Source organism: Nicotiana tomentosiformis, chromosome 6 (genome assembly GCF_000390325.3).
Source record: "Nicotiana tomentosiformis chromosome 6, ASM39032v3, whole genome shotgun sequence".
Taxonomy (NCBI): domain Eukaryota; kingdom Viridiplantae; phylum Streptophyta; class Magnoliopsida; order Solanales; family Solanaceae; genus Nicotiana; species Nicotiana tomentosiformis.
This window is the reverse complement of record NC_090817.1, coordinates 131,705,479-131,777,567: the sequence shown is the minus strand read 5'-3', so window position 1 is coordinate 131,777,567 and position 72,089 is coordinate 131,705,479. Positions and strand designations below refer to the sequence as shown.

At 38.5% G+C, this 72,089-nt stretch overlaps 3 protein-coding genes across 3 annotated transcripts; 2 read left to right on the top strand and 1 right to left on the bottom strand.

Moving 5' to 3' along the window:
- Nucleotides 1-28,675: 28,675 nt before the first annotated feature.
- On the top strand, nt 28,676-29,509 carry LOC138894782 (uncharacterized). The gene has a single exon (XM_070179508.1). It carries the CDS (start codon nt 28,676-28,678, stop codon nt 29,507-29,509), a length of 834 nt encoding a protein of 277 aa, XP_070035609.1.
- An 11,973-nt stretch (nt 29,510-41,482) lies between these two features.
- LOC138894781 (uncharacterized) lies at nt 41,483-44,128 on the top strand. The gene is made up of 2 exons (XM_070179507.1): nt 41,483-41,943; nt 44,113-44,128. Exons 1-2 carry the CDS (start codon nt 41,483-41,485, stop codon nt 44,126-44,128), a joined length of 477 nt encoding a protein of 158 aa, XP_070035608.1.
- A 3,258-nt stretch (nt 44,129-47,386) lies between these two features.
- Nucleotides 47,387-49,542, bottom strand: LOC104108737 (V-type proton ATPase subunit c''1). Its single transcript, XM_009617847.4, has 4 exons — nt 49,307-49,542; nt 49,128-49,205; nt 47,951-48,121; nt 47,387-47,835 (listed from the first exon to the last, which is right to left on the bottom strand). The coding sequence occupies exons 1-4, from the start codon at nt 49,417-49,419 to the stop codon at nt 47,664-47,666; spliced, it is 534 nt and encodes a 177-aa protein (XP_009616142.1). The 5' UTR covers nt 49,420-49,542; the 3' UTR covers nt 47,387-47,663.
- Between the last annotated feature and the right edge of the window lie 22,547 nt (nt 49,543-72,089).

Below are 72,089 nucleotides of genomic sequence, written 5' to 3'. Positions count from 1 at the left end.
AATCCATAATATTAATTTATGTAATGAAAATCTAATGTTAAGAAGTGAATCTAGTACAAAATTTTCGAAAACAGAAAAGTCTGCCATCTTAGGTGCTCATACAAAACATAACATAACTTTAAAATGACAAAAAGTTCTATTTATACTAAGCTAAAAATATCTGACAAAAATGCCCCTGCGGAGGTTGTGCGGCCGTATAATTCTGAGTGCGGCCGCACTTTTGCTTTTGCGGCCGCATAATTCTGATGCGGTCTGCGTTCTTCTCTTTTGGATCTGGGTTGAGCTGAACTTTCACGGACCGCATAATTCTAAGTGCGGCTGCGCTCCAGATTATGTGGCCGCATAAAAGTGATGCGGTCTGCACTTGCTTGAGTTTGGCTTGAAATCAACTCTCTGATTCTTCATCTTGCGGACCGCATAATTTCGACCGCGACCGCACAATTCTGGTGCGGTCTGCACTTCTCTCTTTTGCTCAAGTTGTCAGCTCCCTAAATCTCAGTCATCGTGGTCCGCATAATTTCAATTGCGGCCGCACAGGGACTTTCGCGACCGCACATTTTTGGTGCGGTCCGCGCTCATCATTTAGCACAAAATCACTCTCTGAATATCCCTTTTGCGGACCGCATAATTATGATCGCGGCCGTATCATGGCTTTCGCGGCCGCAAAATATTTGTGCGGTTCGCACTTCAGACCTCTTTGCCCAGCCTTGGTTTTTGTTCCACTTTTGACTCCTTTGTGAGTTGATTTTGATTCCTTTGGCTCATTTTGAACAATTCCTACAAGCAAGCATATTTCATTAGTTTTCGGAAATACCATCAAGTATTTTTGGCCTAAAACACAAGTAAAAGAGAGCAAATAATAGGTTAAAATCCCTACTTATCAACGCGTTGCACTCTTTTTTCCTTGAACCGATTTTGTCTCAGATGGATTTTCCGCAAAGGTTTTTAACGAGGCAATAATAGATCGTGCTAATTTATAATCAAAGTCCAGTTATGAACCGGAGTCGATGGTCACATCAACAATATCCGAGCCCTCTCGACGATCGACCTTGAATACTGGGGGCCATCACCCTCGGGTAATGATTTTTAGCAAGGAAGAAAACTTGTGCTTGAAAAATCTAGGCTCGATGGATAGGATATATTGTAAGGGCCAAACGGTGAAATAAACCATGCCCGCATAGATCACCTAAGCTATAACACGAAGCTTGTATACACTTGCAATCTTGTATATTACGTACATGAATGAAAGAAAGTTTCTACCTTATAGATACATATTTTGTCCCTTAAGACTATTTCATTTTGTTCCTTAAGGATATCGAGCCCAAGGGCCTCCTCTATCCAGATCTAATAGATCACCCCCCACTCGGGGACTATCATCAAAGGAAAGCTCGGACTGTTGGGGCTATCGAAGCTCGGAGGCACAAAAGCCTATTAGGCAGTGCCTAAACTTAAAAGGCTACGGCCACCCCCACTCGGGGACTGTCATCCAAGGCAAGCTCGGATGGCTCGGGTTGTCGAAGACCGGAGGTACAAAGCCTATTAGGTAGTAACTGAACTTAAAAGGACACGGCCACTCTAGAAATGGCTCGGAGACGTCCGAAGCCCGTAGTCAAAACATAAGGCCTTCAAACTTCCAAACCGGTTTAGAGGTTACCCTCGGCAAAATTATAGTCTAAAAATATCTAAACAAGCACTTTGGGGAAAGCTTTCGGTCATACTGAGCCCCCGCAAGTTTCAAACAAAATTCACATCGAGAATAAGTCTTGTTCGAACTTCCGAACAAAAACTTATTACTACGTTTTATTTCGTGCTAAGGCATTTGAAATCTTTGCAATTGTAAAGAGGATGCCAAAAGTAATAGACTTGAAAATTTCCAAAAGGGAAAAAGCCTTATATACATTCCAAAGAAAGTCTTTACAAAGGCCAACGAAAACGGCCTCAACAAAATAAATTAACAAAGTATAAAAACAAAGAAATATTCCTAAGGCACCTACGCCTAATCTTCACCAGAACCCGCCTCATCACCAGAGCCTTCGGGGTCTTCTCTATCTTCGGGTTCGGCGTTCCTCATCCTCGGGTTCAACCAGCTTCTTAGCCTCGGCCTCGAGCCTTTTCGCATCTTCGATCTCGGCCGATAGGTCGAAACCTCGGGCATGGACCTCCTCGAGGGTCTCCCTTCGAGACAACCGTCTCACATAATCAACGGTAACTTTCAGGTGGGTCTCGACTGCCTCAACATCAATCCTATACTGGGCCCTCACATTAGCCCTATTTATTTCCGAAACGGACTTAGCTTTTTCAAACTCCTTGCCAAGGATATCCCGTTTAGCAATGGCCGAGCCCAGTTAAGACTGGAGGTCTTTGATTTGTTGAGCCTGTGCTTTGGCTTTCTCTTTCACCACTCAGAGTTGTACTTCTACCGATGCCAGCTGATCCCGGACGGTCTCCTTCTCTGAAGCCAGTCGGTCCATTTTTTCCTTCTAGATATCGGCCATGGCCTTGACCTCGTTCATTTCAGCCCGGAGTTGGTCGATCCGGTCGATCTTCTGCTGGACCTGTGAGGTTTGGTTGTTAGTCTCTACGACTAACTCGTCATCGCTAACTTCAAAATCTTTACATGTTGCACCAGGTCGGCATGCTCCTTTTGAGCCGTATCCAACTCGGCCCGGGGACTCTTGACAGCTTCTCCGTGTTGCTCGCTAGGAAGCTTATATGTGTCCCTCTTCTCGGCGAGCTCCCTAGCCTCAGCCTCGAGTTGGTCAGCCTCAGCCCGATACCGGAGAAAACTTTCATGATGAAGTACCGAGGGCTGTAAAAAGATAAAAGAAAGAAGACATGAGAGATATTAAAAACTAAGTCAGAAGACGAAAGAGCGTAATGACATCTTACCCGGTTCAGCGCCTGTTGCACTTCGTTAAACAAACATGGCACATCCACCCCGTTCATTTTTTCCTGGTCTTCTTTGGTTACCAGGCACCAGAGATAGCTCGCTACTCCATCGGGGGTGGAAAAAACCTGGGCATCCTCTGGGATGGTGATGATTATTGACCGCTTATGACAGGGATCCATGCTCGGGGTAGGGAATTGGTTGACTAATTTTGGGCTCGAGTTCAACCTGTCGACCTCTAAAGATGGGTCTTTCCTCGGCACCTCCAAGACGCTGATAAGTGGGGATTTTGATTGCTTATTAGCACCTTTTAGCTTCATTTTGTAGTCCAAAAGTATTGAATTATGTTCCTGAAACTAATGAAATTGTGCAAAATTACAGGATTGCTAGAAGTTTGGTCTCCCGAGATGAAATACAACTCAAAAAGGAGTGTTCCAAAGCACAAGGCAATAAAGGGTGCAAAAGCACAAATGTGCATTCCGCAGAAGGAATTCTGCGCCCGTAGAAGAAATTGTGGACTGTAGAATTCCATCTGCGGCCGCAAACCAAGAAGAAAAATCTAACAGAACTTTCAGAAATGTGTGGACCGCACATGAATTGTGTGGCCGTAGAAGATTGCCTCGCGGCCGCAGTCTAGAAATGTGCGGCCGTAGAAGATTGCCTCACGGCCGCAATCCAGAAATGTGCGGCCTCAGAACTCTAGTTCCTGTTAGCTGAAGAAATCTGCGGACCACACATGGAATTGTGGGTCGCAGATCCTCCCGAGGGGCATTTTTGTCCGCGATTTTTGACCCTGTATAAATAGACGAAATTCACAAAATTAGGTTAAGTTAGAACATATGAAGCTGCTGTAGTCGTTTTTCTTTACTATTTTAGGAAGTTTTACATTATTTTTGTGTTTTAACATTACATTTCATCATTTTAATCTTCCAGTATGAGTTTAATTAGTTTTTCTTCCCTATTTTCTGCAATTTCCATTATGAGTAGCTAGACTTTTACTAGGGTTGTCACACAACCCTAGTGTGTAAACCTTATGGGTATCTAATTTAGTGCTTGTTTATGATTGGGTATTGATTATTTAACTTAGTTCATGCTTCAATTTTAGAATTAATGGTTGCAATGATTGATTAATGCCTATTTGACTTAGTCTCTACTTGAGAAATTGGACATAGTCTAGGCTACCTTAGCTAACAAGGAATTGGGTTAATTGAGAGATTGATTAACCTAATTAAAGGGTTCAAACTAGAGATAGTAAAAACCCGACTTGAGCTCTTATCAACTATTTTAGTTGATACCCATTTGGACTTGAGAAAGCTAAATTGGGCAAAATCACTCTCTGACCGAGAGGTATTGAGTGGGTAACGTAGAGTTGAGAGATATTAGACACCCCAATCAACAAAACAAACATTAACTTCTTTATCCCATTAGGCAAACACCTAGGTTATGATCACAGTCCTAGGCCTTTAATCCAATTGAAAAAACCTCAAAAACATTTATTTATAATCTATTTTCTTTATCTTGCATTCATTAGAGTAACAATAGAAATAGAAAACAAAACCTTGTTATGGAAGTGCAATCTTAGATAACCCATTTTCTTGCTTCAAATATATACTCCTAACTCCCATCCTAACTTCCAGTGGATTCGACCCCGACTCCTAGTTGGATAATTATTATTGCATACGATCGTGTCATATCTCTTATTGAGGTGTGTTGTGGACGTGATCAATTTTTGGCGTCGTTGTCGGGGAGTTAAAATGGTGTTAGCTATATATTTGGGTGTGTTTTTGGAATATCTTCTTTTCCTTCCGTGTTACTAATTTGTTTGAGAAATCGTAGGCACAACCATGGAGAAGAATGAGCTCGTACATTTGCCTTTGGGGGATTTGGACGTCGAGGATGAGAAAGTTGATGAGGTTCCTCTTGAACCTCAAACCAATAGAATAGGCCGAGTGCCTTAGGAGAATTTCCCCGCTCCACCCCCACCTCCACCACAAGTGGCTCCACACCGGGTGTTACCCAATGAAGGATATGCTAGTGTAATAGTCTCTCCCCGTATTAGGGCGGGCAAGTTTCAAATCATCAATGTGATGCTTACTTTGCTAGAGCAACAAGGTTTCTTCACCGGTGCTCCAAGTGAAAATGCGTACAAACATTTGATGGGGTTTGTGGACACTTGTTGGGGGAGCAAACAAACAAATGTCTCCGATGATGCATTGAGGCAAAGGCTTTTTCCCTTCTCGGGGAAATCTTTAGATCGGTTGGAACGACTACCGAACCATTCCATTCATACTTGGGATGAGTTGGCAGAAAAGTTTATCTCTAAGTTCTTCTCTCCGGGGCACATGGCTACACTTCGAGATGAGATTTTGGCATTCAAGTAAGATCCGAATAAAACACTACACGATATTTGGGAGTGGTATAGAACAATGGTCAAAGAATGTCCCAACAATGATATGACGGAAAACATGATTCAATAAACCTTCTATCGTGGAATTAACACAACCAACCAATGTGTAGTAAATCAACATGCCAGTGGTGACTTTATGACTACGCCATATGGAGGCATGTGAGATTTTGGATGAAATGGCGGAAACATCATCGGTGTGGCAATCTTGGGCTAATGTTCCACAAGGTGATCCGAATGTGATCCACCTTCACAAAGAGTTTCATGACCATGGGCAATCCATTGTCGAATTGACTACCACTATGAATCAACTAGCAAAGGCTCAACTTCAACAAGTGCAAAATCCTAAGCAAATCAATGCCCTGGAAGGGGTGAACATGATGGTAAAAAAAAGAACGACCAAGGGTCCACAAGTGCAAAATCGAGTGGAGAATTATGTGCAAGAGGATAGTGGTTTTGATCAAGATGATTCTTACAATGAACAAAAAGAGGAGGTGCAATATGTGAGTAACTTTCAAGGGCAAAGAAACAACTTCCAAGGCCCAAACTAATAACAATGGCGACCTCAAAACAATCGGGGCAATTGGAATTCTAACAACCAAGGAAATTGGAGTAGTGGCGAAAATCAAGGGAATTGGCATAACAACAACAATCAAGGAAATTAGAGTGACAATAATCAAGGAAATTGGGGGTAACAATCAAGGCGGATGGAACAATAATCAAGGCAACCGGGGGTCGGGCTTTCAAAGGCCCCCGATGTATCAACAACCAAGTAGCCCGCCTCCTTATCCATCACATGGTCCAAGTCCTTCAAACAATGAGATGGGGCGTATTGAGAATATGTTCAAGCAAATGATAGAAAATAAAGCTGATTCGGATGCCCAACTTGCCTCACACAGCACATTGATCCACAACTTAGAAGTGAAAATGGGGCAAATCTCTAAAGCTCTAAATTCTCGTCGTAATGGGGCACAACCAAGTGACATGATAGTAAACCCAAAGGGTTGAAACAACACGAGGCATGCCATGGCCGTTACTACAAGAAGTGGAAAAGGTAGGAATGCACCCACCTCAAGTCAAAGGCAACTTGTGGATGATGAGCAAGTGGTACAAGAAGAAGAGATCTCAAAAAATATGGTGCAATCAAATAATGGAGTTAGGATTGATATTAATGATAGTGTGGAAGAGACTCAAGAGGAGGTGAACCCGTCTAGGGATCACATTATTGACATACCAGAGCCGGTAGTGCAAAAGGCTAAAGCACCATTGCCTAAGCCTCCACCTCCGTACCCCCGAAGACTTGCCAAGAAAAATGGCGAGACTCAATTCAAGAAGTTCATTCAAATGATAAAGAGTCTCTCAATCAATGTGCAATTAGTTGAAGCTTTAGAATAATTGCCCGACTATGCAAGGTTCATGAAGGATCTCGTGACAAAGAAGCAGTCAATGAATTTTGAAACTATCAAAGTGACTCATCAAGTGAGTGCAATTGTGTATTCAATGGCTCCTAAGTTGGAGGATCCCGGTGCTTTCACGATTCCTTGTACAATTGGAAGTGTCGAGTTTGCAAAAGCTCTTTATGATCTTGGGGCAGGTATCAATTTGATGCCCTATTCAGTCTTCAAGACTTTGGGAATTGGGCAACCAATAGCCACTTCTATGAGATTGCAAATGTCCGATCGTACTATGAAGATTCCTTTGGGAGTGATTGAAAATATCTTGGTTCATGTTGATAAATTCATTCTTCCAGTGGATTTTGTCACTATAGACTGTGACGTTAATTATAAGGTGCCAATTATTCTTGGGAGACCTTTCCTTGCTACGGGAAAGGATCTTTGTGATGTTGAAGCTGGAGAACTTACATTCCGGGTTGGTGATGAAAAAGTGGTCTTCCATGTGTGTAAGTCCATGCAGCAATCAAATAGAAATGGGGTGTGCTCTTTTGTGGACTTGGTGACCGATATTATTGTTCATGAATCAAGTGCTATGATCAATGTTGGTGATATGTTGGAGGCCGTCTTGCTCAACTTTAATGATGACGAGATGGATGGCTTCATGGGATGCGTGAACTCTTTGCAAGGAATTGGGTCGTACAACTATGCACCCTGGAAATTGTCCTTGGATCTTGAAAATAGGACAGCTCATCCTACAAAGCCTTCTATTGAAGAGCCTTCTACCTTGGAGTTAAAGCTATTGCCTCCATATCTTGGGTATGAATGTCTTGGTCCTTGTTCTACTTTCCCGGTTATTCTTTCCTCTTGTTTGACTAACATGCAGGTAGACTCCACTTTGGCGGTGCTACAAAAGAGAAAGAAAGCTATTGGGTGGACTTTGGTGGATATTCGGGGGATAAGCCCTGCATTTTGCATGCATAAGATCAACTTGGAGGAAGGCGCCAAACCATCTATTGAACATCAAAAGAGATTCAATGAGGCTATGCAAGAAGTTTTCAAGAAGTAGATTATCAAGTGGTTGGATTCCGGGGTTTTCTACCTCATCTCCGATAGTTCGTGGACTTCTCCGGTTCTATGTGTCCAAAGGAGGGGGCATGATGGTGGTCACCAATGACAAGAATGAATTGATTCCTACAAGAACGGTGACCAGATGGAGGGTGTGTATGGACTATCGCAAGCTCAACAAAGTCACAAGGAAGGATCATTTTTCACTTCCTTTCTTAGATCAAATGCTTGATTGATTGGCCGCACGTGCTTTCTATTGCTTTCTTGATGGGTATTCAGGCTACAACCAAATTATTATTGCTTCGGAGGATTAAGAGAAAACAACCTTTACATGTCCCTATGGTACTTTCGCCTTCAAGCTGATGCCATTTGGTTTGTGCAATGCACCGACGACTTTTCAAAGGTGTATGATGGCTATTTTCAAGGACATGGTGGAGAACTACCTTGACATTTTCATGGATAACTTCTCGGTGGTTGGACATTCTTTTGATGATTGCCTTGCAAATTTGGATAAAGTGTTGGCAAGATGTGAAGAAACAAATTTGATGCTCAATTGTAAGAAATGTCATTTCATGATCGAGGAAGGCATTGTCCTTGGCCACAAAATATCAAAGAATGGAATTGAAGTTGATAAGGCAAAGATTGAGGTGATTTCTAAACTTCCACATCCAACTTCGGTAAAGGGTGTGCGGAGTTTCTTAGGCCACGCGGGTTTCTACCGGCACTTCATCAAAGATTTCTCTAAGGCAGTGAATCCATTATGCAAGCTTCTTGAGAAGGATGCTAAGTTCAACTTTAATGATGATTGCATGAGATCTTTTTAATTGTTGAAGTTCAAGTTGACAACTACTCCCATCATCATCACTCCAAATTGGAGTATCCCTTTTGAACTCATGTGTGATGCAAGTGACGTAGCGGTTGGGGCTGTTTTGGGGCAACACATCAACAAGATTTTTCATCCGGTCGACTATGCTAGTATGAATAGTGCCCAAGTCAACTACATCGTTACGGAGAAAGAGCTCCTTGCCATTGTGTTTGCAATTGAGAAATTTTGCCCGTACATGATGGGTGAAAAGGTCATTGTCCACACGGATCATGCGACACTTCATTATTTTATGAGCAAGAAGGACTCCAAAGCTCGGTTGATGAGATGGGTGCTTTTGTTGCAAGAGTTTGATATTGACATCCAAGATAGAAAAGGGAGTGAAAACCAATTGGCAGACCACTTGTCTCATTTGGAGAAGGAGGGGAGGCCGCATGATGGCCTTGAAATCAATGACTCCTTTCCCGATGAGAAACTCTTGGCTATTTCAATGAAAGAGGTTCCATGGTTCGTGGATCTAGAAAATTTCCTTGTGTGTGGAATCATCCCGGATGAATTCTCTTCAAACCAAAGGAAGAAGCTCAAACGGGATTGTCAAGATTATTATTGGGATAAACCATACCTCTTCCAGATTTGTACGGATGGGGTAAATAGAAGATGTGTACCGGAAGAAGAGCAAGGTGAAATTCTTGAGGCTTGTCATTCTTCGCCATATGGTGGTCATCATGGTGGAGCAAGAACGGCGACCAAAGTGCTAAGTTGTTGTTTCTATTGGCCATCTCTTTATAAGGATGCTACTGAGCTAGTGAAAAGATGTGATGAATATCAACGGGCTGGTGGAATCTCAAAGAAAAATGAAATACGTGTCACTACCATTTTGGAGATTGATATTTTTTATGTGTGGGGTATTGACTTCATGGTTCCTTTTGTGATTTCTTGTGGAAACACCTACATTTTGGTTGTGGTGAATTATGTGACAAATAGGTTGAGGCCGTTATAAATTGTCCTTTGAAGAAGAATATTTTCACAAGGTTTGGTACTCCGCGGGCAATGATAAGCGATTGGGGGTCACATTTTTGCAACAAGGCTTTCGACACTTTACTTAGCAAGTATGGTATTACTCATAAAGTCACGACTCCCTATCATCCACAAGCTAGCGGTCAAGTGGAAGTTTCCAACCAGGAGATAAAGAGTATTTTATCGAAAACGGTGTATGTTAATCGGCCGGATTGGGCCAAGAAGCTTGATGATGCACTATGGGCTTATCAGATAACTTACAAAACACCTATCGGAATGTCACCATATCGGTTGGGGTTCAGGAAAGCTTATCACCTTCTGGTGGAACTTAAGCATAAGGCCATGTGGACTTTAAAGAAGTTGAATCTTGATTGGGATGTAGCCGCTAAAGTTGAGGGTTGCACATTTAAAGTTGAGGGTTGCACATTTGAATGAATTGGATGAGTTCTGGTATGATGCTTATGCAAGTTCGTCCTTGTACAAAGAAAAGATGAAATATCTTTAGGACAAATACATTTGGAACAAAGAGTTTAAGGTTGGCGATCTTGTATTGTTGTTTAACTCAAGGTTTAGGATGTTTTTAGGGAAGCTAAAGTCTAAATGGAGTGGTCCTTTTGAAATTTTGGGTGTGACACCTTTTGGTGCATTGGACTTGAAGAACAAAAATAATGAAGTATTCCGAGTTAATGGTCACCGAGTGAAGCACTACTTGGGAAATGTTGGAGATAGCCACGTTGTGGCGGTCATTCATTTCAATTAATGGTATTCTGCATCGTGCCGCGACGTTAAATCAGACGCTTCTTGGGAGGCAACCCATGTTTCTTTTCTTTTTCCTTTGGTACTTAGGTGTTTTTTTGTTCTAACTTGATTTGAAGTGTGCTACAGGGCTGAGTGTGACTTACAGGAACTGTGGACAAAAATGTGGCTAAGTGTTTAAAGAAATGCAGACCGCAGTTGATTTGTGCGGACCACACAATTTGGAATGTTATAGCAAAAGAGCAATGCAGCCGCACAATTATATTGTGGACCTCACAAATGAGAAATGGAAAATACAAACTCTATGAAGTTTGAGCCTGTCAGAGAAGAGGTCAATGTGCGACCGCAAGGGAAATCTGCAACCGCACATGTGATCTGCGGCTGCACACAAATTATGCGGACCACAAATGAGATGCTGAAGATAATGTCCCAGGTAACAGAGTGTGGACCGCACATGAAAATGTGAGGCTGTACTCGACCTTCTTCCCCTTTCATAGACCATAAATATAAATAGAAGGGCAGGGGCAAGGGTTACGATTTTCACTCTCTGAGCACAAAAATAACACTCTCTTGAAAATTCTTGGTAAATCTATCTGTCCACACACACACACAACATCTTTGTTCAGTCACTCATCACACTCATTCATCTGGTATGCTTCAATTTCTTGTTAGTCTTTTTCTTTTAATTTATAGATTTTTAGTCATTTTTAGGCCATTTGTCAATAGAATTCAATTGTGTATTCATGTGGGGGTAAATATGTAATGGGTTAACTAATACGTGCTCTATGGGGACTGGTTCAACATATTTGCATGCCTCTATATTATTGCCATGTCAAAATTTGCACAAAATTGCAAAACCTAGATAGAAAAAACTGGACTGTTTGTAGTTTTTGAATTCTGCGGCCGCACCTGAAATTGTGCGGTCTGCAGATTATGATTTTAAGGCAACATAGTGAAAGAAAGGATCTGTGGCTGCAAGATAAAACATGTGGACCGCAGATTTCCCACCGCAGACGCAAAATAGCCAATTCTCTATCAACAAAGAGTCTACACTTTTTGACTCAAATGTGCGGCCGCATGTCTAATTGTGCGGACCGCAGAAAACAGGTTGCGGCAGCACATCATCCAATTCTCTGTCATCATAGACTTGGCAATTTTTGGGATCCCATTAGGCAAATACCTAGGTTATGGTCACAACTCTAGACCTATCCAATTGGAAAAACCTCAAAAATATATATCTATAATCTATTTTCTTTATCTTGAATTCATTAGAGTAACAATAGAAATAGAAAATAAAACCTTATTGTGGAAGTGCAATCTTAGATAACCCATTTGCTTTCTTCAAATATATACTCCTAACTCCCATCATAACCTAGTGGATTTAACCCCGACTCCTAATTGGGTAATTATTATTGCATACGACTGTGTCATAGCTCTTATTGAGGTGTGTTGTGGACATGATCAGTCGCCCAACCCGGATAAGTCTTTCAGAGCGGTTGAGTCCACACCTTCAAAAAAAGAATGAAGGGGATCGTCCACTCCATAGGCCCTTTCGTTGGATCGCTCATTCACCGCTCGGGCTTCGTCAAACATGGACTCAGTGAATGAAGGTGAACCCGGAATATCTATGACACCGGGCAGACCGGAGCCGGTGGCTCGAGAGGTCTCAGCCCTCATCTCTACATTGGCTTCCCGAACCTGAGGGGGATTAACCTCCGTTGTTTCCCCCTCGGCTGCTGCCCACTCTTTGGGGGAGGTCGGCCCACAAGCCATAAAAATATCACCTTCCTCGGGCTCGTCCCTAAGCCAGAAAAGTGAGTACGAGTCGGGTGCTCGGGAGCTCGAACTCTCATTTGGCTTACAGGCCAACCTTCTCATTGGCTTCTTCTTCTCCGAGCTCGGGGAATTCGGAGCCTTTCTTTTTTTCTTCTTTCCTGCAACAGCCGCGAGCTGTCTCAAGGCATGGGGATCAATGGAAAAGTCCTCATCCCCTACTAGAGGCCTAAGATCAATGGTCTTAGGCAGGCCTGCGAAAAGAATAAAAAGGAAATGACAATGTGATGCTAAAAAGGGAGCCTAATGTTACTTATTTGGGGAAGAGATCTTACTGTGAGAACGGGCCTCCAAACGACCCTTCGAGAGCTCGTACCATGAGCGCTCAAAACAAGGCATCTGCGAACAAATGCCCTCGATCCACTCCTTGAGCCGAGGAATGCGTTTGAGATTCGAGCAACAGCTGCACTACCGCAAATACTGGTGAGGAAAAAGGAGATGAACGTAAAATCGACATTTAAAGGAAAGTTGTGCTTACGTGATACATTTCACTTCTCGGGGAATGACATAAACTCGGCAAGGATCAAGTCTGCGATCCTCACTCGGACGAAGCGTCCCTGCTAGCCCCGACCCCGATCCTCATCGATGCTTGAGAATGAAACTTTGCTAGCCCAGCGTACAAGCTTTATCAGTCCCCCTCGAAAGATTCGGGGATTGTACAGGTGGAGTATTTGATCGATGGTGAACCGACATGCGTCGATTTTTGTTCACGAAGTATCGAAGGAGGATTACGATCCTCCACAGTTATGGGTGGATTTGACCGAGGCATACTTCATACCTCTTACAGAAGTCCAGAATGACCGGATCCATCAGGCCCAATGTGAAGAGATAAGTGTAAACACTCAGATACCCCTCCACATGTGTAGTAATGGCTTCCCCAGGCCCGGGGATTACTATGTCCTTATCCGCCCAGCCGCAGTCCTTTCGAACCGCATGAAGACTTCTTCGGTGATGGAGCAAATATACCTAGATACCGCCTCACATCGGCCTTGCACCAACGAGGGCTTTTCGACCTTAAAGTCATCCACAACCGAATATCCCCTAGGGACAAACATTTTCAAGACAGCCAGTTCATCGGTAGCCGCGCCCGAAGCGGATCTATCGAGGACGACCACATCAGGAGTGGTATCCTGGATTTCGGTGGTCGGCTGCAAAGAAGAAGAAGCAACCTGTTGGGGAACAGTTTTGGAAGTTTTTGCTATTATTATCTGGAAAAAGTCTGAAAAATACGAAGAAAGGTTGGAGATGAAAGGTAAAAGATTTATTGAGAAAATCAAGTGCACTGGTTTGGGTAGAAAATAAGTAAAAGCTTGCAATTTGCTGAGAAATCTTGAAGAACAGAGGTAAAAATGTTGGAGTATGAAGAAGGGCAGTGATATCTTGAAAATTCGAAGGTAAAAGCTTGGTCAAAAGGTAAAAAATAAATGAAGGAGGGGAGTATTTATAGAGGCTTCGCGGTGTTTCGCGTCCAGGGATGGCCTGCCGATGGCTGACACGCGCTTGAAGTTATTATGACGCGACTGATAGAACGTTTCAGATTCTTTGTCGTTTCTGTCATGGCGTGTTGAAGAAGGGATCGAAGTGCACATGTCGTTTCTCGTCGTTTCCGTAAACTTACTCTCCGAGAAATGAGGAGACTATCTGTATAAGGGCGAAACTGAGCCCATGGGACGCTTCGGTTTCCGATGAAGTAAACGGAGCAAGAGACGTGGCGGTAAGGAACCGGAATCGAGGCAAGGAGCCCCTCGAGTCGGGGTCCGGTCAAAACGCCTGCCCTCGGGAGAATCGAGGCCATAACCCCCAGGTTCGGTTCGAATCCCAAAGTCCCCAGAGAGCATTACTAGATGATCGAGCACGACCGACAAAAGGCCGTAATATCCGTGACCAACCGGATATCACGGCGTGAGTCTCGGCACGTATCGGCAGAGAACCGGTGACTAGTTAAACAGAAGTTTTTTTTACCTTTTATGGAGTTGTACTTAGGGTAAAACTCCTCTATTATATAAAGGGGGTCTAATTATTCATTAGACACATTGTAGCACGCACATCAAGGTAATATACTCTCATTTTTTCTGTTATTCAAAGTTCTTACTTTTGTTCATCAAATCATCAATAACGTGAGCCCGGGTTCGAAGGCGGACATTTCATTAAGTTGTTACTAAGTCTAGGATCACTCCTCTTGATTGGTTTGACAATTTATTTCGTCCTTTATCTGTTTAATTTAATGCAATTTATCGTTTGTATTGAATTAACCCACGTATCCTTAAAATCACTTATAAATTTAATTGTTATTCATTTTTTAGGGTAAACGATAGTCTTTTCTTTATTTTTTCATTATTATGTCTATATGTTAGCTTACTTGCTAGGGAGTTTTTAAACTTCCTTCTCATTTTCATTTGGATAATTGGGAGGTGTGGGTTAGTGTAATCCTGATTAACAAAGTAATCAATTAATAAGTGGGTAGTTCCTTTTTGTTCCTTTAACAAAATTAAAGTGTGTACCTCTGAGTCTGAATTATTCCTTACACTAGCTTGCTGACTGATTTACCTACCTGGCAGCTTTTTGCCATTGACTGCCTTCCTCTTATATATAATCGTATCTTTTGTCTATCCCAAAGATTTTGCCTGCAAATTTTCTTCTTTACCTTTTCTCTTTTTCTCTTTTTCTCTTTTTTCTTTTGCTTGACAATGCAACCGTGACTTTTTTTTTGGTAGAAAGAACTTTCGCACCGTTATTAAAGAGCTATTTTTTGGGATTGTGCGGAAGGCCTAGATGTCCTAATGAGTAAAGATACAGTACAGAAGTTGATATGTTACAATTCAAACTAGTACGTTCAATAGTTTCATAATAATTGTTTTTCAGTTGTTGAGTACGAACTAATATAACCAAGAACCAATTGTTCCTTGCTGAAATTGTTTTTGAGGAATTTTTAGAGATGGTTAAAGAAAGTGAATATTGGGGTATTGGCGGAGCCACATGCACCCAAGGGGTGTCCCTTCATCGGAAAATTATATTGTATAGCTGGGTAATTTTAAAAAAAAATAAATATATATACTATATAATGACACCCCTTGACTTTTTGGTGAGTTTGTTTCTTTATATTTTGACTCCCCTTAATAAAAATTCTGGCTCTGCCACTGGACAACTTCCTCAAGCCTTGTTAATGAACTATGGAGCATCAATCAAGGATTAAACTTAATAAAAAATGGTAGAAAGAACTTTCGCACCGTTATTAAAGAGCTATTTTTTGGGATTGTGCGGAAGGCCTAGATGTCCTAATGAGTAAAGATACAGTACAGAAGTTGATATGTTACAATTCAAACTAGTACGTTCAATAGTTTCATAATAATTGTTTTTCAGTTGTTGAGTACGAACTAATATAACCAAGAACCAATTGTTCCTTGCTGAAATTGTTTTTGAGGAATTTTTAGAGATGGTTAAAGAAAGTGAATATTGGAGTATTGGCGGAGCCACATGCACCCAAGGGGTGTCCCTTCATCGGAAAATTATATTGTATAGCTGGGTAATTTTTAAAAAAAAATATATATATACTATATAATGACACTCTTTGACTTTATGGTGAGTTTGTTTCTTTATATTTTGACTCCCCTTAATAAAAACTTTGGCTCCGCCACTAGACAACTTCCTCAAGCCTTGTTAATGAACTATGGAGCATCAATCAAGGATTAAACTTAATAAAAAATGGGATATAAAGAATTCAAAGTGAAAACGGAGTCTACTTGCTTTTAAGTTTATCAAAGAAGATAGACATATACAATGTCACCCTTTTAGGGCTATTCGGTGGCGGACTCACGTGGTGTCAAGCGGGTTCAGCTTCATCAAAAAAATAATATTGTATATATGTATAAATTATGATTAAAGCTGCGTAAATTTTATATAAATATTTTATTTGAACCCACTTGACAATTACTATTTTACGACTAAAGTTATATACTTCTAAGATTGAACTCACTTGCACAAAATCTTGGGTCCGCCACTAATGCTATTTATTGTCCATTGCAAATACTTATTGTCAGTAGGACTAGTATTACACATAGATAGGAGAGGCAAATAAATGTAAAGGTTTTAAGAAGGACAGCCCGTTGAACACAATATTTCACATTTATGCAGGGCCTAGAAAAAGACCGCACTACAAGAAATATAATATAGATAGTCTAACATAATATAAATATTAATGGTTATTTCAATGGCTCCAACTTCTAAGGCTCCATTTTAAATGTAGACTTTCTAGCTAATAAAGGTTATAGACATAAAGAAGATTTGCTTGTGTGAAAAGATACGATCAAGTTTTTGCTCCTCACAAAGTTAAGCAATATAGCTTATGAAAATTTTTAATATTGTTATTCACTATTCCATCCGTTCACTTTTACTTTCTCTATTATGTATTTTATACTCCTTAAAAAATAATAATTGAAATGGATAATTTATCATGATACCCATATTAATTGATGCATATTTTTAACGGAAAATGGCCAAAAATGCCCTTAAACTATTTGAAATAACTCAAAAATACCATATGTTTATTTTTGGTATCAAAAATATCCATGTCATCTATATTTTGGGCCACAAATACCCTTAAACTGTTAGTCTTGCCATTGAAGGTGACATACAATCCAACTGGGTTAGATTTGCTTATATGACCATCTACCTAAGCAATCCACCATGGCAAAATTATTTTTTCGGAAAAAATATTTTTTCGGAAATTTTTATTAAAATATCAACACTTATTCCGAAAAAAGTAAAAAAATTTCGGAAAAAATATTTATTTCGAAAATTTTTATTAAATATAAAATCAACACTTATTCCGAAAAAAGTAAAAACATTCCGAAAAAATTATTTATTTCGGAATTTTTTATTAAAATAAAAAATCAACACTTATTCCGAAAAAAGTAAAAAGTATCCAAAAAAATTATTTATTTCAGAATTTTTTATTAAAATACAAAATCAACACTTATTTCGAAAAAAGTAAAAAAAATTCCGGAAAAATAATTTAAGGCATTTTTGGCTCTTTTTCGTATTTTTAATGAATTTGATAAAATAATTTAAAATGAGTAATTAATACTGTGCGTATAACAAGAAAAAAAATTATTTTCTCTCAATATGCTAAAAGTGAAAAGTTATTTTACAGGATAATGGACTAGTAGAAGTGAACTAAGAGAGTATTTTTCATTATGCTAAAACTGAAAGAATCACTTGTTACTTGGGTAAAAAGAATTTATCCAACGCAAAGACTGTCCAAATTGCATAGCTTGTCCAAATAAGCAAGCTGCAAAGCCAATTGGTTAAAAGAAGCATGTGAAGGGTAATTAAGGAATTAAGAAAATGAGAGGCTTAATTGGGGAACGTGGGCGGTAAAGGTAACAAAACCCAAGAACGTGTCCTTGCTTTCACAATTAGCAATGGCATGGAACTGCGAGGAGAAGTGGGGTCAATCAGAAGATCACGGTCGGGACCAGAAATCAAAAAGATTTTGGTGTTGGGTCACATCTCCTTTGGGCCCCACTTGTATTAATCTCTAAAATATAATTACTCGCATTTAGCTTAATTCACCAGGAGTCTTTGATTAGCATGCTAGTTTTGACAGTTTTGTAATATAAAAAGTATAAATACTATTTTTTAGCCTTTTTATTTTGGTTTAAAATAAGTGTACTTTTACATAATCAAGAAGAAATTAATTATTTTTTAAAATTTGCCCTTATTTACATATCCTAAAGTGTCAAGGTAGCAATCAATTAAAGGTAATTTAGTAAATGCATATTCCCTCCGCTCCACAATAAGTAATTATTTGATGTTTTCACACATATTAATAAATTCACCTTTTAACATTAATTAACAATGAAATTGACCATATTAACCTTTACTATCTATTCACATAAATATTCCTAACACATACTCCAACACTATTTACTCAAGGGTAGTGTAGGAAAAAAATAATAAATTCATACTTGAAATCTGGAAAAATCATTTGTTTTGGACCACAAAAAAGGCTAAAAAATTACTTATTGTGGACCGGAGGGAGTATTTATTTTCTACGAGTTCGTATTTTCTTAAAGGGTGTGCCAAAGACTAAAAAGTCACTTATTATGGATCGGATGGAGTAATGAATGTTATGTGGTAAATTATAATGTAGTAGTTGTCATATTACGAATAATAATAATAATAATAATAATAATAATAATAATAATAATAATAATAATAATAATAATAATAATAATAATCAGAAATATTATCATTATCCTGAACAATATTGGTCTTGGGATAATAATAATAATAATAATAATAATAATAATAATAATAATAATAATAATAATAATAATAATAATTGTACGTACAAATTACATACTTCAAAGTTATTTTGTCTAAAAATACTGTTTTACTGATAATATATATTTTTTTATATTCATATTTTATCACATATAAAGTTAATAAATTTCTGCATTACTTATTGTAAATATTATGAGGAATTGGGCTTGTATAGCTTTTTAAAATGTTGAAATTAGGAAATTGTCTTTATTATATCTCTTATGTGTAAAAGTAAATATCTCATGTGTAAAAACATATATGGGGTCATAAAACCAAAAATAGGTTTGTAATAGGCCACAAAATCATTTGACCCTAAATATTATCTAATAACGCCAATTAAATAAATTAGCTATTTGGAAATTATCTTTTGTTATATCATCAACCATATATTGCATTGGGCAATTTTTTTATATAATTCATTAAATCAATATAGTAATATTTTATACGATCTTTTAAAAGTGATTATTTTTCTTGATCCCTCCAAACAAATCATCCTTTATTGTATTAGATAAGTCAACAACAACAACAACAACAACAATTACGCTTTAATCCCAACTAAAGTTGGGATATGCGATATGACTCCTTACTTCTTTATTATTAAGCTCAACTCATATATATCATCTGTGTAGGGTGAAATATAATATGACACGTGATCGTCTAAAGGGAGGACACGTGGAACCCAAGACGGGGATGACCGAAGACCGAACTGTTACACCCCATATTTTTGTACGTGAAAGTACGTCGTAAGTCAATTGATATAAGGTCGGAAATGAGATCCTATTTGAAAGTATATGAAGTGATTTAATGTTGTTACACACTGTACTTCAGACGTCACTGTCATTGTAGGATTATTTAATGTAAGCTCAAAAAGGACGAAATCTTTCTACAAGGATAAGAAAGGTTTACCAAAATCTTAAGTAAGTTAAGATGAATAAGAGACTTGTTAACCATGATTTAAATGAGTTTAAAATCATGATATGACTATATATGATGTTTGGATATAAAATATAAAGTTTGGGAAAATCGTATTTAAGTTGCGCAAAAATCGAGCTAAGATTTGCCTTGTAACGAGCCGTTTTGAGAAATTAAATGTGTAAGCCTTATGATATCATTTTGGGACATATATCATACAAAAATAAATATATTTGAATCTAGTTTCCAACGTTCCAAACCATTTATTCATACGATATCGGGGTAGAGAAATATGGATTTTTAAAGTAGGGTCGCCAAGTCACGTCGTCGCACTTCGGAGAAATTGGCAGGTTTATAAGCCAGGTTGCGAGGTAGTTTTCTCCCAATATATTGAGATTTACAGGGAGATATTATATGGAATTAAAGCCCCATGTATCTAGTTTCTAACGCTGCAACCGTTCGTCAATACGACATCGGTGTAGAGAGATATTTGCGTTTTAGCGAGACTGCATAGGAAGCCCCTATGGGACCCACTTGGTCGAGGTCCGATTTTCACTTATTCTTATCTCATTTTTGGGATGAGCTTTGCTCATTTTTCATCCTCTTTCCAGCCTCACACTCTCCGAACCCTCCCAAACAGTTCCCCAAAGGCTTCAAACAAATTCCAAAGAAATACACCATAATCATCAAAGTTAGCCTAAGTGAAGAATAGAGTCTCTATGGTATTGTGATGTGATTAAGGGTACTTGTAAGCTAAGGGATGCTTTGGTTCGAGGTTTTTCAGATTATTTAAGGTATGTATAACACCCTATTTCTTGGGATTAATCTTACCTATGCGTTGGTTAAGTTATTTGGATGAAGATTACAAGATAACACTTGAAAGGGGAAGAGGTGTTGTTATCTTTTGTTGGGTTATTTTAAGGCTATATATATATATATATATATATATATATATATATATATGGTGAAAATAACTTTATTATGATATGGTTTCTGTTTTTATGTATGTATATATATTGATCAAGTGAATTTATGAAAGAAACATATGAAAATTGAGATTGCAAGTGAAGATTAACTTAAGTCACTTCAATGGTGTTGTATTGACATTGAGGGATAATATAAGCTAAATGTAACTTGGATTTTGACTTGAAGCTACTGTAGGAGGTATGTATATTGTGTTATTGTATGTGCTTAAGGTTATCTTGATATTGATTAAGTTAAATGGATGGACTAGACATGAACTAGTGAATAAAGTTGCTAATTGAGGATAATTGGAGTTGTGGATTATTTTCTTTGTTATAAAATATATGGTGTAAGGCTGGAATCATTGATGAATGACTTCATTATCATGTTAATGATACTATTAAGTTAAAGTAAGAAGCCTATAAGTGGTGATATGGGGTATATGGATTCCAATTGGAGCTTGCCGCTCGTCGTGAAGTAGTTGTGGCTTGTTTTTGTTATGTGGTGTCTTGTTATTGTTAATTATGTATTGATGGATTGCATGGTCATTATTTTTGGTATATGATATTGTAGGAGGCTCTTGTTACAGGGGATATGTTGTCCAAATTTACGTAAACAAGCTATTAGTTTAAGTTGCGGACTTAGCCTTTACTCAACACTGATTTTGAATCTCCTTATGCTATGGTAGATTGAGTTGAATTCTTTAAAGAATTGCTTTGAAGGTATTAAGGACTCAATGGAGTTAAGGTATATTAAGGCTATACCTTCTTTCCTTTTGGCATGATCCATATGATACGACAAAACGAGCAAGCACGTAACTTTCACAAATGATTATATTCTTAGAAGTACTAGGGTTGCCTATGTTCATGATTCCCCATATGTCCTACTATCATATCGTCTGTTCATGGGTCTCATGACATTACGAGAGATCTTATTGACTTACTTTATTATGCATTGCATTCATTTATACATGTATATTGACCCATGACCAGATGGCGTTATATATGCGTGTAGTATATGTATATCGGGTATGGGGAAATGTTATGGCGTTATATACGCACCACTACCTGATCAGCTGGTATACGTTGCTGATTTTGCCTACAGTGGCTGAGATGATATGATGGGATGCCCTCAGAGGCTTGATGATGTTATGTACGCATATACCTATGCATGGTATGACATTTATACACACATACATGATATTATAAATTTTTCATGATTCACAAAGCTATTTAGAATTACAGGTTGAGTTCTTTACTCCATGTTTCTTTCATGTATTTTTTATACTACTTTTATGCCTTACATACTCGGTACTTTATTTGTATCGGGTAACAATGCATACCACGTTAGGGCTCCCCTCGTGAGAGTTTCTCCAAATTTCTTTAGCAGCACAGATTCAATTTCGTGAGGAGCTAGATCATTTTCTTTTACCGCCGTTGTGTAGGTGGTAATATGCTCATGTGGGTCTGAAGTCACGTCATACTTTGGCACTTCAGGCATTTTGAACCGCTTTGGGATCAGTTCTAGTGCCGCACTTGGCTTGTACGGCAATGAGTATACTTCTTCGAGTCCATGCCTTTCAATATTGGCGGCGCACCCGGTATTTGGTCGATGCGGTAGTTTACTTCCCTGATAAACCGTAAAAGTTCATTCTTGAACGGATCATTCTGTTGTTGAGACCATATCTATTCCCCCCCCAACCCTGTCAGAGCCAACTTCACCCCTGGGAGTGTTGTTGTCGACTCTCTGCATCGTTTGGTTTTCGGGAGCACCGGAAGGAATTGGATCTCGCCTGTTTGCATTATTTGAAGCCCCCGATATGCCAGCTTTAGTTCTGTCATAACTGGGTCCTTCCGTATAAGATGGCCTAGAATGATTACATGCTGTTCTCGCAGAACCCTCACCGTATCCACGGCATGCTCCTCATCAGCGTCATCAGGCGCTATCTCCTATCAAGGGTTCTGCCTATCATGCACTAGAGAGGCGCCATTTCCCTCATTGTGGGTGTCACTGATTGAATCCTCAAAATGAGGCTGATCCCCTCAAATTTCTGGGTTGTATGTGTTGTTAATAGTGTTATTTACCATATTTAATGATTTTTTCTAAAACAAAATAATCAAATCGCATTAGTAAAAAAGGCAAGGATCAATTTAATTGCACAACTGTCTAGGCCCTACGGTGGGCGCCAAACTATTTACCCATAAAATGGTACAGTTGAATTTATACGTGGTCTCTAGATAAGTGAACTAATTTGATTCTAAAATAATGCAATATTTGAAAATATATACAATACTTAGCCTTGAAATGTAGATGAAATAGCAGAGATGACAGTTCCGGGAACAAGGTTTCCGGGCACAGCAATGATAAGATCAAAAAGCAAGAAAGTAAAATGTTATTCATCTTTGTATAGAATGTAGTATAAGTTTAGCCAAGAAATTCATCTCTCTTACAATGATAACTGAGCTCACTATATATTGCTATGTCTAGGGAAGGAGGTCCTAGGATCGTGTACTCCTTTAATGTCAAATATGAGGGTCATTGATGTATACATAACGGTGAACATAAATGTCAAATTCTCTGTAACTGACAGTCGCTCTTAATGCTATAGAATATTCCATATTAAATGCTACAGGGCACAGAGCATTTAACACACCTTTATGAACATTATCCTTTCCGGTGACAAGCGAAATGGCTGTGTTCGATCTTCGGCCATCCACGTCTTGGGTTCCATGTGTCCTTCTTTTAGACGACCACGTGTCATCTCATATTTTACCCTATACAGTAATAGCAATATGTCTGCGTCCTCCTCGGTGAAAGTGATATTATCTTTCCGGAGTCTTTTACTATGAGTTATTGATATTTTCGTCTTCTTCGCTGCCGAAAAGTTGACCCCGTTAATCTCATTCACTCCGAAGATCATATTGATTGTTTGGCGTGAGGGGTTCTTCCCCTGATTTTGAAGGTTCCGTGCTGTCTCTATTATGACCATAATTGTTCTTAGCTCGGTCACTCAAGAATTCTCTTAGATGACCATTCTTCAATAGTATTACCACCTTCTCCCGGAGGTGTCGGCAGTCTCATGTTCGATGGACGTTCGTCCTATGATATTCACACCATAAGTTGGGATCCCTCTAGTTGGAATCGGATCTCAAAGGCCTCGGGAATCATGCATATTTAATGTTTCTCAGGGCTGACACCAACTCCACTATACTGACGTTGAAGTTATATTCTGTTAACTTGGGGTAAGAAAGATCCCGAGACTCCGACGTCTCCTTATCCTGGAGTGATCTATTGTTTCGACCACGATCGGTCCCTCTGTCAATGATGAACTTGTTTGCTGCCCTGAAGTTTCTGCCACGGCCTTCGGTCCGCTCGTAGGGCAAAACCCGACCCCACGAAGTCCGTCTGTCTGCATCTTAGTCATCCTTTCATTTTTCTCTGCTCTTCTCCCGTCCTTTGGCCGATGACGTGGAACAGAACTGGTCATCTTTGATCATTACCTTTGACTCATACCGGTTGTGGACATCTGCCCAAGTTGTTGCTTGAAACTCAAGCAAGCTCTTCTTCAGCTTCAGGGAAACGTCTGAGCATCTCGGGTTCAATTCTTTAGTGAATTCTTCAGCTGTCCATTCATCCGGGACAACCGGGAGCAACATTCTTTATTTATGGAATCGGGTAACGAACTCTCGTAATAATTTGGATTCTCCTTGTGCGATCCTAAATATATCGGCCTTACAGGATTGTACTTTTTTGGAACCGGCATGAGCCTTGATGAAAGAATCCGCGAGTATCTCAAAGGAATTTATGGAATGCTCGGGTAACAATGAATACCACGTTAGGTCTCCCCTTGTTAGAGTTTCTCCAAATTTCTTTAGCAACATAGATTCAATTTCATAAGGAGCTAGGTCATTTTCTTTTACCACTGTTGTGTAGGTGGTAATATGCTCATGTGGGTCTGAAGTCACGTCATACTTTGGCACTTCAGGTATTTTGAACCGCTTTGGGATCAGTTCTGGTGTCACACTTGGCTTGTACGACAATGAGTATACTTCTTCGAGTCCGGGCCTTTCAATATTGGCGGCACGCCCGGTATTTGGTCGATGCCGGAGTTTACTTCCCTGATAAACCGTAAAAGTTCGTTCTTGAACGGATCGTTCTGTTATTGAGACCAGATTTGCTCCCCTCGGCACCTTCGGAGCCAACTTCACCCGTTTGGTTTTCGGGAGCACCAGAAGGAATTGGATTTTGCCTATTTGCATTATTTGAAGTCCCCGATATGCCAGCTTTAGTTCCGTCATAACCGGGTCCTTCCGTATGAGATGGCTTAGAATGATTGCATGTTGTTCTCGCACGACCCTCACCGCATCTACAACATGCTCCTCATCAACGTCATCAGACGTTGTCTCTTGTCAAGGGTTCTATCTGTCATGCACCGGAGGGGCGTCATTTCCCTCATTGCGGGTGTCACTGATTGAATCTTCAAAATGAGGCTGATCCCCTCGAATTTCTGGGTTGTATGTGTTGTTAATAGTGTTATCTGCCATATTTTAATGATTTTTTCTCAAACAAAATAATCAAATCGCATTAGTAAAAAAGGCAAGGATCAATTTAATTGCACAACTATCTAAGCCCCACAGTGGGCGCCAAACTATTTACCCGTAAAATGGTACAGTTAAATTTATACGTGATCTCTAGACAAGTGAACTAATTTGATTATGAAATAATGCAATAATTGAAGAAATATACAACACTTAGCCTTGAAATGTAGATGAAATAGAAGAGATGACAGTTCCGGGAAGAAGGTTTCCAGGCACAGCAATGATAAGATCAAAAAGCAAGAAAGTAAAATTTTATTCAGCTTTGTATAGAATGTAGTATAAGTTTAGCCAGAAAATTTGTCTCCCTTACAATGATAACTGAGCTCACTATATATAGCTATGTCTAGAGAAGGAGGTCCTAGGATCGTGTACTCCTTTAATGTCAATTATGAGGGTCATTGATGTAGACGTAACGGTGAACATAAATGTCAAATTCTCTCTAACGGACCGTCACTCTTAATGCTACAGAATATTCCCTATTAAATGCTACTGGGCACAGAGCATTTAACACACCTTTATGAATGTTATCCTTTCCGGTGACAAGCGGAATGGCTGCGTTCGGTCTTCGGCCATCCACGTCTTGGGTTCCATGTGTCCTTTCTTTAGACGATCACGTGTCATCTCATATTTTACCCTATACAGTAATAGCAATCCATATGCGTCCTCCTCGGTGAAAGTGATATTGTCTTCCCAGAGTCTTTTACTATGAGTTATTGATACTTTCGACTTCTTCGCTGCCGAAAAGGTGACCCCGTTAATCTCATTCACTCCGAAGATCATATTGATTGTTTGGCGTAAGGGGTTCTTCCCCTGATTTTGAAGGTTCCATGTTGTCTCTGTTATGACCATAATTGTTCTTAGCTCGGTCACTCAAGAATTCCCTTAGGTGACCATTCTTCAATAGTATTGCCACCTTCTCCCGGAGGTGTCGGCAGTCCCCTGTTCGATAGTCGTTCGTCCTATGATATTCACACCATAAGTTGGGATCCCTCTGGTTGGAATCAGATCTCAAAGGCCTCAAGGATCATGCATATTTAATGTTTCTCAGGGCTGACACCAACTCCACTATACTGACGTTGAAGTTATATTCCGTTAACTTGGGGTAAGAAAGATCCCGAGACTCCGACGTCTCCTTATCCTGGAGTGATCTATTGTTTCGACCACGATCGGTCCCTCTGTCAGTGATGAACTTATTTGCTGCCCTGAAGTTTCTGCCATGGCCTTCGGTCCACTCGTAGGGCAAAACCCGGCCCCACGAAGTCCGTCTGTCCGCGTCTTAGTCATCCTTTGATTTTTCTCTACTCTTCTCCTGTCCTTTGGCCGATGACGTGGAACCGAACTGGTCATCTTTGATCCTTATCTTTGACTCGTACCGTTGTGGACATCTGCCCAAGTTATTGCTTGAAACTCAATCAAGCTCTTCTTTAGCTTCAGGGAAGTGTCTAAGCTTCTCGGGTTCAATTCTTTAGTGAATTCTTCAGCTGCCCATTCATCCGGGACAACCAGGAGCAACATTCTTTATTTATGGAATCGGGTAACGAACTCTCGTAATAATTCGAATTCTCCTTGTGCGATCCTAAATATGTCGGCCTTACAGGATTGTACTTTTCTGGAATCGGTATGAGCCTTGATGAAAGAATCTGCGAGCATCTCAAAGGAGTCTATGGAATGCTCGGGTAACAATGAATACCACGTTAGGGCTCCCCTCGTGAGAGTTTCTCCAAATTTCTTTAGCAGCACATATTCAATTTCGTGAGGAGCTAGATCATTTTCTTTTACCGCCGTTGTGTAGGTGGTAATAAGCTCATGTGGGTCTGAAGTCATGTCATACTTTGGCACTTCAGGAATTTTGAACCACTTTGGGATTAGTTCTGGTGCCGCACTTGGCTTGTACGGTAATGAGTATACTTCTTCGAGTCCGAGCCTTTCAATATTGGCAGCACGCCCGGTATTTGGTCGATGCGGGAGTTTACTTCCCTGATAAACCATAAAAGTTCATTCTTGAACAGATCATTCTGTTGTTGAGACCAGATCTACTCCCCCCGGCCCCGTCGGAGCCAACTTCACCCTAGGAGTGTTGTTGTCTACTCTCCGCATCATTTGGTTTTCGGGAGCACCGGGAGGAATTGGATATCATCTGTTTGCATTATTTGAAGCCCCCGATAGTGCCTGCTTTAGTTCTTTCATAACCTGGTCATGGCGCATAAGATGGTGTAGAATGATTACCTGTTGTTCTCGCATGACCCTCATCGCATACACAACATGCTCCTCATCAGCGTCAACAGGAGTTGTTTCTCGAACCTGTCGAGGGTTCTGCCTGTCATGCACCAGCGTGGCGTCATTTCCCTCATTACGGGTGTCACTTATTGAATCTTTGAAATGAGGTTGATCCCCTCAAATTTCTGGGTTGTACGTGTTTTTAACAGTGTTATCTGCCATTTTTTATGATTTCTTCTAAAACAAAATAATCAAATCGCTTTAGTAAAAAAGGTGAGGATCAATTTAATTGCACGGCTGTCTAGGCCCCTCGGTGGGCGCCAAACGTTTTACTCGTAAAATGGTACAGTTGAATTTATACGTGGTTTCTAGATAAGTGAACTAATTTAATCCTGAAATAATGCAATAATTGAAGAAATATATAATACTTGGCCTTGAAATGTAGATGAAACAACAAAGATGACAGTTCGGGGAACAAGGTTTCCGGGCACAACAATGATGAGATCAAAAGGCAAGAAAGTAAAATTGTATTCAGCTTTGCATAGAATGTAGTGTAAGTTTAGCCAGAAAATTCATTTCTTTTACAATGATAACTCAACTCACTATTTATAGCTATGTCTAGGGAAGGAGGTCCTAGGATCGTGTCACGACCCAAACCGATGGGCCGCAACGGGCACCCGGTGCCTTACCTAACCGAGCACCAAAGTAACGTATTTTTCTTATCATACCATTATGGGTAAATGGTCCAGAAGGGCCGTCATGATATAACCAGAATAAAACATAAGAAAATACTCGACATAGGACGAACCAACATGGAATACAAACTTATACATGTGACATACAGGCCTATAAGGCCGACATAATCATTTATACACTCAAAACATAGGCCGACAAGGCCATACAAGTATCCATATGCATGAGATATGTCTACAAGGCTCTAAGAGTGCATAAATGTCATAAAGGTCGGGAAAGGGCCCCACTATATGAATCAATACATGTCTAAATCATACTGACCAAATAGGCAACTCCGAAGCAAGTGGAGTGCACAAACACCTTCCGCTGAACTGATAGCCTACTAGGAGAACTCTCGACCTGTCTATCGGGACCTAAAGATTCCTTTGAGATGCTCGCGGATTCTTTCATCAAGGCTCATGCCGGTGCCAGAAACGTACAATCCCGAAAGGCTGACATATTCAGGATCGCACAAGGAGAATCTAAGTTATTGCGAGAGTTTGTTACCCGATTCTAGAAAGAAAGAATGTTGCTCTCGGCTGTCCCGAATGAATGGGCGGCTGAAGCACCAAAGGATTAAACCCGAGAAGCTCAGATGCTTCCCGGAAGCTGAAGGAGAGCCTGCTTGAGTTTCAAGCAACAACTTGGACAGATGTCCACAACCGGTACGAGTCAAATATAAGGATTGAAGATGACCAGTTCAGTTCCATGTCATCGGCCAAAGGGCGGGAGAAGAGTAGAGAAAAATCAATGGATGACTACGACGCGGACAGACAGACTTCGAGGGGCCAGTTTTTTCCCTACGAGCGGACCGAAGGCCATGACAGAATCTTACAGGCATCAAACAAGTTCATCGTTGACAGATGGACCGATCGTGGTCGAAACAATATATCACTCCAGGATAAGGAGACGTTGGGGTCTCGGGATCTTTCTTACCCCAAGTTATCAGATTATAACTTCAATGTCAGTATAGTGGAGTTGGTGTCAGCCATGAGAAATATTAAAGATGCACGATTCTCGAGGCCTATGAGATCCGATTCCAACCAGAGGGATCCCAACTTATGGTATGAATACCATGGGACAAACGGCCACCGAACAAGGGACTGCCGACACCTCCGGGAGAAGGTGGCAATACTATTGAAGAATGGTCACCTAAGAGAATTCTTGAGTGACCGAGCTAAGAAAAATAATGGTCATAACAGAGACAATGCAGAACCTTCGAAAGCAGGGGAAGAACCCCCATGCCAAATGATCAATATGATCTTTGGAGGGAATAATATTAATGGGGTCACCTTTTCGGTAGCGAAGAAGACGAAAGTATCAATAACTCATAGAAAAGGACTCTGGGAAGACGATATCACTTTCACGGAGGAGGACGCAGAAAAATTGTTGTTACCACACAACGATGCACTCGTAATTTCTATAAATATTCTAGATTTTAAGGTTAAATGTATTCTAGTGGATCCGGAAAGTTCGGCTAATATCATACAATGGAGAGTATTGGAGCAAGCTAAACTCACCAAAAACATTATTCTGGCAACAAAGCTCCTCGCTGGATTCAACCTTGCGCGCGTAACGACCTAGGGAGAGATTTTACTGCTCACGAACGCTGAAGGAGTAATGAAAACAACTCTCTTCGAAGTAGTATATGGTGATATGGGATACTACATCATCCTGGGAAGGCCATGGTTACACGATATGAAAGCTATACCCTCAACATATCACTAATTGCTGAAGTTTCCAATACCCGAAGGAATCCAACAGATATGAGGTGATCAACCGGTAGCAAGAGAGATGAATGCAATCTCAGTTTCAAGTAGCAAAGGGAAGGAACACACGACATAGCAATTACATAAACCGGTACCTACTCCCGAGCTAGAAGAAGTTCCCCGGAAGTAGAGTCGTTAGAACAATATCAAGTGCCAAGATATTTCCAAGTTCCAGAAGAGACGGACACAATGAAGTCCACGATTGAGGAACTGGATCAAGTTGCAGTGTTTGAGGAATTCCTAGAAAAAAAAATCCATTTGGGGATAGGGCTGCACTCAGAGCTCGGGTCTGGTTTTATTGAATTCCTTAAATTTAATGTTGATTATTTTGCATGGTCACACGAGGATATGACAGGTATCCCAGCGGAAATAGCCGTGCACAAGCTGAGTGTGGATCCCAATGTACCTCCGGTAAGGCAGAAGAAATGCCATATTGCCGAGGCCATGAATAAATTCGTCAAAGAAGAGGTAACCCGCTTGCTTAAAATTGGTTCGGTCCGATAGGTAAGATATTCAGACTGGCTAGCCAATGTAGTAGTAGTTCCTAAGAAGAACAATAAATTTCGCATGTGTGTAGACTATAAAGACCTTTATAAGGCGTGCCCTGAAGACTCATTCCCACTGCCAAACATCGATCAAATGATTGATGCCACGGCTGGGCACAAGTTGATGAGTTTTCTTGATGCTTATTCCGGATACAACCAAATCACGATGAACCCGAAATATCAAGAAAAAACTTCGTTTATAACAAAATTCGGTACATATTATTACAATGTAATACCTTTCGGGTTGAAAAATGCCAGAGCCACTAATCAACGACTCATAAATAAAATATTCGAAAAGCAAATAGGAAAGACTATGGAAGTTTATATAGATGATATGCTCATTAAGTCTTTGAGTGAATGTAACCATCTTAAGCATTTGCAAGAAACATTCGACATCCTGAGGAAGCATAACATGAAACTTAATCCCGAGAAGTGCGTGTTCGGGGTCAGTTCTGGTAAGTTTATGGGGTTTCTGGTCTCACAAAGGGGAATTGAGGTAAACCTCGACAAAATCAAGGCCATAGAGGATATCCCGGATCAATTGTCGAATGTAAAGAAAGTCTGAAGGCTTACAAGAAGATTAACAGCTTTGAGCAGGTTTATTTCACGGTCATCGAAAAAATGTCATTGCTTCTTCACACTGCTCAAAAAGAAGAAGAATTTTGAATGGACACCGGAGTGCCAACAGGCTCTAAGGGATCTAAAGAAGCACTTATAGATCCCTTCATTGCTCTCAAAGCCAAAAGAAGGTGAAACATTGCTAGTCTACCTCACGGTTTCAGAAGTTGCAGTAAGTGCGGTTTTAGTCCGGGAGGATGAAGGTACGCCATTTCCCATTTATTACGTTAGCAAAATTTTAACGGGAGAAAAAACTCGCTACCCACATTTGAAAACACTGGCCTTAGCTCTCGTAGTCGCCGCTTGGAAGTTGAGGCCCTACTTCCAATGTCACCCGATAGTTATGGTGACTACTTTCCCTTTGTATAACATCCTCCATAAACCCAAGCTCTCAGGCAGATTGACCAAATGGGCCATCGAAATAAGTGAGTTCGACATTGAATATAAACCAAGGACTGCAATTAGTCGCAAGTCTTGGCTGACTTCATGGCTGATTTTAGTCCGAGACTACTGCCTCTGGCAACCAGGAGGCAATAATGGTGTCGGAATCAACATCGGGGGTTTGGACCTTATTTACGTATGGAGCTTCCAACGTAAAGGGGTCTGGACTCGGAATAGTCTTAATCACGCCTTCGGGGGAAACTCTAAGGCAAGGCATCAGAACGATCCCTTTAACTAACAATGAAGTAAAGTATAAAGCTTTGATTGCAGGACTCGAATTGGCCCAGGGACTCGATTCCGAGGTTATCCAAATTAAATGTGACTCGCAGCTGGTGGTAAATCAGGTCTATGGGATCTTTGATACCAAAGAAGAACGTATGCAACAATACATGGTAAAGGTCCAGGATCTTTTGGCGCTATTCCGGGAGTGGTCAATTACTCACATCCTGAGGAAGGATAACACAGAAGTGGATGCATTAGCAAACTTAGTATCATCGACGAAAATAAAGGAATCGGAATCCGGGACGGCAGTACAATTGATGAGCTCAGTTCTGGATACAAATGGTTATTATGAGGTAAATTTGACTAGTCTGGTTTGCGACTGGAGAAATTAAATAATCAACTATCTCGAGCATGGGAAGTTGTCTGAAGAACCCAAAGCATCACGGGTGTTACGCGCCAAAGCTGAACGTTATAGCTTCAAGAGAGGCCAGTTGTATAGAAAATCCTTCTAAGGCCCGCTGACCTGATGCTTAGGAGTGTCAGAAGCTAATTATGTCATGAGAAAAGTCCATGAAGGGATATGCGGCAATCACTAGGGCACAGATTCTTTGGTACTGAAGTTGGTACGGGCAGGATATCACTGACCTCGCATGGAACAACACGCCAAAGAATTCGTATAAAAATGCGATAAGTGCCAATGCTACGCACCATTAGTACACCACTCGGAAGAACCCTTACATTCGGTTCTGTCCCCATGACAATTCATGAAATGGGGGATGGACATCGTCGTACCACTGCCACCGGCTACCTGAAAAGTAAGATTTCTTTTAATTTTGACTGATTATTTTTCTAATTGGGCAGAGGCAGGTCCTTATCAGAAGACCGGAGAACGTGAAGTGGTCGATTTCATGTGGGAAAATATAATTTGCAGGTTCGGAATACCTAAAGAGATAGCATGCGACAATGGGCTACAGTTTATCGGTGCAAAAGTTACAAAATTTCTCGAAGACTTGAAGATAAAGAGGATCACATCTTCTCCTTATCATCTAAGCGCAAACGGTCAGGCAGAGTCAACAAACAAAGTGATTATTCAAAACCTCAAGAAAATGTTGGAAGCAGCAAAAGGCAAATGGCCCGAAGAATTGCCCCTAGTTTTATGGGCCTACCGAATAACGAACAAATCAAGTACAGGAGAAACTCCTTTTTTCCCTTGTATATGACGTTGAAGCCCTAATCCCGGTGGAAGTAGGTGAACCCAATTTGAGATATTTTTGGGGAAATGAAGAATCGAACAATGAAGCGATGTTAATCAATTTGGAATTGCTCAGGGAATGCAGCGACTTGGCGCATGTACGAATGGTAGCTCAAAAGTAGAGAATAGAGAGATATTATAATCGAAGAGCCAACTTCCTTTATTTCAAAGTAGGAGACTTAGTTCTGAGGAAAGTAACCCAAAATACCCGGGAGCTCAACGCAGGGAAGCTAGGTCCAACGTGGGAAGGTTCCTACTGGATTTCAGCTATCACTAGGAAAGGTTCATTCGAGTTGGAGAACCGGAATGGAGACAAGTTGCCGAACAACTGGAACGTGGCACACCTCAAAAGATATTATTGCTGATGAACATTAGTCAAGTGTAAAGTATGTGCTGCACTCTTTTTTTCTTCGTTCAGTTTTTGTCCCAACTGGGTTTTTCTGGCAAGGTTTTTAATGAGTCATCAACAGAAAGCATACTACGAAGACAACAACAATAAGGCCTTTGATAGCAAGGCAAACAAGCAAGCTTACACCCGGTGATAGTTAGGTAATCTTTGGTTCGATAGCAAATTTCCACTAGGAAGTTAAGTTTGCTACCGAACAAAGGTTACCTAACCGTTCACGAGCACAAACCACTAGAGGATTATTAGATATTCCTTCGCACGGTAGCATAAATTCCTGAGGGGAAGTAAATTTGTGTTACCAAATTGAGGATTATCTACCAATTCATTAGTGGAATCTTCGAAGATACAAGACTTCCAGTATTCTAATTCGCACTCTTCGCATTCGAACACTGTGGGGGGATGATATGAAGATACGACAACAACAACTACCACATCAACCGGGGAACAAAAATTCGGAAACTAAACGCATCATCGGGATCGGGGACTATGCAACCAACCCCGTAGAAACAAGTTGTACAAGATAGCCACAAGTAATGGCAATTTTTTTTCAGCATAACAAATGCTTATGTATTTTTTAAAAATAGAAGGAATAAAATAAAATCATTTTGTGTTTTATCTTGTTTCTTATCTGAACGAAGAATAAATTTTGTCATTTGCAAGTTAAACAAGTACTTCAAATGTTAATGCCGTAATGAACATGAGACGTCCTCTTCAAGATCACTGTAAACATAAGAGGGCCCTCTCTTATAAAAACCCTCACGTTAAAGGGTTGGTTCCGGAAGAATCTATACCTGGAATCAAAAATGCCTTCGGGGAAAAATACACCCGAAGCCACATATGAAAAGGACGCAAAAGATAAACTTGCGCAAATACTTATAGAAACCCTCACGAAAAAGGGATAATGCTCGAAACCAAAGTGCTTCAAGGAAAACACATTCGAGACTACACATAGTAAAGCGCGAAAAAGAAAATGTGCGCAAAACTCTTGAGCAAATGCAAAGACTAAAGACTTGCATAGATATTCAAACAAAAATAAGACTCAAATGATACTTGAGCAAAAATATGTCTTTATTTACAAGAACGTACCAAAACGGTAAAAGTTCATAATGGGAAAAAGAAAATAAAAGTTAAAATGCAACACCTCCGGAACCAGGAGGAAGAGAAGTGTATGCATTCCCGGGAGAAGTAGGTGGGTCCACCGATGGCTTGACGTTTTCTCCATTTTGATCTTCAGCATCGTCACATTCCGATCCCTCTTCAGTTTCCGAAAACTCTGAACCGGAACCAGAAAAACCAAGGGCATCAGACTGTGCCAGGAGTCCATTTTTAGTAGCTAACTCAAGCTCTCGAGCCTTAGCAATTTCGACATCTAAGTCGATGATACCATCTTTGGCCTCCTCCAAGGTTTTTCTCCTCATGTTGTACATGGCATAAAATTTTTCAACGATGAGGGAAGTCGCTCGGCGCTTAAGTTCTTCTTTGAGTTGGGTAACCTCAACAGAAAGGTTTTCCTGGGTGGACCTAGTAGATTTAAGGCTGACGTCAAGGTTGCGGACAATTGAACTAAAGAGCCTATTATGCTCGATAGTTCTCTTATACTTCTCTTCTAGCTAGGCGTGTTTCGCCCCCATAGTAAAAAGCTCTTCAAGTTTGGAGTTTAGGGTTGCTTCTAAGTTAGTCACATTTTCGGCAGTAGCAGCCTCGCGCTCGGTTGCAGCAAGAACGACATCCTGGACTTCAGCCTATTTGGCCTTAATTTCATCAAAACTAACCCTCAGCGGGCCAATTTCTTGGCTAAGAGTTACTACTTCTTGCTCGCTTTGCTGCAAACGAGCCTCCAAAACAACGGCCTAAGTAGCTTTGTTTTCCAGTTCCAAGAGGCGGAGAATAGTTTGGTCTCGTTCCACCAAAAGATGATTCTGTTCAGAAGTAAATTCTTCCTTCTCACGAATCAACCTTTGAAGGCCCTCAAAAGCAAGAAAGTTAACCTACAAAACAAGAAGAAATAAAACTTAGAATACATTCATACAAAAGTAGAAGAAGTAGTGAAGGAAGAAAAGAACGTACCGCTGCGGCATTATACATGGCATTGTTCAACAAGAACTCTCCCGAGAGTGCCTGAATCTTTTTCCAACCTTTTTCTAAAGCCAAAGGTTTCAGATAATTAGCAAGCTCCACCGGCTGGGATAGCAAGTTGCATATGGTAGAGACCGAAAGAGTAATATTCCTCCTCCTTTGTGGATCTTCAGAAGGGGTGGCATAATTTTGCCCCAAATTCCCATAAACTGGGGACTGTGGAAGAGAAACACCTTCTTTATGTTCAGATGCGGCCGATGGAGGTGATGTAGCAACTGTTGGTGAAAGAGTGGATGAAGATAGAAGTGATGTAGCAATTGCTGGTGTTGGTGAAGGTGGAGATGAAGTTGATGGAGTCGAAGAATGAGAAGCAGCTGCATCAAGTGCAGTGCTAGTTATTAGATGCTCGCCAACCAAAGACGGCAAGAAACCGGTACTCAGCCCCGCAACACCGATTACAACAATTGGCGCCCGAAAATGGGAGTTGGCATTTTCTACCAAATCAGATTCACCCTAAAGTGCCAATACATCATCTTCGGTTGGTGTAACTATCTCAACAGATCGAGCATCCTATTGAGATGATGAGGATCGTCACTTTCTATGTAGAGAATATTTTTCATCAACATCTTCATCATTATCATCAATCACCACGGTGTTTATGGCCGGCCCGGAAAGAGGACCAGTCATCATCGCCACCAGAGATGACTCGGGGGCATCAGTCCTTGCCCTCTTATTCTTTTCCCAGGTCGTAGAGGAACGTCTTCTCTTTAGTTGTTTATCCTCCGGCTGGGGACTCTATATGGAAGTGTTTGCACCTGAAACATGCCCGGAGATACCTGTTCGAGTAAGTGCTTCCTGAAGCAGCCTCGCTGCATCAGCATGATCAGCCAAAACGTCCTCCTCAGGGACAGCAACAGAGCCCGCAGGTAGACCTAATTTTGTGAACAAGTCAGAAGGGTTCAACCAAGTTCTCCATATATATATATATAAAAATGAAAGCAAGGTAAGTTAAAATTACCATGATTTTTGGCCTTTCACCCGTATTTAAGGGCCAGTTCTTTCCATAAACGAGTTTCGGGCGTCGTGACGTCCAAGATCTTCTGAACCCACCGGTCCAAACCTTCCACCACCGGTGGGATCCATCGAGTTGCTGGAACATGCGAAGGGTGAAGAGTTGATATGATCATAAAAGAATACCTAGTAAAAAGAAATACTAAACAAAGAGCTTACGAGTGCGGCTCCAAGCGGCCGGAAAGGATGAAGCCGTTGTCGGAATGATATCGTTGGTGGCGACTGCAACGAACCATTCCATCCACCCATGGTCGTTGTTATCATCCATGCTAGACAGCAAAGCATGGTGGCCACACTTGCAGAGGTTAATCATTCCCCCGAGGAAGATTTTGGGAGAATAGAGATTCATCATATGAGCTAAGGTTAGCTCCTCTCCGGTTTCCTGGCACAAGCGTCGAAGACAGGCGAACGTTTTGTGTTTGAAGAGAATTAGAGAAAGGATGGAAAAAAAGATATAAATCAGAAGCTCGGGAAATTATGAAACACAAAGGAAAAGAATATTGCGGATAAGTAAAATTTTGGCGGCTGAATTCATGGCCACGATTATCTCGATAATCGGCAAAAGCTGTGCCGAATCATGGGATAACACGCGTTCGGGGTATTAAATACAGAGAGACGTGCGCCTAATCAACTGTCAGGAACCTTCAGAGGGAGTAATAGTAATTCCCGCCAAAAAAGTATTTCTACCAACTTTCCGGTAACATAAAGTTATGGCAGTGGAAAGCAGGGGGACTATCTGTATATGGTGAAATATGATATGACACGTGGTTGTCTAAATGGAGGATACGTGGAACCCAAGACGGGGATGGTCGAAGACCGAACGCAGTCATTCCGCTTGTCACCAGAAAGGATAACGTTCATAAAGGTGTGTTAAATGCTCTACGCCCGGTAGCATTTAATAGGGAATATTCTGCAGCATTAGGAGCGACGGTCTGTTATAGAGAATTTAACATTTATGTTCACCGTTACGTCTTCATCAATGACCCTCATAATTGACACTAAAGAAGGACACGATCCTAGGACCTCCTTCCCTAGACATAACTATAAATAGTGATCTCAGTTATCATTGTAAAGGATGCGAATTTTCTGGCTAAACTTATATTACATTCTATACAAAGCTGGATACAATTTTACTTTCTTGCTTTTTGATCTCATCATTGCTGTGCCCGGAAACCTTGTTCCCGGAACTGTTATCTCTATTGTTTCATCTACATTTCAAAGCTAAGTATTGTACATTTCTTCAATTATTATATTATTTTAGGATCAAATTAGTTCACTTGTCTAGAAATTACGTATAAATTCAACTGTATCATTTTACGGGTAAATATCATCATCATGCTAAAATAATATACGGTTGGTGGTGAATAATAATAATAATAATAGTAATAATAACGTAATACTATGATACATGCATTATGTGGGAAGTATAAGTTTTTTCCACCCATCTGTTCCTCTCCTGATGCCACTTGTAAGCAGCCTGTTTCATGCGGTGTTTATTTAATTTCACTTAAAATAACAATAGCGCATTTGACCAGATAGTTATGACGAAAGGTTATGTTCATTTTTAAGCGATAATGGTCACATAACAGAAAAAAAGCATCCGAAATGATCACTTTTCTTTCAGTAATGCAGTAATTTTTTCCCGCAAAATTTAAAAGTAAATTTTTTACTTTTACCCTCTATAGAAGGAAAAAGTGGAATAAATGCTGTAATAATTGAAGGAAAAGTGGAATAAATGCTGTAATACCCTTTTAAGTGAGGCAATTTCAAATACCTATACAGTTGTAGTACAACATCTGATGGCATTCCACATGTTGGTGATAGCTACATATTTCGTTTTTAATACATACACAGTGGGAAGTGGACATTGCAAACATATACGAATTCGATCCAAAATTAAAATTTTTTAGATTTAATTTTTAAGATTTTTATCATTAAATCTATTATATTTTAAAGTTATAGGTTCATATTTACTACTTTTGTAATTTTAATGAATTTTTACATATAAATTTTTGCTTCGCATCAAAAGTTATGGGTTCAATTGAACATCCTCTAATGCACTAAATCTCTTGGGAGTCTGATTTTCCCAGGTTAGATTGTAAATGACATTGCTTTACACTTGGACATATAATGTTCCTAATGAAATAGTAATTAATTATTTTGATGGAAAGAAAAATTCAGGGAGAAAAGCAAGCATGGATGTGTGTGTGAATTCACTATTTTCGACTCGAGTTTTTTAAAATTCATTGTCAAACAATTTTATATTAAATTCTTATTAATAGTCACTTAAAATCCTAGATTCATCACTAATTAAATCAATACACATCCGGCCTCCATTATTCTCCCAAAAAAAAAAAAAAAAAAATTGTGTCAATATAACACTCATCATCTCTACTATTTTGTTCAAAGTATTTAACCGTTAAGAAGAATTGGAAGTCGAGGGAAACGAACTCAAATCTTAGGCCTCATTTGTTTGCACTTAATTTTTAAAAAAAGATAAATTTTATATATTCAGATATTAAAAAAATAAATAGTTTTAATCATTTAATATTTAGATCTTAAGCTTGGAAAAGCTTAAGCTCTAACGTCTCTCTCTGATCTCTCTAACGTACCATTCACCGGACCTCCGGCGACCACCAGACCAGGTAAGACCCCCACCCCACCCCTGTCTTCTTTTCCTCTCTCTCTCTCTCTCTCCTGCTTTCTTCTTCTTTTCCGTTACTCCCCTCCCCCCTTTTTGCTTTTCAGATCTGCCCCTTTTTTATATTTCCTTTTCTTCTTCTCCTTTCTTTCTCTCCTCTACACCTCGTCTCTTCCACCCTCGTCCCCCTATTTTCTGGCTTTTCGCACTAATCTAGCCTTGCGGCGGTGGCGGCTGAGATAATTTTTCGGCGAGTCTCAGGCGAAGCGGGCGGGAACTTCCAAAACATAGCTGTTGTGGACAACACATTTCTCGGCACTCGTTGTGACTTCAGGTTCTATTGCTCTTGCTTCAAATTTACTATTCTACTCGCGGGAGTTGGTAGCTCCCGTTTTTCAGTTTTCCTTTGTTGTGTGAGTTAAATTGCTGTCATCTTACTTCGTATTAGTTTATTCACCGTATTAGTGTGCCTGTTGTTGCAACTTGTCTTTTTCTGATTTGGTCTGTTGCCTTGTGTGTGATAGTGATTCCCCTTACTCTGCCGTAGGTATAGTGGCTGTCCTCGGGGGGAACGGGGGTTGGGGCGGGAGGCAAGGTAGGTAAAGGGAACAAGGGAGTTTGTAGGTTGAGAATTGGGTCATGGAACGTAGGTACATTGACGGGTAAATCTATAGAGTTGGCGAAGATCCTCCAGAAGAGGAGGGTCAATATAGCGTGTGTCCAGGAAACAAGGTGGGTAGGGTCAAGGGCGAGGGGTGCAGACGGGTATAAACTTTGGTACCTAGGAGTCCAGAAAGGTAAGAATGGAGTGGGCATCTTGGTGGATAGGGAACTTAGAGAGTCTGTGGTTAAGGCTAGACGAGTGAATGATAGATTTATGATTATTAAGTTGGTGGTTGGAGAGTGCACCCTAAATGTCGTTAGCGCCTATGCGCCGTATGTGGGCCTAGATGAGGAGGTTAAACGGCGCTTCTGGGAAGGGTTAGATAAGATTGTGCACCAGGTTCCTCCTGCTGAGAAGTTATTCATAGGAGGGGATTTCAATGGGCATATTGGGTCGACCACAGGTGGTTATGGCGAGGTGCACGGAGGCTTTGGTTTTAGGGAGAGGAATGGAGGAGGTAGATCGTTGTTGGACTTCGCTAAGGCTTTTGGGTTGGGATTGTGAACTCTAGCTTTCGGAAGAGGGAGGGGTATTTGGTTACTTTTCAAAATGTGGTGGCGAAGACTCATATTGACTATCTCCTCCTCAGGAGGTGTGACAGAGGGTTGTGCAAGGATTGCAAGGTGATTCCGGGAGAGATACTCGCGACGCAGCATAGGCTCTTGGTGATGGACGTTGGTATTATGTTAAAGAGGAGGAAAAGGTCTACTCGAGGAAGACCTAGAATCAGGTGGGGAGCTTTAACTAAGGATAAAGCCCAAGTGTTGGAGGGGCGGTTGTCGGCTATGGGAGCTTGGAGGAGCAGTGGTGACGCGAGCACTATGTGGTCAGCGATAACAGACTGTATTAGGAAGGCTGCGAGAGATATGTTAGGGGTCTCGACGGGCATCTCTGGTAGGCACAAAGGAGACTGGAAAGTGGAAGCAAAGAAGGAGGCGTACCTAAAGTTAGTGGGGAGCATAGGTGAGGAGGAGAGGCGACCGTGCATGGAGAGGTATAAGGCAACTAGGAAGGAGGCTAAGCTGGCGGTCATGGAGGCTAAGACTGAGGCTTATAGTTGTATGTACGAGGAATTGGGGAAAAAGGTGGGGAGAAGAAGTTATTCCGGCTGGCCAAGTTGAGAGAGAGGAAGGCTCGGGATTTGGACAAAGTGAGATGCATCAAGGAAGAAGATGGTTGAGTATTGATGGAAGATGCTCAGATTAAGAGGAGATGACAGACTTACTTTCATAAACTTCTGAATGAAGAAGGGGATCGGGATATTATGCTAGGCGAATTGGAGCATTCCGTAAGTCAATGTGACTTTGGGTACTGCAGGCGTATCGAGGTTGAGGAGGTCATGGGAGCTATGCGTAACATGAGTAGGGTCAGAGCGACCGGGCCAGACGAGATTCCGGTGGAATTTTGGAAGTGTGTGGGGAGAGCAGGTTTAGAGTGGTTGACTAGGTTGTTCAATGTTATTTTTAAGGCGAAGAGGATGCCGGATGAGTGGAGGTGGAGTACGGTGGTTCCATTGTATAAGAACAAAGGTGATATCCAGAGTTGTAACAATTATAGGGGTATCAAATTACTGAGTCATACCATGAAAGTGTGGGAGAGGGTAGTTGAAGCGAGGGTAAGGATGATAGTGTCTGTATCCGATAACCAGTTCGGGTTCATGCCGGGTCGTTCGACTACAGAAGCTATACACCTTGTTAGAAGGTTGGTGGAACTGTACAGAGAGAGGAAGAAGGATCTGCACATGGTGCTTGTTGACCTAGAGAAAGCGTATGACAAGGTTCCTAGAGAAGTTCTCTGGAGATGCCTGGAGGCAAAAGGTGTGTCGGTTCCCTACATTATAGCGATTAAGGACATGTATGATGGGGCTAAGACTTGGGTTAGGATAGTAGGAGGCGACTCCGAGTATTTTTTGGTTGTAATGGGGTTACGCCAAGGTTCTGCGCTCAGTTCGTTCTTATTCGCCCTGATGATGGGCGTGTTAACACACCATATTCAAGGGGATGTGTTATGGTGCATGCTATTCACCGATGACATAGTTCTGATTGATGAGTCGCAATCCGATTTTAACGAGAGGTTGGAGGTTTTGAGACATGCTCTTGAGTCTAAGGATTTCAAGATGAGCAAGACGAAGATGGAATACCTGGAATGTAAGTTCAGCACTGAGCCAGGGGAAGTGGGCGTAGATGTGAGGCTTGATTCACAGGTCATCCCGAGTAGAGGCAGCTTCAAGTACCATAGTTCGGTTATCCAAGGGGGAGGGGAGATCGATGAGGATGTCACATACCGTATTGGGGTAGGATGGATTAAGTGGAGGTTAGCATTTGGAGTCCTGTGTGACAAGAGAGTGCCACCGATACTCAAAGGTAAGTTCTATAAAGCGGTAGTTAGACCGGCCATGATGTATGGGACTGAGTGTTGGCCCGTTAAGGACTCACATATCCAGAAGATGAAAGTAGCAAAAATGAGGATGTTACGATGGATGTGCGGGCATACTAGGATAGATAAGATTAGAAATGATGATATTCGGGAGAAGGTGCATATGGCTCCCATTGATGACAAGATGCGGGAAGCGAGGCTTAGATGTTTCAGACATGTTTAGAGGAGAAGCCCAGATGCTCTGGTACGGAGGTGTGAGCGGGTGGTTATGGAGGGCACAAGAAGAGGTAGAGGGCGGCCTAAGAAGTATTGGGGAGAGGTGATCAGGCAGGATATGGCGAGACTCTAGATTTTCGAGGACATGACACTTGATAGGAAGATGAGGATGTCGAGTATTAGGGTTGTAGGTTATGAGGTAGTTGAGTCGTGCCTTACTTCGTACCATTGTGGGACTAGCCATGTAGGGTTTTTGTCTAAGATAGCTAGTGGCAATGTTGTGTCTTACTATTTCGCTTTTCAGTGCATGTCTTATTTACTAGCTATCGCTTTTGCTTTGCATCTTTCTTCTAGATTTCATGGTGTTCCTATTTTTCTTATGATTGTTGTGGCGATACTAATATTTTCTCTCTTTGCTTTGCATCTTTTTTCTGGATTTCATGGTGTTCCTATTTTTCCTATGATTGATGTTGTGATACTAATATTGTCTCCTTTTTGTCCTTTTATCTTTTTATTTTTTTGAGCTGAGGGTCTTTCAGAAATAGTCTCTCTACTCCTTCGGGGTAGGGGTAAGGTCTGCGTATACATTACCCTCCCCAGACCTCATTAATGAGATTTTACTGGGTTGTTATTGTTGTTGTATATAAAATATCTTAATATTCAGATGTGTATTCATATATAAATATCTTAATCTTAATACACATCTTCATATTTAGATATATATTCAGATTCAGACGTCTTAGTCTTAAAAAAATAAATGGGGCATAACTGACCTATAGGGCCTAAATACAACTAGGACTTTATCTTTTCGACGGGGGGTTGGGGTTGCATTTGATCCATGTTGCTAGGTCCCCTTGCTCTTTTAATTTTTTAATTTGATCAATGCATGCCTCAACTATTTCGTCAAATATTTATTACCTTTTACCAACATAAGTATCAATAATTTTACCTCTCAAAATTTACGCAATTAGAAAGAAATTCACCTAATAATTTTACTTTTACTGAAATTTAAATCTTGATCTTCAAAATTTGCATTAGTAGGTTCCCTAAATCCAGTCTTCCAACTTCTTGAAAATCATAAGGAAAACAATATGCTTTAATGTTGAATTATCTGGCTAACTTGGACTACAATACTAGTTAGAGGAATGGTTGGATGAGCTTAGGATTAATTATCAGTTCACAAGCAATAATGAATTTGCTAAATTCTGGAACGCATCTAGCATTTCTTTATTGACTTTTAAGGTCCTTAAATATATATTCACTCTGTTTCATTTTTGCGACAAAGTTTGTCTAAACTGAAAGTATACAACAACAACTCAGTATAATTTCATTAGTGGGGTCTGAGGAGGATAATTTGTACGCAGACCTTATCCCTACCCTGGGTAGAGAGGCTGTTTCCGATAGACCCTCGGCTCCCTCCCTCCAAGAACTCCCCACCTTGCTCTTGGGATGACTCGAACTCACAACCTCTTGGTTGGAAATGGAGGGTACTCACCACTAGAGCAACCCGCCCTAAACTGAAAGTATAAGATGCTAATATGACTCGAAAGAGAATGTATTAAATTAATAGTTGAAAAGCTACATAAATAAATAATACACCACATTAAAGTGTAAGGCTTACATAGTTTAATGATTTTTAGTTCTTGAAAATTACGAAAATTATATAGAAATCGAATATTGTCAAACATTTTGGAACGAAAATGGAGACAACGTCACACAATTTGGAACAAAGGGAGAACAATTAAATTAGAATCTTAATTAGAAATTATAGGTTAGCTTGGATTACAATGCTAACTAGATTTGTGGATTCAATAAGCTTAGAATCTCTAATTCATAGTCCTATTGAAATTGCTCTTTTCATTGCACATTGAATGCTGTGGTTCTTTTCAGTTTTCACAATATCTAGACAGAAGAAATTCCGCACACTATCCAATTTCATGTGAAAGTTTACTGCCACCAACCATGTGATAAAGAAACTCCACAACTCACACTCTTTTTGGCTAATTTGGAATTTTTCTCGAGGGAGTTGACTTACAAGTGATTTTAATATTCTTAAGTCTGATTCTCTGTTGTTTGCCCGCTTGTCATATAGCGTAGTGTCCAGTTCCTTTCATCAGCTGCAAGTTTGTTTATAAACACGAATCTTGCCATCTGGACAGGTCCTTGCTTTCTCTCAATAAGTTGATTTTCCCCCCTTTTAACTGTTGGCTTTCTTTGTAGTAATAAAAATTTAAAATATTCATTTCGAGCAATCCGACAACTAAGCAATATAATAAGTAGACCTAGTCATCAAGGTTTTTGAGAATGTAATTCGAGGTTGTGACTATTGTGTAGGTTTGGGGTACGGTCAGTCGGGAGGATCGCCCTCCGATTCGAAGTTTTTTTTCCGAAAGTTTCAACCTTGTTGATTATGACAACAATCACGAGTATAAACAGACTCGTGACTCTGACAGGACAGTACACTCTGCTCTCTCGCGACCCCTACTCTAATCAAAAGACTAAAGGCCCTTAATGAAGATAGGTCGCCAAACTATGACCGAGAGTTTCGCCTTTATTTTCCTAAGCCGAGAGTCTATTAAAAATAACTTCTCTATCTTCACAAGATATGGTAAGGTCTGCATATACAATATTTTTTGCAGACCCCACTTATCGGATTATAGTGAGTTTGTTATGGTTGTTGTTGAAGCAATCAAAGCTGTGTTTGTAAAAAGAAGATCTTCAAGTAAGAACAATGACTCCTACCTACCACGCATTACACTTCTTTTCATAATTTTTATTGTCTCGAAGAGAAAAAAAAGTGGAGTAATAGGAAAGAAGATTATTAAAGCCATGGAGTAAAAGTAAACGAACATCTTACAAATGTGCTTTACCTGGAAAGAATATCCTTTTTATTATTAACTTTCCTAATTCCTAAACTTTCTACTACTACATTTAATTAGCTCTGTCCTCTTGAAATGATAATCCTTCTTTCTGAGGTGTTGAACATGCGGTTTATGGTATATGTAGGATACAAAGGTGGAACCTTTTATTTTACATGCCTCGTTCATTGTATTATACGTGGGTAGGTCATGAGTTCGAGTCATGGAATCAATCGTTAATAATTGCATTAGGGTTGGTTGTCTACATTACACTTTTAAAGTGCAGCCCTTTCTCGAATTTTGCATGAATGCGGAATATTTTGTGCACCAGACTGTCCTTTATTTGTTATTGTTAGTTTGTGGATGTACATGCTGTACTAATAGTTTATTATTAAAACATTTGCACCATTGCTTTAAGAAAGGAGTTTTTAAGCATGCTGCAGAACATATAGTTCTTGTTCAAAAGACCTTTGTTTTTCTCAAACATGAGAGAGACTCCAACTCTATTGTTGGGAATCAAAATTTGGATACCCCCTATCTCATTGGTCATGGACTAAAAGCAACTTAGTGCCTCTTCTAAAATTATCGCTCTACAAAAATTACTATTAGCCCGCGGTTGAAACTATTTACTTTCTGTAACAAAAAAATACATAAAATTTATATATTTGTTTATATATAACATACAAAAATATATATATACAAAAAAATATACAATCTTTTTGCTATTATTTTGAGAGCGACTTTCATGTAGACGTGTAGAATAAACTAGGTAATGCTAAATTAATGAGTTCAATTTGTATCTAATGTCAAAGAACCAATAGAAAGGTCCCCTAGCTGTTGATTGTATAATGTACAACTGCTGGCAAACACCAGACAAACATTCATACTAATAATATGTAGAACTGGCTAGGCAAATTAAAGTTTTTCTTGTAGACTTTGTAGTTCGCAATGTGTTTTTAAAGACCCCCTGTTGTTTGTCTGGACATTTTTTTTTAAAATTAAACTTTTTCAATAAAGATTTTTTGGAGATGTTTTCCATTGAAACGATCTTATTTCACTTACAAAACATGCACAAAGTTTCTAAAAAGTAAAACGCATTTCCTTTTGTTATTCAAAAAACTTTTTTTAAAAATGCTTGGTGTTTTTGTCCTTGATGTTGCAGCATATCATAACTTTACTTTGTAGTATGAAGGTACACTAATTCACGTGCCTACTGCAACTGCAACAATTGTCATCAAAGCCGTATAACAAAATGGTGAGGATGGCAAAAATCCTGAGAAGCTAAAAACAATTGCAATAATCCAAGATGATACACTGGAAAAAAAGGGTTGGAACCACGAGAAAGATTTCCAGGCAGTGCAAATATGTCCAGAAGCGTGTGAAATGTTCAGTACAAGTTTTTGCTAACTTTTAAGGCAACAAATTTGACACTGCAAATTGTAAAACGAGTTGTCTTTTCAGTTTGAAGATCGATAAAATGAACAGAAGCTACAGCTTGAACAGAGCTTTTGCTTCGACTTAAGTTTTAGCCCATGCTTTCATTTCGTGGGTGTCTCAACTGAAACAGCAGTGAAATAGTAACACTTTTCTGAACAGGACGATACTCAAATTTGAAACTCAAGACTGAACCACTCATTCATCCCTCCACACTCCACACAATTACCTTATTTGAGTCGGATGGTATAAAGTAAGAATCTGGCCTTTAGCTGGGGCCATGACAAATATAACACGGTGCTATGGGATCTTTGAGATTGGCAGATTAATCAGCCTCTGCATATTATTCACTTATTCAACAACTCTTCCACGGCAATGATTTCTTCGCAGTTATCTATTTGAATGAGATGATTCCTCTTTTTTTTTTTTTTTGATTTCCAATCCAGTGTCTGTTACCCACCTTGGGCCCGACTAATCTGGATTCGCACTACGAAAAACCATTGAATGGGCTGATTCTATGACAATTAATCCAAAGTAATAGTGCTTAGTGCTTACTGCAGCTCCTAGTTTGCTCCTTAATAAATATATCATAGTACCTAACTTTTCTTTCACTCTATCTCCCGTTGCCCAATTCAGTGGGAGTATGGAGGAACAAGGAACTATCCTCGCCATGAAATAAGAAACAAGTCTCATTTGCACAAACACATGGTACTGGCAGCTTGACCGTTCCTACATCAGCCGCGAATAAACAAATCCTGTATGATTTAGCCTTATTTGGCCGCCTAAAAAGCTATGCTACAGGATCAATCTATTTACCAATGAATAGTGAAATGCTAAGGATGTGGTCATCCAATATAAATTGAAGAACAGAGTAGAAGAACTAGCACTCAATAACTTTATTAATAGAAATTACATCAATGAACGGACTAACCAATGTACTTGACACAGTAATTGCACAACAAAATGCACTGATAAAAGACCAAATGAAGAACGGGGAAAAATGAAGACTTGTGCAGACGTATATGATACAGAATACAGTATAATTTAAACATTAATAACAAGCACAAAATGTGAAGACTTACGCAGACTTGGATCGTCAAGATTTATGTGTTTGTCATAACATTAATAACAAGCACATAATATGAAGCCTTACGCACCCTTGGATGGCCAAGATGCTTGAGCTGACATAATAATTCCCACAATAACACCGAACAGCCCAAGTGCACTACCAAAAATCTCGATTACAAGGATCTTAACAAAAAGCGTGGAGTTCTGTGCATCGGATAAGGCACAGCTGCTTCCAATTATCCCAACACATAACCTTTGTAAAAGAAATAAAAGGAATAATGATAATTAAAGGGCAGAAAAACATTGCTTTAAATTTGACACCACGAAGTAGAATTCCATGTACGAGAAGAAAATTATTTCATACTCACCCACAGACAAGATTGGCAAAGCCCACAATGATCCCAGAAGCAAAAATTGCATAGCCAGCTCTAAGAGACTCTGGTGCATAAATCTGTGAGGCAGGTACACTCTCGAGCTTTGTTTGAAGAATGATGGCCACAATAACACCATATATAGCAACTGCTTCACAAAAAATTACACTGACAAACAAATTTTTTTAGACATTGCACAAAATACAAATGACTGGGAACAAACTAAAGATAAGAATAATCAACAGTGACATTATACATATGTGGTAGATTATGAGCCATTGACTTCAACTTGCTTAGAGATATAGTAGACAAGCATATCAAGGGCGATAAATCATCCCACGACCCCAGAGCCATATACCTTTGCTCTCTCATCGAAGCATACTGTTTCAACATTATATGTATAACTTTAATAGATGCCTTATCAATGGCAGGACAAGATTTCAACACCAGTTTATGAAGAAGGCAGAGTGTATAATAGGATAGTTGACCAAATGAAGCTCAGATGTAGAACACCACTTTAACGAGTGTATGTCTTCTAAATAGGAAATTTAACAATCACATAGCAATGTTTAGTTTGTCAAGCTCATGTATCATCGGCTGACAGCACAAAGTGATCACTATCAGCAGAACAGAGTGATAATAATGAAAGACCAAACCGACTAACTAAGCTAACAGTTTATAACCGAATACCATCAAACTGAAAACATAACCTACAAATCTTATAAAGTTTCGAAAACAAACATACATAGAGCTAAGGCAAGTAACGAGTAAGGTAAAACAACACGTTCTCTGAAAGTTTCATGTCCATGGTCTGCCTAAGCTTGACTCAACTCTCATCTCGCACAAGCAACACATCTATGAAAAATTAGTCCGTTTTGAAGTTAAATATCAATCGATATTATAAACTTCCACACGCACGGACGGGGACACCGATTTAAACTACTCCTATTCTTTAAGAGGTTGTTTAGTCCACGAACTAGTAACACAGAATTATCATGCCCTAAAAATATGTTTTTTTAGCGATGAATTATTAAAAAAGGGATTGTTATGCAAAGATAGCAATACCAAAGTCAATAATTAGCTTCATCATAGTATTGCTAATACACATATTATATATAGCCCTTCTAAATTCGCGGTGCAGTAAAAAAAAAATCAAAAGGAGAAGTAAATTTACCTAATCAGATTTTTGGACGTAATCCGAGGAGCTTTGATGGCAGCACCAATCAAACTACTTCCAGTTATATATATTCCCCTAAAACATATAATAATTCCAACCAAAGAGGTAAATCATTAGATGAATAAAAAGTTAATCAAAACCCTAGCGAGCAATAAACGAGATAAATGAAGAGTTACCAAGCAGCACCAAGCACTGAAACGCCAATGGCAATGGCAATTCCGATGGCTGAGAAAGTGTAAGGAGAGATCTGTACCAAAGCTCGCGACCATGAGCTAGATGGACCCGCCATTGTTGATGGGATTGGTTTCCACACAAAACGATCCTGATCTCAAATTCAACTGACTCCGATTGATCAAAGGAGAGAGAAGGAGCCAAATTCCTGTTTGATTGGGTCACTTTAACTTCTTATTTGGGTCATTGAGCTTTGTGATCCAATACTATCTCGGATAATTATACTTTGGGCCGCTAGAGAGGTTACCCCTATTTCATTGATACAAGTCCAGCCCAGTAACAACTTTATTTTCTTTTTTTGTACCCAGAAAAATAGTAGCCAAAATATTTTATTTTCTTTTTTGGTTACCCCTTTTTATATTATAAAATATTTTATTTTATTATTTTATAGATATTTAAATTCCAAAATAATAACCAATAACTAATTATTAACTAAATAACTAATTATTAACTATTTATTTCATGTGGCTTTTTTCTAGGATGTCACTTAGCTTAAGGAGAGGGTTTTTTCCTCTCCTTTTAATAATATATAGATTTTTGTACGCTACTTTAATTTTATAGTATAATAGAAGATACATATTTTTTATTTTATATTTATTATATTATTCTCAATAATATTTTCTGAATATATAAACTTTTTATTTTAAAAAAAGAAAAACAAAAATTATTAAAAACAGAGAGAAATTTTGAATTGGCAGTTTTTTTATTTTTTGTTCTTTTAGTTTTTTATTTTAAAATAATTTAAAAATTCCAAATTGAAAGTGCTCTCCAATTTGAATGGAAGTTTTTTTAATTTTCATTTTTTATTATAAAATATTTTATTAATATTTAAATTCAAAAACAATAACTAATAACTAATTATTAAATACTTATGCCATGTACCTTTTTTCTAGGCTTCCACTTGGCTTAAAGAGAGGTTTTTTTCCTCTCCTTTTAATAATATATAGATATAGATATAAATTCTTGTATGCTACTTTCATTTTATAATATAATAGAAGATATTTATTATTTTATTTTATATTTTATTCTATTATTCTCAATAATAATTTCTGAATAAATAAATATTTTATTTTTAAAAACAAAAACAAAATTATTAAAAATAAAGAAATTTTAAATTGGCAGTTTTTTATTTTTTGTAATTTTAGTTTTTTATTTGAAAATAATTTTAAAACTCCAACTCAAAACTACTCTCCAATTTGAATGGGCAGTTTTTTTTAATTTTTATTTTTTATTATTAAATATTTTATTTTATTATTTTATAGATATTTAAATTCCAAAACAATAACCAATAACTAATTATTAACTAAATAACTAGTTATTAACTATTTATGTCATGTGACTTTTTTCTAGGCTGTCACTTAACTTAAGGAGATGGCTTTTTCCTCTCCTTTTAATAAGATATAGATTTTTGTATGCTGCTTTCATTTTATAGTATAATAGAAGATACATATTTTTTTATATTTATTTTATTATTCTCAATAATAATTTCTGAATATATAAAAAAATTTATTTTAAAAAAGAAAAACAAAAATTATTAAAAACACAGAGGAATTTTAAATTGGCCATTTTTTATTTTTTGTTATTTTAGTTTTTTATTTTAAAATAAAAACTCCAAATTGAAAGTGCTCTTCAATTTGAATGGAATGTGTTTTTAATTTTCATTTTTTATTATAAAATATTTTATTTTATTATTTTATAGATATTTAAATTCAAAAATAATAAGTAATAACTAATTTTTAACTAAATAACTAATTATTAACTACTTATGCCATATAGCTTTTTTCTAGGCTTGCACTTGGCTTAAAGAGAGGATTTTTTCCCTCTCCTTTTAATAATTTATAGATTATTATATTATCCAATATTTATTAGCATATTACTTTATTTAAAATTTTGTATGCTACTTTCATTTTATAATATAATAAAAGATACATATTTTTTATTTTATAATTTATTCTATTATTATCAATAATATTTTTTGAATAAATAAACTTTTTATTTTTAAAAAGAAAAACAAAAATTATTAAAAAACAAAGATATTTTAAATTGGCAGGTTTTTTTTTTTTTTTTTTGTAATTTTAGTGTTTGTATTTTAAAATAATTTAAAATCTCCAACTTGAAACTACTCTCCAATTTGAATGGACAACTTTTTAAAATTTTCGTTTTTTATTCTAAAATATTTTATTTTATTCTTTGATAGAAATTTTCATTTTTTATTATAAAATATTTTATTTTATTATTTTATAGATATTTAAATTCAAAAACAATAACCAATAACTAATTATTTAGTAAACAACTAATTATTAACTACTTATGCCATGTGGCTTTATTCTATGCTGCCACTTGGCTTACGGAAAGGGCTTTTTCCTCTCCTTTTAATAATATATATATATATATATATATATATATATATATATTCTTGTATGCTACTTGATGGTAGGCTATAATCTTGTGTTTTAGTCGTTTATTACATTCCAATTTACTACACTTTAATTGAGTTTGAGCATTAATTGCTAGTGTTTTGCACTAATTATGTATTTTTATGTATTATAGGAGTGATTCCGAGCTATGTAGATCTTATGGAACTAGTTCGAGCTAATTGGATCTTTGACGTCCGAGTAAAAGACCAAAGGAATAAGCCGGAATCGTGTACGGGGGTCGAGGATCTCTTCTGGACGTCAAAATTCAAGGAAGAATAATCTGCTGAAAAATGCACTGGTACGGCGCACTGGTACGGCGCACTGGGCAACGCACAGTGCGACACATCAGTGTAAAAATCTGTCAGAAAATAGCAAACTTCAAAGACTAGGTTTTTGGGGTCTGTCAGGAAAAAGCACTAATGCTACGCACAATGCGACACATGAAAAGCAATAAGTTTGCAAGTTTTCCTATTTCGGCTAGGAAATGGTGAGTTCGTTTGGGCATGACCCTACTTGGTATAAATACATGGAAAACGGTATTTTCTGGACTTTTGACACATCTACGGCCTAAGGAGGCTAGAGAGAAGGCGGAGAAGCCAAAGCACAACGAATTCATCATTCAATCCTCTCTCAAGACAAGAGTTTGGATCGTTTAATGCTTTTCTTTATATTTGTGATGAATTACTCCATATCTATGGAGTAGTTCTCTTTAGGGATTGTTGGATTTGGTGTTTTGATGATTGTTTGTGAATTTTTACTCTAGTTTTTATGTATTGAATTGTTTTGGGTGATTTAATTATTGCATCTATATTCACATGTTCATCTAATCGAGAGAGACAAAACTTGCAATGTTTTTGCATCATCTTGTTGGCTGAATTCATTGATTCTTCTTAGTAATCGAAAGAGGCTAGTTGAATTATTATTTAGACCTAGTTAGGAGAATAATCGAAAGAGGTTCTCCTAAAGACCAGTCCACTACGAATTCGTACATATCTTCACAGAGCATAAATTGGTTCATATTGTGAGGTTGAGACTTAATCGAGAGAGGAGTTTCTACTAAACGTTTGAACTAATGATTGAGTGAATTCGAGAGACTCACTTGAATATTAGAAGTGAATTAACGAGAGTTAAATCCTAGACAATTACCTTGCAGTTATCCAATTAACCCATATTTTCTCCCATTGATATCTTCTTTGCTTAATTTTTGTAACGACCCGGCCGGTCGTTTTGAGAACTTAAATCTCGTTCGGCGGCATAAGGCCCTGAGCAGCTTCATATTATGTGTATTGACTTGCGTGCGTGGTTGAATTCAGTTACCGGATGATTCAGAGTGATTTGGGACACTTAGTCCCTAAAACGGAGGCTTAAGTCTTAGAATTTTGACTGTAGCCAAAACTATGTGAAGACGACTCCGGAATGGAGTTCTGTCATTTCCATTAGCTCCGTTGGGTGATCTTGGACTTAGGAGCATGTCCGGACTGTAAATCCGAGGTCTGTAGCTAATTTAGGCTTGAAATGGCGAAAGTCGAATTTTTAGAGATTTGGACCGGAAGTAGACTTTTTGATATCGGGGTCGGAATGCGATTCCGAGAGTTGGAACCGCTCCGTTATGTTATTTGGGACTTGCCTGCAAAATTTTACGTTATTCCGGGTTGATTTGATAGGTTACGGCACGGGTTTTAGAAGTAGGATGTTTTGGAAGTTCATAAGTTCGATTCGTGGTGCGATTTATATTATTGGTGTTGTCTGATGTGATTTGAGACCTTGAACGATTCCGTGTTAGGTTATGGGACTTGTTGGTATGTTTAGACGGGGTCCCGGGGTGAGTTTTGGATGGGCTACGGGTCTTTTCCCCTTATTTTTGAACTGCTGTTATCTGTCATCTGGTTTCCTTCATCGCGTTCGCGTTCACGTAGTGTCATCTTGGAGGGTGAAATAATTCCTCTTCGCGTTCGCAGACACCCTCTCGCGTTCGCGAAGTTCTGTCACCCCCTTCTTCGCGTTCGCATTCCCTATCTCGCGTTCGCGAAGTGCAAACCAACCCCTGGGCACTGGTGATCATTTTCCTCTTCGCGTTCACGTGTCACTTACGCGTTCGCGTAGCTATTCCATTACACTCTTCGTGTTCGCGTACTACTTCACGCGTTCACGAAGGCAGTCGTTGGGCCATCATATTTTTCCTCTTCGCATTCGCGAACGTGTTGTCGCGTTCGCGAAGAACAACTCGGCAGCTTTGTTTCTCTTCTTCGCGAACGCGTCCCTTTCTCCGCGTTCGCAATGCACAAAACCCATGGGCAGAATATAAAGTCCTCTATTCCGAGGGTTTGCCATTTTCACCATTTTTGGAGTTCTAGAGCTCGATTTTGAGCGTTTCCTTGTGGGTTTTCATGCAAAACGATTGGGTAAGTATTCTTCACCCAGAATCTATTTATTTTCATGATTCCATCTTTATTTTTATCATTTAATTTGTGTTTTAAGTTGAGAAAAATGGTGGTTTTTGAAAGAAAAATTCAAAATGAAAAATCACGATTTGAGGGACGAAATGATATCGGAATTTGATAATTTTTGTATGGTTAGACTCGTGAGTGAATGAGTGTTTGTATTTTATGACTTTTACCCGATTCCGAGACGTGGGCCCGGGTCGACCTTTAGGGCGGATTTTGGGATTTTTGTTAAAGTATTGATTTTATTAATTAGATGAGTCTATTATGGTTGTATTCATGTTATGCAACTGTGTTTGGCTAGATTTGGGCCATTCATAGTTGGATAATTGAAAAAAGGGTATTCTTACAGACTGGCTGAGCTTGGGTTGAGATATGTATCCTGCCTAACCTTATGTGGGGGATTTTTTCCTTAGGATTGAGTCTTTTATATTGATTGTAGTCCATGCATGTGAGGTGACGAGTGCGTGCTCGCACTTATTTGTGAAAAGTTGGCCTCTTAGGATTCTTAGGTCCTTATATTCACTGAGTATGAAGTTGTTCTTGATATGATTAAGTTCCTATTTACTAGTTTCACCTCTACATGCTTTAATTAGAATTATTTGCTTTCAAGATTCACTCTTATTGCCTATTTGACTCTTATTTGACTTAACTGAAGATTTTACCTCCTATATTGTCATGCTATCTTATCATAACTGCTTATCTTTATTTGAAATTATTATTATATTATCTTATAATTTGTTCAGTCTTAATTGAGGTTATAATTATCTTTTCGCTGCTTATCCTTAATTAAATTGTTGAAAATCCTTAGTAATTTCTCAACTTTAAAAGAAGTTTTAGATATTCTATATCTTAGTTGACTTATTTTATTTGGAATTATTTGACTCGTATTAGTTTTTCTGTTGTTGAAATGTATATTGTGGGATCGTTGATACACATTAGTTTCCCTTTGTTGAGTTGTTCTCTTTACGCCTAACATTCTTTACTGTGGTTATTCCTTGTGATTTGGTCCCACATTTTTCCTGTGATTTAAAAGTCCTTGAGTTGATTTACTTGTCGTACTTTGTATCATTGCCATTGTTGTTGTTGTATTTGTTGTGGTGATGCACGAGGTTTCTGTCGTGCGGTTGTTATTATTGTGATGCATGAGATTTTTGCCGTACGGTTGTTGTTATGGGGTTGCACGAGGTTTCTGCCGTGCTATTGTTACTATTGATATTTTCACATGCGGCGTGACAAGGTGGGATATATATGTGTGTGGGTTGTGCATGTGGCGAGACAAGGTGAGAACATTATTATGTACGTGTGGCGAGACAAGGCGGGCATTTATGTTACTATTGCACATGTGGCGAGACAAGGTGGGCTGTGTCAGGGATTGATTTGTGATGATTTATGGCCTGAGGGCATTCTTGTTGTTAATATTTGTGTAGGGGTATACATACTTGTGTGAGCTTTATCTTGTGAAAGTTGTGAGAAAATATTCTACGTGTTATCCGTTCTTCTTCTTCCTTATGCTTATTTGCTGGCATGGACTATGTTAGGACACTTGCACCAGCATACACATAGTTAAGCACTCTTACCAGATAAGAGGTGTTCTTGATATTGTTGAGCATAGATGTTCATCCTTGTTTACTTACTTTCTATGTGAGAATGGCTCTATTGGCACGTGGGTCGTTAGTGTGGTTATGAGGTGTTATGAGGGAACATGATGCCAAGTGTTAGGGTTCAGGTATTGAGACCCGTGAGTTGTAAATCGTCTGAGGTTCGGTACCTCATGGAGTTGTTGACTAAAACCTGATGTAAAAGCGGTTGTAATTACTGAATTATTACTTATCCTTGCTATATTCGTGATTCCAGATTTAGGTTGTGTTTCATTCACCTTGTCTGCGTCATTTTCATGATATTTCGCTGATACTTGTTGTTTCTTGCTTTAATGCCATTACTGTATTGTGAGCCATATTGCATAGTTTTTATGTAGACATCATACTTCTGTTATTCATGTACTTATATCTGTTCAGTTTATTAGACCAGTGGGTGTCTTGACTATTCCTCGTCACTACTCCACCGAGGTTAGTCTTGATACTTACTGGGCACCGCTGTGGCGTGCTCATGCTACTCTTCTGCACATTTTTGTGCAGACCCAGATACTTATTCGTTAGCTAGCTATGTGGACTGTTGTTGTGGAGACTTAAAGTAAACTTGCTGTTGCGTTCGCAGGCTTCGGAGTCACCTTCAACCTTTTTGTTTTGCACTGTTTATTCTTATTTCTGGACAGTTGTATTTAGAAGTTTTCTAGTAAACACTCTGTAGAGCTTATGACTTGTACTACAGGTTTTGGAAATTTTAAGAGATTCTGTTTAAATAATGTTGTTGTTTTAAATATTGTTAGGCTTACCTAGTCCCTAAGACTAGGTGCCATCACGATACCCAACGGAGGAAAAATTGGGTCGTGACAATTTTGTTCAATTGTCATTAGTCAATTAGATCTAGAGTCTTAGTTAATTTTAGTTCTTAATCATATAATCTTAGTTGTTGATCATCTTGGATAGCAATCTAGCTACAAGCTACGAAAATACTGTTTAACTCCAATCCCTGTGAATACGATAATTTTCTATACTATCTTTGACTAGCGAGCATATTTAGGTGTGTGTTTTGAGCTCGTCACTACTTTCATTTTATCGTTTAATAGAAGATACATATATATATTTTTTTATTCTATTATTCTCAATAATATTTTATGACTAAATAAACTTTTTATTTTTAAAAAGAAAAACAAAAATTATTAAAAACAAAGAAATTTTAAATTGGCAGTTTTTTATTTTTTGTAATTTTAGTTTTTTATTTTAAAATAATTTAAAAACTCCAACTCGAAACTATTCTCCAATTTGAATGGACTGCTTTTTATTTTTTATTTTTTTTTTATTATAAAATATTTTATTTTATTATTTTATAGATATTTAAATTCCAAAATAATAATCAATAACTAATTATTAACTAAATAACTAATTATTCACTATTTATGCTATGTTGATTTTTTCTAGGATGCCACTTGGCTTAAGGAGAGGGCTTTTTCCTCTTCTTTTAATAATATATAGATAATTATACAAATTTTATATACTTTTCGGCTACTGAAAGTAAATAGTTTTTGACTCGAGCTAAAAGTGAAAAAGACCTTTTTTACCATCTAATTCTTGATTGCCAGTATTTTTCTTGATTTTCTCCCTCATTCACGTTTAAAGGAAAAAATGATTAGGTGATACAAACATAATACTAGAAATTAAGATATACTAGACATGCGTGAGTATTTATTTTGAATAATTTACATTTATTTTAACTTCTTTCTACTAAGGTATAGATGTATAGTCACGGGCGGAGCTAGAGTGCAGGGAGCGGGTTTGACTGAACCCAGTAGCTTTGGTTCGAACCGTGTATATTGTCTTAAATTTTTTATTGAATATGTATAAATTATTAATTTAGAACAAAGTAACTTCAAATGATTAAAATCCTCAACTCGTAAATTTGAAATTCTGATTTCGCATCCGTGTATTGTAGATTAAAAGTACCAGGGCGAATGTAGACTTTCATGATAGAGCAAAATAGTTTATTTTAAGGGTTGAGACTCATTCAGTAGTGCACATGTTAGAGGTAGTAGAGCAAGCAATAGTATGGCACTCTCATAAGAGGTTTTATCATGTATAATTGTATAGTTGCTCGTTGGTTTTGCTTTTAGTTGGACTATGTTGTCACTTTCAAGTTCCGGATCGTGAGACCTGATTTACATAACAAATTGATTTAATTTTGGTTTGCATCTTTCTTCTAAATTTCATGGTATTCTTATTTTTCTTATGATTATTGTGGTGATACTAATATTGTTTCCCTTTGCTTTGCATCTTTTTTCTGGATTTCATGGTATTCCTATTTTTCCTATGACTACTGTTGTGATACTAATATTGTCTCTTTTTGTTCTTTTGAACCGAGGGTCTTTCGGAAACAGTCTCTCTACTTCTTCGGGGTAGGGGTAAGGTTTGCATACACACTACCTTCCCCAGACCCCATTAATGGGATTTTACTAGGTTGTTGTTGTTGTTGTTGTTGTCACCAGAACTTGGTCATACGTAGAGGTGTCAAAATAAAAATAGTTATCCACCCATATTATCCATTAAAAATAGATTGGATAATGAACTTTTTAAAAACGGATCGAATATGGATAAGAACCATATTATCCATTTAGAACATGGTTAACCAAATAGATAACCAATGAAAAATTAATGTGTTTAACTTTTACATTTGTAAAACCTCAAATTGGGGGTTCCTCAAGTTTGGGAGACTAAGAATTCTCCCAAAAGTGATCATATTCAAGAAGTCATGGATAATATGGATAATCCGTTTTTATCCATCTCAAATACGGGTCAGATAATTTATAATTTATCCGCTTTTAAAATTACCCGTTCAAACCCACTCATATTCAACCAGACCCACCGTTTGCCACCCCGTACCACATACGTTATGCTAACTTTAGACACTATCTAAATCTATAACATTGGTTATATAACAGAATATAATTATGGATAAATGACAGTTATAAACTAAATCATGAAAAATTAGGATGGCGTATGCCACTATTTGCAATGCGCACACAGTAGTTCGCTCTGTGCTCGTTGCGTGGCTGCGTGATTTTTGCTGAGGCGCTTCAGCTCCTTATATACTAGTTCGGCCGCTCGCTACTTCGCTAACTTTTTGATGTGGGATATATGTTCATTTTATTCTTTTTGCAGTGACTACCCCTATGGGCTTTTGTGCTCTTTCCGATGTTGGGCTTTCTTTTCTGGGCCATTACCACTTGTTCTCATTACTGAGCTCACATCCAATTGTGTTTCCTTGGACATATAATGGGGGATTTGCAGTCGTACCATATATTTGTGCCACATTTTAACTTGTACCTTATTTTTAAAAATTATTAATTTGATAATCAGCTGACAAAAAATCCGTAATAATATGACAATTATACCCCTGACAAAAGATATAAAACCTGCATCACGCATTAATCGCGTGATCTGTTACCTCATTCGTGAAAAAGATCTCATCCATCACTCCGTCCCTCCTCAAAAGATCTCCTTCAACCCTGGTAGAAAATCTCCTCTCCTCTCAGCAGCTTTATCAAAAAATCAGAAACTTGAACCAGATTCATCTTCAGAATTCAAAATTACAAAATACATTGTAAGTATTGCAATTCATCTTCAGAATTCGCATTAGTTTGTGAAACTGGTTGAGCTTCATCATATATATATATATATATATATATATATATATATATATATATATATATATATATATATATATATTTCTGCAATTATTTTCGTAATTCGTCATGCTTTTTAAGTTTTAAACTTTAAAAACAAAATCTGAATTCAATTAACGCCTATAGATATTTTTACTTATGTTCATTTACAAATCACACTTGCATGAAGTTGTTTGACGGATATAGCATAAAGTTTTCACTTATATATCTTCAAAAACTTTTCAAAACTTCAAATTTAATGCGTGAAGGATATAAAATAAAGTTGTTTCACATTGAAGTCTGAAATTTTAATCAAATACAAGCTAAAACTACATGCTAATGTAGCATGAAGCTGTTTCACGTTGAAGTCTGAAATTTCAATCAAACATAAGCTAAAACTTCATGCTAATGTAGCATGAAGTTGTTTCAAGTTGAAGTCTGAAGTTTCAGATGAAATATAAAGCTAAAAACTTCATGCTAATGTAGCATGAAGTTGTTTCAAAGATATATAACATAAAACTTCAAACTAAATATGTTGAAGTTTTATCCTATAGTACCTAATTTTGTAAATGACTTTTTCCTAAAGTTCATACTAAAACATACTGAGGTTATTTAGTTCATTTGCTAAAACTTCATATTATACATGCGGAAATTTTTATGTTCATTTGCTAAAACTTCAGACTAAGCATGCTCAAGTTTTGTCATGCAGTCTGTAATTTTCTAATGAGTTTTTGCAAAACTTCAAACTTATGCATGCTGGAGTTTTTTAGTTCATTTGCTAAAACTTCATACCAAAGCATGTTGTAGTTTTGTCCTACAGTCTGCAGTTTTGCAATGAGTTTTTTCTTAAAACTTCAGACTAAACATGCTGAAATATTTTTAGTTCATTTGCTAAAAATTCAGACCAAAAATGCTTAAGTTTTTGTTTTGTTGTATGTAATTTTCTAATGATACTGTATCTAGATAGAAGTCATAGGAAACAAGTACTACTAGCACCTACACACTGGCAATCACCTCCACCAAAATAGTAACAAAGAAAATAATATAAACCATCTGATCAGCATGTATTACTAATACTAATACTAGATGAGATCAAAAGCTTCAGCTTCTGACATCGACTAACTGAGTAAGGTGAACAAGATGATGACTGAGGGCCATTAGTGTCAGCACATTAAGAAAAGAGGAATACGAATTCAACTTCTTTAGTTTCTGACTTAATCTGACCACTTGAGGCTTCACTGCTGCTTCTACTTCTGGAGAATTTTCGCAGATTCCCTAATTTTTGTTGTTGTCGTCGTCTGACTACTTGTCTTTACGCCTATAGGATCCAATACTGAATCCACTCCTCTAATGCTTGGTTCAACGTTAAATATGTCTCTACCTCTACCTTCTTCCTTCTCCAACTTCAATATCTCAACCATAACCTGCAAATATCCCATAGCAGATCACAAATCTAAAAATAAGACTATGTGCGGTTAATAAAATAATCCAGCCTCTCAAACTTCATACTTATGCATACTGACGTTATTTAGTTCATTTGCTAAAACGTTATACCAAAACATGCTGAAGTTTTGTCCTGCAGTCTACAGTTTTATAATGTGTTTTTTCCTAAACTTCAGACTAAACATGCTGAAGTTTTTTAGTTCATTTGCTAAAGTTTTAGACTAAATATGTTTAAGTTTTTATCCCGCAGTATGTTATTTTCAAATGAATTTTTGCTAAACTTCATACTTATACATGCTAAAGTTTTTTTGTTCATTTCCTAATACTTCACACTAAACATGCTGAAGTTTTCATACTGCAGGATGAGGTCGATTTGCCTTGTTTTTACTTTTAATGGGAGATGGACTTTTGATTACAACTACTTGGATCATGATACAAAACTTATTCTGGTTAATAAACAAGTATCATTCAACACTTTCCTGAAGAAAATTAGTGAAGTCACCGATTTTGATGTAACCAAATATACACTAAAAATATGGTTTGATATCAAACTAAATACAAGCAAATGGATGCTTGTAACTTCATATGAAGAACTCAGAACCTGTATACATTTGCTAACAACTGATTCAACTTTCAAGAATTGCCATTTTGTCATCAAAAAAATATAACTACTTTCTGACAATATAGGTGCTTTAGAATCTGCAACATTCAAACCATCTCTTGCATATACAATAGATTCAGAACAACTTGCTGATTTTCAACATGAAGTAGAACATGCAATAATGGAAGTAGATAACGAGTGAAAACCTTATAACATTACAGCTGATTCAGAATCTGGGATGCTGCAAGAATTACCTTCCACTACAATAAATTCAGACCAATTTGGTGAGGACCAACAAGAAGAAGGACAACTAATAATGCAAATAGACAACCAACAGACAGTCCAATAAAGTTTTTTGTTATCTCCTGCAATGATAAGCAATAACCAAGATCAAGAAAATACAGAAATTATACCGATAATATCAGATATAATATTGCTGAAACTTTTATTGCTTCTAAGAAATCAAGAAAAAGAGTGAGGAGAAAGCTGAAAGAATCTCCACCATGTAAATTACTTAGGCACGATGCATTGCATGAGGAAATAAAAGTAGGATCAATTTTTGAGAACAAGAAGGGCACGACTATATTTTTCTGCAGCTTGGAGATAAACCAAAAAGTTGAATTCACTACTGTTAGATCATATTCAAAGAGATATAAGCTGAAATACATCATGGAGAAATATGGTTGGAATGTATGTGCTACCAGAATAAAAGATTCCACACTTTTCTGGATGATAAAATTTCATAACAACCATGAATGCTCAGTTGATGCAAGAAAATCAGATCAGAACCATGCTACATTAAATTTTATAAGTGAGAAAAGTTTAGAACATGTTCAGGATAAAAAGATTGAGGTTACACCAGCCTTTGTAGAAAGTGAAGTGAAAAAAATAATAATTTAAAATTGATATTGGATATCACAAGGCATGTCGCGTTATTCAAAAAGCTATTGCTTGTATAAGAGAAACACCAGAAGAGAACTACTAGATTCTTCCTTCATACCTACACATGATGGTACATAAAAATCCAGGGACGTACACTAGCATAAAAAGAGATCAGCAGAATCGGTAAGCAAAAAAATAATAACCATCAGTCTGAAGTTTCAACTGTTCCTATTTGAAAACTTCACACCTTATGATTTTTTTTGTGTTTCACCCGTATAGGTTTGCTTACATGTTCTTTGCTCCTATGACATTAATAGCTGGTTGACGTTACTATAGACCCGTGATTGCAGTAGATGTAACGTTTTAAAAGTCAAAATATCGTGGTGTTCTATTTGTTGTTGTATCAAAAGATGCATACAATCAAATCTTTCCTCTATCTTTTGGTGTAGAAGATTCAGAAAATAATGATGCATACATTTGGTTCTTCGGGGAAATGAGAAAAACAATTGAAATCCGTCGTGAACTGGTTTTCTTATCATATAAAAACCAATCGATTTCATATGGGATTAGACAAATTTATCCTAAAACTCACCATGGTATCTGTCTCTATTACTTTGAGAAATATTTAAAGCAAAGACATGCAAAAAGCACGGTAATAAATCTTTTTCAAAGCGCTGCAAGGTCATATAGACGTGAAGATTTTAATTAGTTAATGTCCCAGATCAAAAGTGTTGACAAGAAAATATACAATTAGATAATGGAAGAGCCACCAGGGAGATGGGCTCAATCGTGGTTCCCACGACGACGTTATGATATACTGACAACAAACATGGTAGAGTCAATAAATTCCGTGTTACTAAAAGTGAGAGAGATTACTGTTTTAAGAATGTTAGATTTCATCCAAGAAAAGTTGGGACAATGATTTTATGAACGGAGAAAAACAACATATGAATTTTTTCACAAAGTATCAATATGGGTAGAACAAGAGATGAATAAGAAGATAGACTTGGCTTGCAAAATGTTTGTAAGTATATTTATTAACTTCAGAATTTACGATCTCATTGACTTCCTGCTTACAGAAAAACAGATGTCTGAAGTTTTTTCATACTGTATTTTGCTTAACTATAGCATGTTTTGTCTGAAGTAATTTACTAATGCATAATCACTTCTAATGTCTGAAGTGATTTACTACTTACAGAGAAAAAACTTCATACTTTTTTATTTTTAAAGCCACAATACACTAATATAGTTTTTTTACTTTTTTATTCCTTCTTAGGTGTTCAACCTTGATTCAATATTGTTTAGAATAAATAATGAAGGAATGGAATTCATTGTGGACTTAAAGAAGAGAACTTGTGTGTTACGACCCAAATCCACGTGATCGGCACCCGGCACACTACCCGACCCGAGCGAACCAACTCATATGTCAAACCAAATATAATTGCAGAAGCCAATTGAAAAGCTTGTACATTTTTAAATCAAGTCATAGAATTTTTTTTTATTTCCAAAATCTTACATGACAATTTTCATAAAAATGATATAATCAAATTAAATAATTATTCCTTTATCCACTGCACTATTTTTACATCCAACACAACTATCTATGGAGCCTCTATACCAAAGAATAGAACTACCACTTGGAATAATTTCAATAAGAAAATAAGAAATAACATGATAGCTACCACGAGATAATAGTGGTGCTTCATCATACCTCGGAAAGAGAGTCATTCTAGTCCTGTCCATACATCACATGTCACACCTCATCCTGAAACACGTAAAGAAAATGGAACCCTGAAGAGGGACTCGTAAGGGCTGAGTACACTACGGTGGTACTCAATAAGTGTCATAGACTCTCTCTAATTTAAGTTCTTGGGACAAACTTTATAAAAATAATGCACCGATATTTGATATAAAATGATAAGAAATTTTATCAATTTATGATTTTTATCATTTTAAATAAAAGACAGGTGAAATATAACCCACAATATAAACTTTTAAAATATTTATATCAATCCAAGATTTTGAATAAAATCATATAAAATTATCCCGTTTGCTTTAAGTCATTGAAATCACTTTCGGCTCCTTAGGCCTAAACATAAGAAAATCATTCTTACCTTTCACTGGGAGTACTATACCATCACCGACACAAGAAGGTCAACTAGGTTATGTACCTAGCGGCAAGTATCATATACCCTACTTGCTCAGGTCGTCTCATCGTAGTGTCGTACGAATCGACTCAGCCATGATAATAATAGCACAAAATAATATCCTCTCGAGGGAGAGTACTATGCAGTAGTCTATACCACAAAGCGCCCATCTACGCCTACACTAACACATGTAGTTTCATGACGACGAACACAATATATCCGTAGCCAATCTCGGTGCACATAAGTAACTCCCAAAACATTTGATACTCAGCCTCAAAGGATCTATTATTTTTTTAATCAAATCATAACATTAATAGAAAATCAAAACCATTTGAACTAAAATTAAATAAATAACCTTTTACATGTTAAAGCCTTTAGCAATTTAATATCAATCTTTAAAAAGATACTACAAGTGCTATTCTATTTATCAATTTTCAAAAGAAATACTTTACATGAAAACTTATCTTTAGCACTCAAATATGTATACTCTTATCAATACGTAAATTTTTGATAAAAACTTATAACATTTACCTTAAGTGTCATTTTGCCAAAAAGATTTAAAATAAAATTTTATAAAACAACATGATACTACATATGCAACATAATATTTTAGTACATGTAGATATCCGTACTTGTTTGTCCCCACAAGTACGAAAGAACATTTGCAAACAATTTAAGCATTAACTCAAAACATGCTTTTAGAGAAAATCCCTCAAGAAGAGTAAGTTTTAATCAACTTACCTCGTTTTCGCTTTAATAACATTCTCAAACTTTTAATCCTCCTCCGACATCCTAACATTGAGTAAAATGCTCAAACGCCACCAACAAATCGATATCTACAATTACATATCCCAATTACAATCAAAATATGACTCAAAAATATTTATCAATATCCATTTATGGCTCACAAGTTGGCTACAAGCCTCCAGCTCAAATCATCCAATAGGCTCACTTACTAGCACATTCAATTCCACTCTTATCATTTAATACCCATTTGAAGTCATCAATGATACTATATTAATTCTCCAACACCGCCAAATTATTATTCATTGTCTTAACCAACATTTCCAAAATATTCAATTTGGTGATTACTTAGTTGAACACTTCCAATTTAGCTAAAAAATGATTACATAGGTTCATTGCATCCTTTAATTTCATTTTAAGAACACTATTTATCTTCCCCTCATTTTCTCAAGAACACTATTCATGCCATGAACTAGGGTTTATGAAATCAATTATCCAACCATATTAACTTGAAACAAATATTATAATTACTCTCACCGATTCATAAGAAATGAGTTTGAGCATTAGATTTACCTTCTTGAAGCTTTACCTTAAAAATCTAATGTTTGGGAAATTTGGTATTCTTGAACAACTTGAAATATTTTTAGGGATTTCAAAGATTGAATGATGTTAATACTAGTGTTAATAAGATGTTATTAACTTAAAATATCCATAAAAACTCACCTTGTATTCTTAAGTAGTCCCCAAGGTCGAATTGTAACGACCCGATTGGTTGTTTTGAGTATTGTATCCCCGTTCCCCCATTTACTGCTTATTTTATTCTTATTAGTTACTATGTGACTTGCCAGGGTAGTTGGTTCGGTTCTGGGGGTGTTTCGGAATGAGTTGAGACATTTAGTCTCAAGGTCGGAAGCTTAAGTTGAAAATATTGATCGAATGTTGACTTATGTGTAAATGGCTACAGAATAGAGTTTTGTTGGTCCCTATAGCTCCATTGGATGATTTTGGACTTAGGAGTGTGTTCGGATAGTGATTTGGAGGTCCGTAGTTAATTTAGGCTTGAAATGGCGAAAGTTGGAGAATTAGAAGTTTTGGAAATTGAGAAGTTTGACCGAGAGTTGACTTTGTGATTACCGGGCTCGGATTTTAGTTTCGAGAGTTGGAGTAGGTCCGTTGTGTCATTTATGACTTGTATGTGAAATTTGAGGTCAATCGGACGTGATTTGATAGGTTTCAGCATCGATGGTAGAAGTTGGAATTTCTTAGTTTTCATTAGGCTTGAATTGGGGTGTGATTCATGTTTTTGACGGTGCTTGATGTGATTTGAGGGCTCGACTAAGTTAGTATCTGGTTTTAGGACTTGTTGGTATATTTGGTTGAGGTCCCGTGGGCCTTGGGAATGATTCATATGGGAATCAGGTTGAAATTTGGACTTGAGAGGAAATCTGGGCTGCTGGTGTCTGGTGTCATCGCACCTGCGGGGTTTTGGTCGCAGGTGCATGACCGCAGAAGCAAGGGAATGGTCGCAGGTGCGGTTTGGTCGAAGCTGGATAGTGATCGCAGGTGCGGAGGGTTGTCCGCACCTGCGAGGTCGCAGATGTGGAGAGGTGTCACAAGTGCGAGATTAGGAAAGGAAGCCTGAGGGCGCATGTGCGGAAGTATATCCACAGATGTAGATGCGCATCTGTGCATAAGAGACTGCAGATGCGGAAGTAGGCTGGAGGTCTTGGATCGCAGAAGCGATGGAAAATCCGCAGAAGCGGGACTGCAGAAGCAAAAACACTGGGCAGATTATATTAATTTGATGGTTCGTGATTTTATCATTTTTGGACATTTCAAGCTCGGGATAAGGCAATTTTTGAGAGGGATTTCGAGGGGTTTCTTGAGCTATGTCACTTGTGATCATTTTTATTCAATAATACTGTTTTCCCATTGAATTTCCCACCTAGTTTGTGTATTTTTGAGGTGGAAATTAGGAGTTTGAGGTTAGGGATTTGGAGAGTTTAATTTGGGGATTTGAGTGGTGATTTGGTATCGGAATTTGGTAAGTTTGGTATGGTTAGACTCATGGTTGAATGTACTTTCGGATTTTGTGACTTTTATTGGATTCCGAGATATGGGCCCGGGGGTCGACTTTTGAGTGATTAAGAATTTAGTATTTTCTTATGGAATTGATTCATTTAGATTGTGTTGATTGTATCGAATTATTTGTGGCTATATTTGAGGCATTCAAAGGCTGATTCGCGAGGCAAGGGCTTATTGGAGTGTGGATTTGCACGGTTTGAGGTAAGTAACACTTCTAAACTTGGTTCTGAGGGTATGAAATCCCGAACTACGTGTTATGTGATTGGTGTTGAGGTGACACACATGCTAGGTGACGGGCGTGTGGGCATGCACCGTAGGAATTGTGACTCGGTCAATTCCATGAAACTGTATAGTTGAATAATCTTGTCGTTACCCGTATTTTCACCATGTGTTAGAGAAGTTGAGCTGCCAGTCATGTTAGAAATCATGCTTAGGCTATATGTTGGTACTGTTGGGACCCACAAAGGTCGTGTTACATGTTGGATTATTTGTTTAATTTTCATTTTGTACTCAGTCACAACTATTATTTGCATATTATATCTCAGTGTCTATTGTCCTTTATTGATACATTATATTATCATTGTTTGAGCTGATTATCATAATTTTTGTGAGCTCGAGAAACTGGAGAGATTGATGACTGAGTGAGGTCGATGGCCTGATTGTGAAGATATTTATGGGATCGGGTTGCACATCGCAACATGTTTATTTGATTCATGCCATGATTAGCTTATTATAGCGCTTGGACTGGAATTGCCCCTCTGGAGTATGCACATCCACAGTGAGTGCAAGTACCTATTGAGTGGTTGTGAGGATGGAGTGACTGTGAGAATGGAGTGAATGGGAGGACTGAGTGACTGATACTTCGAGAGTATGCATATGATTTCATTACTATTTTTATACTTTAGTTGGCATATATGTTTCAATTGAACTTGACATGATTTACTTGTTTGGGCCTTAACTGTTAAACTTGAAAGCATGCCTATATTTCTATACTGTAATCCTTTAATTGAACTGTACCTGTGAAGCTCGTCACTACTTTTAGCCCAATAGTTAGACTTGTTACTTACTGAGTTAGTTATACTCACGCTATACCCTGTACTTCGTGTGCAGATCCAGGTGTATTCGGACACGGTGGTTGCTAATTCTCAGAGTTTACTGACGTTCGGAGATATTCGAGGTAGATGCCCTGGCGTCCGCATACCTTGACTCTTTTCTCCTATCCCTCAGTCTTATTTATTCATTTTCAGTTTTTCTTAGACAATATTTCAGATTTGTATTGTATAGATGCTCATGTACTCAGTGACACGCTGGTTTCGGGAACTTCTGTCTTGAGTTGCGATAATTTTATCAGTTTTATGAGATTTTTATTTATTTAAACTTGTTTTAGCATATCTTAAATTTGAAAGTGTTGGTATTGTCTGAGTAGTCGGCTTGCCTAGTACCATGATAAACGCTATCACGACAGGTTGAGTTTTGGGTTGTGACAAGTTGGTATAAGAGCCTAGGTTACATAGGTTTCACGAGTCATGAGCAGATTTAGAAGAGTTGCGGATCGGTACGGAGACGTATGTACTTATCTTCGAGAGGCTGCCGAACCCTTAGGAAAACTTCACATTCTTGTATTTTTGTCGTGCGAATCTGTTAATTCCGGGAACTAAACTTTTGTTATTCTATTCTCTCACTGATGGTGAGGACACGTGCTACCGGACCAGACAGACAGCCACCAGTACCACCTGCTAGGGCCACGAGAGGTCGGGGTCGCAGTAGGGGTAGAGGTGCAGCTCGTACAACAGCTAGAGCAGCACCTGCAGATCCACCAGTCGCTCCAGCTCAGGAGCAAGTTCCATATGTGGTTGAGACAGCGGGGAATATATATAGATAGATATTTACAGAGATTAGTCCTTTTAATAATAAAGGGGCTTTTCCAATCTGTCTAGCTTCGGTGTGTTCTTTGCTTAATTAAAGGGCATCCCCCTTCTACTGTCTCTCCTACCTACCACGAGAAAAGAGGTTGAAGCAACGAATTCTTTCTTTTTATTTTAACCGCCAGGTGGGACAAGAAAATTCCCTTCCTTTCTGATCGAAATCCGATCAATCAATGAAATTTGTTACCACGCAGTGCAACAGGCAAGATCGAAGAATTTTATGCCCCCCGCGCCCTCTCTTTCAATTGAGCTGATCACCTCCCTTCGCTAGTTAGAGTTGTGCTCTTCCTGAGCAGCTTGCGTGAGGTCACGTTATGAGTGATGATGAGCAGAAGAGACTTGAGAAATTTGGGAGACTCCAGCCTCCATCATTCAGTGAGGCTGAGTCACAGGATGCCCCAGACTTCTTGGATAGGTGCCAGCAGATTCTTCGTACGACGGGTATTCTGGAGACTAGGGGGTCTCATTCACTACTTTTCAGTTTACTAGGGCTGCGTTCAGATGGTGGGAGGCCTATGAGAGGAGTAGGCCAGTCGGTGCTGCACCACTTTCATGGCATGAGTTCTCTGTCCTCTTCTTGGAGAAGTTTGTGCCATAGACCCGTAGGGAGGAGCTGCTCAGGCAGTTAGAGCAGCTACGTCAGGATGGCCTGTCTATGACCCAGTATGAAATGAGATTTTCAGAGTTGGCTCATCATGCAGTTTGGTTGGTTCCCACTGAGAGGCAGAGAATTAGGAGGTTCATTGATGGCCTCCACTATCAGTTGCATCTTGTTCTGACTCGGGAGAGTATATTTGGTGCTCGGTTCTATGAGGTGGTTGATATTGCTCAGCAGCTAGAGATGGTCCGTAGTCAGGAGCATGAGGAGAGGGAGGCCAAGAGGCCTCATGGTTTGGGTGGTTTCAGCGGTGTTCCTTCTGGGGGTCAGTTCCACCACAGTAGGGGTCATCCTTATAGGCCCGCTCAGATGGCTCGCCCAGTTCATCGTGGTGTATTACCCAGCCCTGGTTTATACAGTGCCCATCTGGGCCAGTCATCTCTCAGTGCTATCTCAGCTCAGAGTTTGTCCCGTGCTCCATCGGTTCAGGGTTCATCTATGTTATGTCCTTCTAGTAGTTACTTTGGTACTCGAAGACCGATTCAGTCCCAACCACCACTACCGGGAAGTTTCTTTGAGTGTGGGGAGTTTGGGCATATATGGAGACAGTGTCCTCGCCGCCCGGGAGGTCCAGTTTAGCAGAGGAGTCAGACCACAACTTCAGCACTAGTTACTTCATCACCCACCCAGCCTGTTTAGGATTTCCCCCAAGCAGCTAGAGGTCGCCCTAGAGGGGAAGGCCGATCAGATGGTGGTTAGGCCCGATTCTATGCTATTCCTTCTAGACCAGATACTATTGCTTCAGACATAGTGATCATAAGTATTGTCTTAGTATGACACAGGGATTCTTCTATATTATTTGATCCTGGTTCCACTTATTCGTATGTATCATCATATTTTGCTCGTTATCTAGATATGCCCCGTGAGTCCTTAGTTTCATCTGTTTATGTATCTATGCCGGTGGGCAATACTATTATTGTTTACCATGTATATCGGTCATGTGTGGTGACTATTGGGGGATTGGAGACCAGAGCTGATCTCTTATTGCTTAGTATGGTCGATTTCGACGTGATCTTGGGTATGGATTGGTTGTCTCCATTTTATGCTATTCTGAATTGTCACGCTAAGACCACGACATTGGCGATGCCGGGGTTGCCAAGGATCGCGTGGAGAGGTTCTCTAGATTATGTTCCCTGTAGGGTGATTTCTTATTTGAAGGCCCAACGGATGGTTGGGAAGGGGTGTCTATCTTATTTGGCCTTTGTGAGGGATGTTGGTGCTGATACTCCTACAATTGATTCTGTTTCGATGGTGCGAGAGTTTCCGGATGCGATTCATGCAGACCTGCTGGGCATGCCGCTCGACAGGGATATTGATTTTGGTATTGATTTGGTGCCGAGCACTCAGCCTATTTCTATTCCTCCGTATCGTATGGCACGAGCTGAGTTGAAGGAATTGAAAGAGCAGCTTCAAGAACTTCTTGATAAGGGGTTTATTTGGCCTAGCGTGTTGCCTTGGGGTGCACCGGTTCTGTTTGTGAAGACGAATGATGGTACTATGCGGATGTGCATCAACTATAGGAAGTTAAACAAAGTTACAATCAAGAACAAGTATCTTTTGCTATGCATTGATGATCTATTTGAACAACTTCAGGGAGCGAGGGTGTTCTCTAAAATTAATTTGAGGTCTGGGTATAACCAGTTGAAGATTCGGGACTCGGATATTCTAAAGATGGCATTCAGGACCCGTTATGGTCACTATGAGTTCCTTGTGATGTCTTTTGAGCTGACCAACGCCCCAGAAGCATTCATGCATTTGATTAACATTGTATTTCAGCCATATCTTGACTCGGTTTTTGTAGTATTCATTAATGATATCATGGTGTACTCACGTAGTCAGGAGGAGCATACCCAACATTTGTGGATTGTACTACAGCGGCTGAGGGAGGAGAATCTTTACGCCAAGTTCTCCAAGTGTGAGTTTTGGCTTAGTTCAGTGGCTTTCTTGGGGCACGTGGTGTCCAGTGAGGGGATTAAGGTGGATCCAAAGAAGATAGAGGCAGTTCAGAGTTGGCCCAGACTGTCCTTAGCTACTGAAATTCAGAGCCTTCTCATCTTGGCCGGTTATTATCATCGCTTTGTGGAGGGTTTCTTGTCTATTGCAGTGC

Coding starts and splice junctions, on each gene's coding strand:
- LOC104108737 (XM_009617847.4), bottom strand. CDS start 49,419: ATGGCGGGTCCATCTAGCTCATGGTCGCGAGCTTTGGTACAGATCTCT. Junction 49,206..49,306: donor TCAGTGCTTGGTGCTGCTTG/GTAACTCTTCAT, acceptor TATATGTTTTAG/GGGAATATATATAACTGGAA. Junction 48,122..49,127: donor ACGTCCAAAAATCTGATTAG/GTAAATTTACTT, acceptor TTTGTTTGTCAG/TGTAATTTTTTGTGAAGCAG.
- LOC138894781 (XM_070179507.1), top strand. CDS start 41,483: ATGTATGATGGGGCTAAGACTTGGGTTAGGATAGTAGGAGGCGACTCC.
- LOC138894782 (XM_070179508.1), top strand. CDS start 28,676: ATGGATGACTACGACGCGGACAGACAGACTTCGAGGGGCCAGTTTTTT.